The sequence below is a fragment of the Lucilia sericata genome, unplaced genomic scaffold (genome assembly GCF_015586225.1).
Source record: "Lucilia sericata isolate MDLA Ls3-8-SP2 unplaced genomic scaffold, ASM1558622v1 Contig000086F_arrow, whole genome shotgun sequence".
In the NCBI taxonomy this organism is placed as follows: Eukaryota; Metazoa; Arthropoda; class Insecta; order Diptera; family Calliphoridae; genus Lucilia; species Lucilia sericata.
Window position 1 is genome coordinate 260,358 of NW_023994119.1, and position 72,089 is coordinate 332,446.

Genomic DNA, 72,089 nt, shown 5'->3' on the forward strand with positions numbered 1-72,089 from the left:
TGAAAAATTTCACAAAATCTTCGAATTATGTGAACGATTTATTGTAGAAAGTAACATAAATAGTGAAATGTTTCACAAAATCCTGCAATTTACTGAATAGTTGATATTCTAGAAACAGTCTTTAAGAAATTTAAAAAAAATCAAAAATTTCTCAAATTCGCTATAAAAATTTTAAATATTTGCAAAATTCAAAAAAGCCAAATGATAGCGAAATAATTCACAAAATCTTCTAATGTGTCAAAGATTTTTCCTAGAATATCACCAAATATTAAAATATTTCACAAAATCTTACAGCTTAACGGTAGATTTTCTAGAAATAGTTGATATTCTAGAAACAGTCTTTCATTCAGTTACAAATTTAAAAAAAAAATTCAAAGATTTCTCAAATTATTTTTTTTTTCTAGAAAGTCAACCAAATAGTGAAATATTTCTAAAAATCTTGCAGCTGAACAGTTGATTTTCTAGAAATCCTAATTGAATAGAAACACATTTCACAAAATCTTTTAATTCTGTCAACGATTTCTGTTAGAAATTCACATAAATAGTGAAATATTTCTCGAAATTTACTGAATAGTTGATATTCTAGAAATAGTCTTACATTCAGTTACAAATTTAAAAAATGCAAAAAATTCTCAAAATTCTTTATAAAAATTTGATATATCTTGCAAAATTCTAAAAAGTGAACCAAATGATGAATTATTTCACAAAATCTTGCCATGCACTAAACAGTTGATTTTCTAGAAACAAAAGTAGGAATATCTTGCAAATTTCTAAAAAGTCAACTGAGTAGTAAAATATTTCACAAAATCTTGTAAATTACTGAGCAAAATTCTCAAAGGTCAACCAAAAGGTGAAATATTTCACAAAATCTTGTCATGCACTAAACAGTTGATTTTCTAGAAACAAAAGTAGGAATATCTTGCAAATTTCTAAAAAGTCAACTGAGTAGTAAAATATTTCACAAAATCTTGTAAATTACTGAGCAAAATTCTAAAAAGTCAACCAAATAATGAAATATTTCACAAAATCTTGCCATGCACTAAACAGCTGATTTTCTAGAAACAAAAGTAGGAATATCTTGCAAATTTTTAAAAGGTCAAATGAGTAGTAAAATATTTCACAAAATCTTGTAAATTACTGAGCAAAATTCTAAAAAGTCAACCAAAAAGTGAAATATTTCACAAAATCTTGCCATGCACTAAACAGTTGATTTTCTAGAAACAAAGGTAAAATATCTTGCAAATTTCTGAAAAGCCAACTGAAGATAGACATATTTCACAAAATATTTTAATTCTGTCAACGATTTCTTTTAGAAAGGCACATAAATAGTGAAATATTTCACAAAATCCTGCATTTACTGAATAGATGATATTCTAGAAATAGTCTTACATTCAGTTACAAATTTAAAAAATAAAAAGATTTCTGAAATTCTTTATAAAAATTTGATATATCTTGCAAAATTCTAAAAAGTCAACCAAATGGTGAAATATTTCACAAAATCTTGCCATGCACTAAACATCTGATTCTCTAGAAACAAAAGTAGGAATATCTTGCAAATTTCTAAAAATCAACTGAGTAGTAAAATATTTCACAAAATCTTGTAAATTACTGAGCAAAATTCTAAAAAGTCAACCAAAAGGTGAGTGAAATATTCCACAAAATCTTGCCATGCACTAATTATCTGATTTTCTAGAAACAAAAGTAGGAATATCTTGCAAATTTCTAAAAAGTCAACTGTGTAGTAAAATATTTCACAAAATCTTGAAAATTACTGAGTAGTTACTTTTTATGACTTTTTCTAAAAAGTCAAATGAATAATGAAATATTCCACAAAATCTTCTAAATAGTGAAATATTTCACAAAATCTTGCAGCTGAACAGTTGATTATCTAGAAACAGTCTTACATTCATTTAAAAATTTTAAAAAATGCACAAATTTCACAAATGTATAGTGAAATATTTCACAAATGTAGAAATATCTTTTATATTTCTAAACATTCAACTAAATAGTGAAATATTTCACAAAATTTTGGAATTTTGTCAACGATTTATTGTAGAAAGTAACATAATGTAGAAATAGAAGTAGAAAGTAACATAATGTAGAATATGTTTCACAAAATCCTGCAATTTACTGAATAGTTGATATTCTAGAAACAGTCCTTAACAAATTTAAAAAAATCAAAGATTTCTCAAACTCGCTATAAAAATTTGAAATATTTGCAAAATTCAAAAAAGCCAAATGATAGCGAAATATTTCACAAAATCTTGAAAATTATTAAGCAGTTGATTTTTAGTCAAATGAATATTGAAATATTTCACAAAATCTTCTAATGTTTCTAGAATATCACCAAATGGTGAAATACTTCACAAAATCTTACAGCTTAACAGTAGATTTTCTAGAAATAGTTGATATTCTAGAAACAGTCTCAGATTTCTCAAATTATTTTTTTTTCTAGAAAGTCAACCAAATAGTGAAATATTTCTAAAAATCTTGCAGCTGAACAGTTGATTTTCTAGAAACAGTCTTACATTCAGTAACAAATTTAAAAAATGCAAAATTTTCACAAAATCTCTATAAAATGTAAAAATATCTTTCAATTTTTTAAAAAATCAATTTAATAGAGATATATTTCAGAAAATCTTCGAATTTTGTCAACGACTTATTTTATAAAGTCACACAAATAGTGAAATATTTCCCAAAATCTTGCAATTTACTGAAATTTCAAAAAATTTCTAAAAGCTCAACTGAGTAGTAAAATATTTCACAAAAGTAGAAATATCATACAAATTTATGAAAAATCAAATGCATAGTCAAATATTTCACAAAATATTGCCATGCACGGAATAGTTGATTTTCTAGAAACAAAAGTATGTATATCTTGCAAATTTCTAAAAGGTCAACTGAGTAGTAAAATATTTCACAAAATCTTGAAAATTACTGAGCAAAATTCTAAAAAGTCAACCAAATGGTGAAATATTTCACAACATCTTGCCATGCACTAAACAGTTGATTTTCTAGAAACAAAAGCATGAATATCTTGCAAATTTCTAAAAGGTCAACTGAGTAGTAAAATATTTCGCAAAATCTTGAAAATTAGGACTTTTTCTATAAAGTCAAATGAATAGTAAAATATTCCACAAAATCTTCCAAATAGTGAAATATTTCACAAAATCTTGCAGCTGAACAGTTGATTTTCTAGAAACAGTCTTACAATCAGTTACAAATTTAAAAAAAATGCACAAATTTCACAAATGTATAGTGAAATTTTTCACAAATGTAGAAATATCTTTTATATTTCTAAGTATTCAACTGAATAGTGAAACATTTCACAAAATCAGCGAATTTTGTCAACTATTTATTTTAGTCACACAAGCAGTGAAATATTTCACAAAATCTTGTGATTTATGGAATAGTTGTTATTCTAGAAACAGTCTTACAATTAGCTACGAATTTTAAAAAATACAAAGATTTCTCAAAATCTATATAAAAAGTTAAAATATCTTGCCAACTTCTAAAAGATCTACTGAATAGTGAAATATTTCGCAAAATCTTCTAATTTTGTCAGCGATTTATTGTATAAAGTAACATAAATAGTGAAATGTTTTACAAAATCCTGCAATTTACTGAATAGTTGATATTCTAGAAACAGTCCTTAACAAATTAAAAAAAAAAAATCAAAAATCTCAAATTCGCTATAAAAATTTGAAATATTTGCAAAATTCAAAAAAGCCAAATGATAGCGAAATATTTCACAAAATCTTCTAATGTGTCAAAGATTTTTCCTAGAATATCACCAAATAGTGAAATATTTCACAAAATCCTACAGCTTAACAGTAGATTTTCTAGAAATAGTTGATATTCTAGAAACAGTCTTTCATTCAGTAACAAATTTAAAAAAAAAATCAAAGATTTCTCAAATTATTTTTTTTTCTAGAAAGTCAACCAAATAGTGAAATATAACAGTTGATTTTCTAGAAATCCTAACTGAATAGAAACATATTTCACAAAATCTTTTAATTCTGTCAACGATTTCTTTTAGAAATTCACATAATTAGTGAAATATTTCACGAAATTTACTGAATAGTTGATATTCTAGAAATAGTCTTATATTCAGTTACAAATTTAAAAAATGCAAAGATTTCTCAAATTCTTTATAAAAATTTGATATATCTTGCAAAATTCTAAAAAGTCAACCAAATGATGAAATATTTCACAAAATCTTGCCATGCACTAAGCAGCTGATTTTCTAGAAACAAAAGTAGGAATATCTTGCAAATTTCTAAAAAGTCAACTGAGTAGTAAAATATTTCACAAAATCTTGTAAATTACTGAGCAAAATTCTCAAAAGTCAACCAAAAGGTGAAATATTTCACAAAATCTTGCTATGCACTAAACAGTTGATTTTGTAGAAACAAAAGTAGGAATATCTTGCAAATTTCTAAAAAGTCAACTGAGTAGTAAAATATTTCACAAAATCTTGAAAATTGCTGAGCAAAATTCTAAAAAGTCAACCAAATGGTGAAATATTTCACAAAATCTTGCCATGCACCAAACAGTTGATTTTCTAGAAACAAAAGTGGGAATATCTTGGAAATTTCTAAAAAGTCAACTGAGTAGTAAAATATTTCACAAAATCTTGAAAATTAGGACTTTTTCTAAAAAGTCAAATGAATAGTGAAATATTCCACAAAATCTTCTAAATAGTGAAATGTTTCACAAAATCTTGCAGCTGAACAGTTGATTTTCTTGAAACAGTCTTACATTCAGTTACAAATTAAAAAAACGCACAAATTTCACAAATGTATAGTGAAATATTTCACAAATGTAGAAATATCTTTTATATTTCTAAACATTCAACTAAATAGTGAAATATTTCACAAAATCTTGGAATTTTGTCAACGATTTATTTTAGAAATTCACCAAGTAGTGAAATATTTCACAAAATCTTGTGATTTATTGAATAGTTGTTATTCTAGAAACAGTCTTACATTCAGTTACGAATTTAAAAAAATACAAAGATTTCTCATAATCTATATAAAAGTTAAAATATCTTGCCAACTTCTAAAAGATCTACTGAATAGTGAAATATTTCACAAAATCTTCTAATTTTGTCAACGATTTATTGTAGAAAGTAACATAAATAGTGAAATGTTTTACAAAATCCTGCAAATTACTGAATAGTTGATATTCTAGAAACAGTCCTTAACAAATTTAAAAAAATTCAAAGATTTCTCAAATTCGCTATAAAAATGTTAAATATTTGCAAAATTCAAAAAAGCCAAATGTTAGCGAAATATTTCACAAAATCTTGAAAATTACTGAGCAGTTGAGTTTTAGTCAAATGAATAGTGAAATATTTCACAAAATCTTTCAGCTTAACAGTAGATTTTCTAGAGACAGTCTTACATTCAGTTACAAATTTAAAAAAAATGCAAAGATATCACAAAATCTCTATAAAAAGTATATTGCAAATATCTAAAAGGTCAGCTGAATAGTGAAATATTTCACAATGTAAAAATATCTTCCAAATTTCCAACTGAATAGAGACATATTTCACAAAATCTTCTAACATTGTGAATAGTGAAATATTTCACAATGTAAAAATATCTTCCAAATTTCTAAAAAGCCAACTGAATAGAGACATATTTCACAAAATCTTCTAATTTTGTCAACGATTTATGTAATAAAGTCACACAAATAGTGAAATATTTCACAAAATCCAGCAATTTACTGAATAGTTGATATTCTAAAAACAGTCTTTCATTCAGTTACAAATTTAAAAAAAATCAAAGATTTCTCAAATTATTTTTTTCTAGAAAGTCAACCAAATAGTGAAATATTTCTAAAAAGAAATTCACATAAATATTAAAATATTTCACGAAATTTACTGAATAGTTGATATTCTAGAAATAGTCTTACATTCAGTTACAAATTAAAAAAATGCACATTTTCACAAACTCTTTTAATTCTGTCAACTACTTCTTTTAGAAAGGAACATAAATAGTGAAATATTTCACAAAATCCTGCATTTACTGAATAGTTGATATTCTAGAAATAGTCTTACTTTCAGTTACAAATTTAAAAAATTCAAAGATTTCTGAAACTCTTTATAAAATTTTGATATATCTTGCAAAATTGTAAAAAGTCAACCAAATGGTTAAATATTTCACATAAATAGTGAAATACTTCACAAAATCCTGCAATTTACTGAATAGTTGATATTCTAGAAATAGTCTTAAATGCAGTTACAAATTTAAAAAATGCAAAGATTTCACAAATTCTTTATAAAAATTTGATATATCTTGCAAAATTCTAAAAAGTCAACCAAATGGTGAAATGTTTCGCACAATTTTGCCATGCACTAAACAGTTGATTTTCTAGAAACAAAATTTCTAAAAAGTCAACTCAGTAGTAAAATATTTCACAAAATCTTGAAAATTAGGACTTTTTCTAAAAAGTCATATGAATAGAGAAATATTCCACAAAATATTCTAAGTAGTGAAATATTTCACATAATATTGCAGCTGAACAGTTGATTTTCTAGAAACAGTCTTACATTCAGTTACAAATTTAAAAAAATGCACAAATTTCACAAATGTAGAAATATCTTTTATATTTCTAAACATTCAACTGAATTTTGTCAACGTTTTATTGTAGAAGGTAACATAAATAGTGAAATGTTTCACAAAATCCTGCAATTTACTGAATAGTTGATATTCTAGAAACAGTCCTTAACAAATTTAAAAAAAATGAAAGATTTCTCAAATTCGCTATAAAAATTTGAAATATTTGCCAAATGATAGCGAAATATTTCACAAAATCTTCTAATGTGTCAAAGATTTTTCCTATAATATCACCCAATAGTGAAATATTACACAAAATCTTACAGCTTAACAGTAGATTTTCTAGAAATAGTTGATATTCTAGAAACAGTCTTTCATTCAGTTACAAATTTAAAAAAAATTCAAAGATTTCTCAAATTACTTTTTTTTCTAGAAAGTCAACCAAATAGTGAAATATTTCTAAAAATCTTGCAGCTGAACAGTTGATTTTCTAGAAACGCTAACATATTTCACAAAATCTTTTAACTCTGCTAACGATTTCTTTTAGAAATTCACATAAATAGTAAAATGTTTCACGAAATTTACTGAATAGTTGATATTCTAGAAATAGTCTTACATTCAGTTACAAATTTAAAAAATGCAAAGATTTCTCAAATTCTTTATAAAAATTTGATATATCTTGCAAAATTCTAAAAAGTCAACCAAATGATGAAATATTTCACAAAATCTTGCCATGCACTAAACAGCTGATTTTCTAGAAACAAAAGTAGGAATTTCTTGCAAATTTCTAAAAAGTCAACTGAGTAGTAAAATATTTCACAAAATCTTGTAAGTTACTGAGCAAAATTCTCAAAAGACAACCAAAAGGTGAAATGTTTTACAAAAACTTGCCATGCACTAAACAGTTGATTTTCTAGAAACAAAAGTAGGAATATCTTGCAAATTTCTAAAAAGTCAACTGAGTAGTAAAATATTTCACAAAATCTTGAAAATTACTGAGCAAAATTCAAAGATTTCTCAAAATCGCTATAAAAATTTGAAATATTTGCAAAATTCAAAAAATCCAAATGATAACGAAATATTTCACAAAATCTTGAAAATTACTGAGCAGTTGATTTTTAGTCCAATGAATAGTGAAATATTTCACAAAATTTTACAGCTTAACAGTAGATTTTCTAGAGACAGTCTTACATTCAGTTACAAATCTAAAAAAAATGCAAAGATATCACAAAATCTCTCTCAATATCTCAATCTCTCAATATTTCACAATTTAAGAATATCTTCCAAATTTCTAAAAAACCAACTTTGTCAACGATTAATGTTATAAAGTCACACAAATAGTGAAATATTTCAAAAAATTCTGCAATTTACTGAATAGTTGATATTCTAGAAACAGTCTTACATTCAGTTACAAATTTAAAAAATGCAAAGATTTCTCAAATTCTTTATAAAAATTTGATATATCTTGCAAAATTCTAAAAAGTCAACCAAATGGTGAAATATTTCACAAAATCTTGAAAATTACTGAGCAGTTGATTTTTATGACATTCTTCTAAAAAGTCAAATGAATAGTGAAATATTCCACAAAATCTTCTAAATAGTGAAATATTTCACAAAATCTTGCAGCTGAACAGTTGATTTTCTAAAAACAGTCTTACATTCAGTTACAAATTTAAAAAATGCAAAACTTTTGCAAAATCTCTATAAAATGTATAGTGAAATATTTCACAAATGCAGAAATATCTTTTATATTTCTAAAAATTCAACTGATAGTAAAATTTTTTTTTTTTTTTAATTTTAATTTAATTTAATTTATTTTCAAAATAAACCTAGCCTGTTGGCCATAATCGGTTACAAATTTCTACTTAAAAAATTCTACTACAAATGATAGCGAAATATTTCACAAAATCTTATAATGTGTCAAAGATTTTTCCTAGAATATCACCAAATAGTGAAATATTTCACAAAATCTTACAGCTTAACAGTAGATTTTCTAGAAATAGTTGATATTCTAGAAACGGTCTTTCATTCAGTTACAAATTTAAAAAAAAATTCAAAGATTTCTCAAATTATTTTTTTTTTTTTCTAGAAAGTCAACCAAATAGTGAAATATTTCTAAAAATCTTGCAGCTGAACAGTTGATTTTCTAGAAACGCTAACTGAATAGAGACATATATCTCAAAATCTTTTAATTCTGTCAACGATTTCTTTTAGAAATTCACATAATTAGTGAAATATTTCACGAAATTTACTGAATAGTTGATATTCTAGAATATTCTTACATTAAGTTACAAATTTAAAAAATGCAAAGATTTCTCAAATTCTTTATAAAAATTTGATATATCTTGCAAAATTCTAAAAAGTCAACCAAATGATGAAATATTTCACAAAATCTTGCCATGCACTAAACAGCTGATTTTCTAGAAACAAAAGTAGGAATTTCTTGCAAATTTCTAAAAAGTCAACTGAGTAGTAAAATATTTCACAAGATCTTGTAAATTACTGAGCAAAATTCTAAAAAGTCAACCAAATAATAAAATATTTCACAAAATCTTGCCATGCACTAAACAGCTGATTTTCTAGAAACAAAAGTAGGAATATCTTGCAAATTTCTAAAAAGTCAACTGAGTAGTAAAATATTTCGCAAACTCTTGTAAATTTGGACTTTTTCTAAAAAGTCAAATTAATAGTGAAATATTCCACAAAATCTTCTAAATAGTGAAATATTTCACAAAATCTTGCAGCTGAACAGTTGATTTCCTAGAAACAATCTTACATTCATTTACAAATTTAAAAAAATGCACAAATTTCACAAATATATAGTGAAATTTTTCACAAATGTAGAAATATCTTTTATATTTCTAAATATTCAACTGAATAGTGAAATATTTCACAAAATCTTGGAATTTTGTCAACGATTTATTTTAGTCACTCAAGTAGTGAAATATTTCACAAAATCTTGTGATTTATTGAATAGTTGTTATTCTAGAAACAGTCTTACATTCAGTTACGAATTTTAAAAAATACAAAGATTTCTGAAAATCTATATAAAAAGTTAAAATATCTTGCCAACTTCTAAAAGATCTACTGAATAGTGAAATATTTCGCAAAATCTTCTAATTTTGTCAACGATTTATTGTAGAAAGTAACATAAATAGTGAAATGTTTTACAAAATCCTGCAATTTACTGAATAGTTGATATTCTAGAAACTATCCTTAATAAATTTAAAAAAATTCAAAGATTTCTCAAATTCGCTATAAAGATTTGAAATATTTGCAAAATTGAAAAAAAGCCAAATGATAGCGAAATATTTCACAAAATCTTGAAAATTACTGAGCAGTTGATTTTTAGTCAAATGAATAGTGAAATATTTCACAAAATCTTCTAATTTGTCAAAGATTTTTCCTAGAATATCACCAAATAGTGAAATATTTTACGAAATCTTACAGCTTAACATTAGATTTTCTAGAGACAGTCTTACATTCAGTTACACATTAAAAGAAAATGCAAAGATATCACAAAATCTCTATAAAAAGTATATTGCAAATATCTAAAAGGTCAACTGAACAGTGAAATGTAAATATATCTTCCAAATTTCTAAAAAGCCAGCTGAATAGAGACATATTTCACAAAATCTTCTAATTTTGTCAACGATTTATGTTATAAAGTCACACAAATAGTGAAATATTTCACAAAATCTTGCAATTTACTGAACAGTTGATTTTCTACATTCAGTTACAAATTAAAAAAAAAAATACAATGATTTCACAAAATTTATATAAAAAGTAGAAATATCTAGCAAAATTTCTAAAAGTCAAATGAACAGTGAAATATTTCACATAAGTAGAAATATCATGAAATTTACTGAGCAATTGATTTTCTAGTCGAACAGTTGATTTTCTAGAAATGCAAAGATTTTACAAAACCTCTATAAAAAGTAGAAATATTTTGTAAATTTCTAAAAAGAAAGGCTTGCAAATTTCTAAAAAGTCAACATTTGTTTTTCTAGAAATACAAAGATTTCACAAAATCTCTATAAAAAAGAAATATCTTGCAAATTATTAAAAAGTCAAATGAATAGTGAAATATTTAACATAATATCTATAAAAAGTTCTAAAAAGAAGTCTTTCACAAAATTTTGTAATTTATTGAGCAGTTGATTTTTTGGATATTTTTATAACCTTGTCAATGATTTTTTTGAAGGTCAACCAAATAGTGAAATATGTCACAAAATCTTACAATTTACTGTTTAGTTGATTTTTTAGAAACAGTTTTACAGTCACAAAGATTTTTCAAAATCCCCATAGATTTTGAAAAATCTTTGAATTTTGTAGTAAATAGAAATATCTTGCAAATTTCTAAAAAATCAACTGAACAGTATAATACTTCATAAAATCTTGTAATTCACTGAGCATTTGATTTTTAGGACATATAGTGTATAGTGAAATATTCTTTCACAAAATCTTGTAATTTACTGAACAGTTGATTTTCTAGAAACATTCTTACATTCAGTTACAAATTTAAAAAATGCAAAGATTTCACAAAATTTCTATAAAAAGTAGAAATTTCTTGCAAATTCTAAAAAGTAAACTGAATAGTAAAACATTTCAGAAAATCTTGTAATCTATTGAGCAATTGATTTTCAGGATTTCAGAAAATCTTGCAATTGATTTTCAGGATATTTTTTCTAAAAAGGCAACTGTATAGTGAAATATTTTACAAAATCTTCTAATGTTGTCAACGATTTTTTCTAGAAAGTAAATCTTGTAATTTACTGAACAGTTGATTTTCTAGATACATTTGTTTTTCTAGAAATGCAAAGATTTCACAAAATCTCTATAAAAAAGAAATATCTTGCAAATTATTAAAAAGTCAAAAGAATAGTGAAATATTTCACATAATATCTATAAAAAGTAAAAAGTTCTAAAAAGAAATCTTTCACAAAATCTTCTAATTTAATGAGCAGTTGATTTTTTGGATATTTTTGTAACGTTGTCAACGATTTTTCTAAAAAGTCAACTAAATAGTGAAATATTTCACAAACTATTTATAAAAATTTGAAATATTTTGCAAATTTCTAAAATGTCAACTGCATAGCAAATTTCTAAAAAGTCAACTGAATAGTGAAATATTTCACAAAAATAGAATTATCTTGCAAATTTCTAAATAGTCAGCTAAATAGTGATATATTTCACAAAATCTCTATAAAAGTAGAAACATCTTGCAAATTTCTAAAACTCAAATGAATAGCGAAATATTTCACAACTAGAAATATCTTGCAATTTACTGAACAATTGATTTTCTAGAAATGCAAAGATTTTACAAAATCTCTATAAAATGTAGAAATATCTTGCAAATTTCTAAAAGTCAAGTGAATAGTGAAATATTTCACAAAAGTACAAATATATTGCAAATTTCTAAATAGTCAGCTAAATAGTGAAATATTTCACAAAATATCTATAAAAAGTATAAATATCTTGCAAATTTCTAAAAACGTAACTGAATAGTGAAATATTTCAAAAAATCTTGTAATTTACTGAGCAGCTGATTTTTAGAAAATTTCAATGATCAATGATTTTTTCTAGGAAGTCAACCTAATATTGCAATAGTTCAAAAAATCTTGCAAATTCTAAAAAGTAAACTGAATAGTAAAACATTTCAGAAAATCTTGTAATCTATTGAGCAATTGATTTTCAGGACATTTTTCTAAAAAGTCAACAACGATTTTTTCTAGAAAGTCAACCAAATAGTGAAATATATCACAAGATCTTTTAATTTGTCAAAGATTTGTTTCTAGAAAGTCAACCTAATATTGAAATAGTCACAAAATCTTGCAATTTACTGAACAGTTGATTTTCTAGAAACATTCTTACATTCAGTTACAAATTTAAAAAATGCAAAGATTTCACAAAATCTCTATAAAAAGTAGAAATATCTTCCAAATTCTAAAAAGTAACTGAATAGTAAAACATTTCAGAAAATCTTGTAATTTACTGAGCAGTTGATTTTTAGGACATTTTTCTAAGAAATCAACTGTATAGTGAAATATTTTACAAAATCTTCCAATGTTGTCAACGATTTTTTAGTTCACAAAATCTTCTAATGCTGCCAACGATTTTTTCTAGAAAGTCAACCAAATAGTGAAATATTTTCTGGAAACAATTGTTTTTCCAGAAATGCAAGGATTTCTAAAAAGTCAACTGAATAGTGAAATATTTCACAAAAGTATACATATTTTGCAAGTTTCGAAAAAAATCAACCAAATAGTGAAATATTTCACACAATATGTATAAAAAGTTGAAATATCTTGCAAATTTCTACAATATCAACCGAATATTGAAAAAGTTCATAAAATCTTGCAAATAGTGAAATATTTCACAAAACTTGCAATTTACGGAATACTTGCTTTTCTAGAAACAGTCTTACTATCAGTTACATTTAACAAAACTTTACTGAACAGTTGATTTTCTAGAAACATTCTTACATTTAGATACAAATTTAAAAAAAAATGCAATGATTTCACAAAATCTCTATAAAAAGTAGAAATATCTTGCAAATTTTTTAAAGGTCAACTAAATAGTGAAATATTTCACAAAATATCTATAAAAAGTAGAAATATCTTGAAAATGTCTAAAAAGTCAACTGTATAGTGAAATATTTTACAAAATCTTTTAATGTTGTGAACGATTTTTTCTAGAAAGTCAACTGAATAGTGAAATATTTCACAAAATCTTGCAATTTACTGAAAAGTTGATTTTCTAGAAACAGTCTTACAATGAGTTATCAAACTTCAAAGATTTCTACCAGACTAGAACACTAACCACTAACCTACCGGAGGCCACTACATTCAGTTACAAATTAAAAAAAAATGCAATGATTTCACAAAATCTCCCTAAAAAGTAGAAATATCTAGCAAATTTCTAAAATTCAAATGAATAGTGAAATATTTCACAAAAGTAGAAATATCATGAAATTTACTGAGCAATTAATTTTCTAGAAACAGTTGTTTTTTTAGAAATGCAGAGATTTTACAAAATCTATATAACAACTAGAAATATGTTGCAAATTTATAAAAAGTGACCTGAATAGTGAAATATTTCACAAAAGTAGAAATATCTAGCAAAATTTCTAAAAGTCAACAAACTGATTAGTATAATATTTCACTTGTAATTTACTAAGCAGTCGATTTTTAGGACTTTTTCTAATATTTCGCAAAATATTCTAATGCTGTCAACGATTTTTTCACTAATTTCTAAAAAGTCAACTAAATAGTGAAATATTTCACAAAATATCTATAAAAAGTAGAAATATCTTGCAAATTTCTAAAATGTCAACCGAATATTGAAAAAGTTAATAAGATCTTGCAAATAGTGAAATATTTCACAAAACTTGCAATTTACTGAATAGTTGCTTTTCTAGAAACAGTCTTACATTCAGTTACAAATTTAAAAAATGCAATGATTTCACACAATATCTATAAAAAGTTGAAATATCTTGCAAATATCTAAAAAGTCAACTGAAAAGTGAAATATTTCACAAACTGATTATTATAATAATTCACAAAACTTGTAATTTACTAAGCAGTTGATTTTTAGGACATTTTTCACAAAATCGTCCAATGTTTGTTGTTTAGGACATTTTTCTAATTTTTCAATATAAATAGTTCAAAAAATCTTGCAATTTACTGAACAGCTGATTTTCTAGAAACATCCTTACATTCAGTTACAAATTTAAAAAACGCAAATATTTCACAAAATCTCTTTAAAAAGTAGACATATCTTGCAAATTCTAAAAAGTCAACTGAATAGTAAAACATTTTAGAAAATCTTGTAATAATATTTCGCAAAATATTCTAATGTTGTCAACGAGTTTTTCTAGAAAGTCAACCAAATAGTGAAATATTTCACAAAATCTTCTAATTTGTCAAGGATTTTATCTAGAAAGTCAGCCAAATACTGAAATATTTCTAAAAATCTTGCAATTTGCTGAATTATCAAGAAACAGACTTACACTCAGTTACATTTTACTGAACAGTTGATTTTCTAGAAACATATGTTTTTCTAGAAATGCAAAGATTTCACAAAATATCTATAAAAAGAAATACCTTGCAAATTTCTAAAAAGTCAACTGAATATTGAAATATTTCACAAAAGTAGAAATATCTTGCAAATTTTAAAAAAGTCTACTAAATAGTGAAATATTTCACAAAATATCTACAAAAAGTAGAAATATGTAGCAAATTTCTAAAATGTAAACTGCCTAGCAAATTTCTAAAAAGTCAAACGAATAGTGATATATTTCACAAAATCTCTATAAAAGTAGAAATATCTTGCAAATTTCTAAAACTCAAATGAATTGCGAAATGTTTCACAACTAGAAATATCTTGCAATTTACTGAACAATTTATTTTCTAGAAATGCAATGATTTTACAATATCTCTATAAAAAGTAGAAATATCTTGCAAATTTCTAAAAGTCAAGTGAATAGTGAAATATTTCACAAAAGTACAAATATATTGCAAATTTCTAAAATGTCAACTAAATGGTTAATTATTTCACAAAATATCTATAAAAAGTATAAATATCTTGCAAATTTCTAAAAAGGTAACTGAATAGTGAAATATTTCAAAAAATCTTGTAATTTACTGAGCAGCTGATTTTTAGAACATTTTTTAATTTTGTCAATGATTTTTTCTAGGAAGTCAACCGAATATTGCAATAGTTCAAAAAATCTTGTAATTTACTGAACAGTTGATTTTCTAGAAACATTCTTACATTCAGTTACAAATTTAAAAAATGCAAAGATTTCACAAAATCTCTATAAAAAGTAGAAATTTCTTGCAAATTCTAAAAAGTAAACTGAATAGCAAAACATTTCAGAAAATCTTGTAATCTATTGAGCAATTGATTTTCAGGATTTCAGAAAATCTTGCAATTGATTTTCAGGACATTTTTTCTAAAAAGGCAACTGTATAGTGAAATATTTTACAAAATCTTCTAGTGTTGTCAACGATTTTTTATAGAAAGTCAACTGTGTAGTGAAATATTTCACAAAATCTTGCAATTTACTGAAAAGTTGATTTTCTAGAAACAGTCTTACAATCAGTTATCAAAATTTAAAGATTTCTCAAAATCTATATAAAAAGTAGAAATATCTTGTAAATTCTAAAAAGTCAACTAAATAGTAAAACATATCACAAAATCTTGTAATTTACTGAGCAATTGATTTTCAGGACATTTTTCTAAAAAGTCTACTGTATAGTGAAATATTTTACAAAATCTTCTAATGTTGTCAACGATCTTTTATAGAAAGTCAACTGTGTAGTGAAATATTTCACAAAATCTTGCAATTTACTGAAAAGTTGATTTTCTAGAAACAGTCTTACAATCAGTTATCAAAATTCAAAGATTCCTCAAAATCTATATAAGAAGTAAATACTTGTAAATACTAAAAAGTCAACTAAATAGTAAAACATATCACAAAATCTTGTAATTTACTGAGCAATTGATTTTCAGGACATTTTTCTAAAAAGTCAACTGTATAGTGAAATATTTTACAAAATCTTCTAATGTTGTAAACGATTTTTTATAGAAAGTCAACTGTGTAGTGAAATATTTCACAAAATCTTGCAATTTACTGAACAGTCGATTTTCTAGAAACAGTCTTACAATCAGTTATTTTTAGAACATTTTTCTAATGTTATCAACGAATTTTTCCAGAAAGTCAACCGAATATTGAAATAGTTCATAAAATCTGTCAATTTACTGAACAGTTGATTTTCTAGAAACATTTGTTTTTCTAGAAATGCAAAGATTTCACAAAATCTCTATAAAACAGAAATATGTTGCAAATTAATATCTATAAAAAGTAAAAAGTTCTAAAAAGAAATCCTTCACAAAATCTTGTAATTTACTGAGCAGTTGATTTCTTGGATATTTTTATAACCTTGTCAACGATTTTTCTAGAAAGATAGTGAAATATGTCACAAAATCTTGCAATTTACTGAATAGTTGCTTTTCTAGAAACAGTCTTACAATTAGTTACCCATTTAACAACAATTTACTGAACAGTTGATTTTCTAGAAACATTCTTACATTCAGTTACAAATTAAAAAAAAAATGCAATGATTTCACAAAATCTCCATAAAAAGTAGAAATATCTAGCAAATTTCTGAAATTCAAATGAATAGTGAAATATTTCGCAAAAGTAGAAATATCATGAAATTTACTGAGCAATTGATTTTCTAGAAACAGTTGTTTTTCTAGAAATGCAAAGATTTTACAAAATCTATATAACAACTAGAAATATCTTGCAAATTTATAAAAAGTCACCTGAATAGTGAAATATTTCACAAAAGTAGAAATATCTAGCAAAATTTCTAAAAGTCAACAAACTGATTAGTATAATATTTCACTTCTAAAAAGTCAACTGAATATTGAAATATTTCACAAAAGTAGAAATATCTTGCAAATTTTAAAAAAGTCTACTAAATAGTGAAATATTTCACAAAATATCTACAAAAAGTAGAAATATCTAGCAAATTTCTAAAATGTAAACTGCCTAGCAAATTTCTAAAAAGTCAAACGAATAGTGATATATTTTACAAAATCTCTATAAAAGTAGAAATATCTTGCAAATTTCTAAAACTCAAATGAATAGCGAAATGTTTCACAACTAGAAATATCTTGCAATTTACTGAACAATTTATTTTCTAGAAATGCAATGATTTTACAATATCTCTATAAAAAGTAGAAATATCTTGTAATTTAATTTACAAGCAGTCGATTTTTAGGACTTTTTCTAATATTTCGCAAAATATTCTAATGCTGTCAACGATTTTTTCACTAATTTCTAAAAAGTCAACTAAATAGTGAAATATTTCACAAAATATCTATAAAAAGTAGAAATATCTTGCAAATTTCTAAAATGTCAACCGAATATTGAAAAAGTTAATAAGATCTTGCAAATAGTGAAATATTTCACAAAACTTGCAATTTACTGAATAGTTGCTTTTCTAGAAACAGTCTTACAATCAGTTAGCCATTTAACAAAACTTTACTGAACAGTTGCTTTTCTAGAAACATTCTTACATTCAGTTACAAATTTAAAAAAATGCAATGATTTCACACAATATCTATAAAAAGTAGAAATATCTTGCAAATATCTAAAAAGTCAACTGAAAAGTGAAATATTTCACAAACTGATTATTATAATAATTCACAAAACTTGTAATTTACTAAGCAGTTGATTTTAAGGACATTTTTCACAAAATCTTCCAATGTTTGTTGTTTAGGACATTTTTCTAATTTTTCAATATTGAAATAAAAAAATCTTGCAATTTACTGAACAGCTGATTTTCTAGAAACATTCTTACATTCAGTTACAAATTTAAAAAATGCAAATATTTCACAAAATCTCTTTAAAAAATCTCTTTAAAATTCTAAAAAGTCAACTGAATAGTAAAACATTTTAGAAAATCTTGTAATAATATTTCGCAAAATATTCTAATGTTGTCAACGAGTTTTTCTAGAAAGTCAACCAAATAGTGAAATATTTCACAAAATCTTCTAATTTGTCAACGATTTTTTCTAGAAAGTCACCCAAATGCTGAAATATTTCTCAGTTACACTCAGTTTACACTCAGTTACAAATTTAAAAAAATGCAAAGATTTTTGAAAATAAATGTTTCACAAAATCTTGCATTTTACTGAACAGTTGATTTTCTAGAAACATATGTTTTTCTAGAAATGCAAAGATTTCACAAAATATCTATAAAAAGAAATACCTTGCAAATTTCTAAAAAGTCAACTGAATATTGAAATATTTCACAAAAGTAGAAATATCTTGCAAGTTTTAAAAAGTACAAAAGTAGAAAAAAAAGTAGAAATATGTTGCAAATTTCTAAAATGTAAACTGCCCAGCAAATTTCTAAAAAGTCAAACGAATAGTGATATATTTCACAAAATCTCTATAAAAGTAGAAATATCTTGCAAATTTCTAAAACTCAAATGAATTGCGAAATGTTTCACAACTAGAAATATCTTGCAATTTACTGAACAATTGATTTTCTAGAAATGCAATGATTTTACAAAATCTCTATAAAAAGTAGAAATATCTTTCTAAAAGTCAAGTGAATAGTGAAATATTTCACAAAAGTACAAATATATTGCAAATTTCTAAAATGTCAACTAAATGGTGAAATATTTCACAAAATATCTATAAAAAGTATAAATATCTTGCAAATTTCTAAAAAGGTAACTGAATAGTGAAATATTTCAAAAAATCTTGTAATTTACTGAGCAGCTGATTTTAGAACATTTTTTAATTTTGTCAATGATTTTTTCTAGGAAGTCAACCGAATATTGCAATAGTTCAAAAAATCTTGTAATTTACTGAACAGTTGATTTTCTAGTAACATTCTTACATTCAGTTACAAATTTAAAAAATGCAAAGATTTCACAAAATCTCTATAAAAAGTAGAAATTTCTTGCAAATTCTAAAAAGTAAACTGAATAGTAAAACAATTCAGAAAATCTTGTAATCTATTGAGCAATTGATTTTCAGGATTTCAGAAAATCTTGCAATTGATTTTCAGGACATTTTTTCTAAAAAGGCAACTGTATAGTGAAATATTTTACAAAATCTTCTAGTGTTCTCAACGATTTTTTATAGAAAGTCAACTGTGTAGTGAAATATTTCACAAAATCTTGCAATTTACTGAAAAGTTGATTTTCTAGAAACAGTCTTACAATCAGTTATCAAAATTTAAAGATTTCTCAAAATGTATATAAAAAGTAGAAATATCTCGTAAATTCTAAAAAGTCAACTAAATAGTAAAACATATCACAAAATCTTGTAATTTACTGAGCAATTGATTTTCAGGACATTTTTCTAAAAAGTCAACTGTAAAGTGAAATATTTTACAAAATCTTCTAATGTTGTCAACGATTTTTTATAGAAAGTCAACTGTGTAGTGAAATATTTCACAAAATCTTGCAATTTACTGAAAAGTTGATTTTCTAGAAACAGTCTTACAATCACTTATCAAAATTTAAAGATTTCTCAAAATCTATATAAGAAGTAGAAATATCTTGTAAATTCTAAAAAGTCAACTAAATAGTAAAACATATCACAAAATCTTGTAATTTACTGAGCAATTGATTTTCAGGACATTTTTCTAAAAAGTCAACTGTATAGTGAAATATTTTACAAAATCTTCTAATGTTGTCAACGATTTTTTATAGAAAGTCAACTGTGTAGTGAAATATTTCACAAAATCTTGCAATTTACTGAAAAGTTGATTTTGTAGAAACAGTCTTACAATCAGTTATCGAAAGTCAAAGATTTCTCAAAATCTATATAAAAATTAGAAATATCCTGCAAATTTATAAAAAGTCAACTGTGTAGTGAAATATTTCACAAAATCTTGTAATTTACTGAACAGTCGATTTTCTAGAAACCGTCTTACAATCAGTTACCCATTTAACAACAATTTACTGAACGGTTGATTTTCTAGAAACATTCTTAAATTCAGTTACAAATTAAAAAAAATGCAATGATTTCACAAAATCTCCATAAAAAGTAGAAATATCTAGCAAGTTTCTAAAATTGAAATGAATAGTGAAATATTTCACAAAAGTAGAAATATCATGAAATTTACTGAGCAATTGATTTTCTAGAAACAGTTGTTTTTCTAGAAATGCAGAGATTTTACAAAATCTATATAACAGCTAGAAATATCTTGCAAATTTATAAAAAGTCACCTGAATAGTGAAATATTTCACAAAAGTAGAAATATCTAGCAAAATTTCTAAAAGTCAACAAACTGATAAGTATAATATTTCACTTGTAATTTTCTAAGCAGTCGATTTTAGGACTTTTTCTAATATTTCGCAAAATATTCTAAAGTTGTCAACGATTTTTTCACTAATTTCTAAAAAGTCAACTAAATAGTGAAATATTTCACAAAATATCTATAAAAAGTAGAAATATCTTGCAAATTCTAAAAAGTCAACTGAATAGTAAAACATTTTAGAAAATCTTGTAATAATATTTCGCAAAATATTCTAATGTTGTCAACGAGTTTTTCTAGAAAGTCAACCAAATAGTGAATATTTCACAAAATCTTCTAATTTGTCAACGATTTTTTCTAGAAAGTCACCCAAATGCTGAAATATTTCTAAAAATCTTGCAATTTGCTGAATTGTCTAGAAACAGACTTACACTCAGTTACAAATTTAAAAAAATGCAAAGATTTTTGAAAATAAATGTTTCACAAAATCTTGCATTTTACTGAACAGTTGATTTTCTAGAAACATATGTTTTTCTAGAAATGCAAAGATTTCAGAAAATATCTATCTTGTATAGAGGTTTTTTTCACAAAAGTAGAAATATCATGCAAATTTCTAAAAAGTCAACTGAATAGTGAAATATTTCACAAACTGATTAGTATAATAATTCACAAAAACTTGTAATTTACTAAGCAGTTGATTTTTAGGGCTTTTTATAATATTTCGTAAAATATTCTAATTTGTCAACGATTTTTTCTAAAACGTCTACCAAATAGTGAAATATTTCACAAAATCTTCTGATTTTTTTTAGCAAGTCAACCAAATAGTGAAATATTTCACAAAATCTTCTAATATTGTCAACGATTTCGTTTACAAAGTCACCCAAATGATGACATATTTCACAAAATCTTGCAATTTGCTGAACAGTCTCGATTCAGTTACAAATTTAAAATTAAAAGATTTTTCAAAATAAATATTTACTGATCATTTGATTTTCTAGAAACAGCAGTTTTTCTATAAATGCAAAGATTTTCAGAAAATCTCTATAAAAAAGAAATATCTTGCAAATTATTAAAAAGTCAAAAGAATAGTGAAATATTTCACATAATATCTATAAAAAGTAAAAAGTTCTAAAAAGAAAAAGAAACAAAATCTTGTAATTTAATGAGCAGTTGATTTTTTGGATATTTTTGTAACGTTGTCAACGATTTTTCTAAAAAGTCAACTAAATAGTGAAATATTTCACAAACTATTTATTAAAATTTGAAATATTTTGCAAATTTCTAAAATGTCAACTGCATAGCAAATTTCTAAAAAGTCAACTGAATAGTGAAATATTTCACAAAAATAGAATTATCTTGCAAATTTCTAAATAGTCAGCTAAATAGTGATATATTTCACAAAATCTCTATAAAAGTAGAAACATCTTGCAAATTTCTAAAACTCAAATGAATAGCGAAATATTTCACAACTAGAAATATCTTGCAATTTACTTAACTTATTTTACAAAATCTTCTAATGTTGTCAACGATTTTTTCTAGAAAGTCAACTGTGTAGTGAAATATTTCACAAAATCTTGTAATTTACTGATTTTATTTAGATACATTTGTTTTTTTCTAGAAATGCAAAGATTTCACAAAATCTCTATAATAAAGAAATATCTTGCAAATTATTAAAAAGTCAAAAGAATAGTGAAATATTTCACATAATATCTATAAAAAGTAAAAAGTATTAAAAAGAAACTCGGGGGAGTTTTCCGGATTTTTCCTACCGAGCGCGTCCCCGGGTGGCGGATAGGGGGTGGTGATGGACCATCTGTCCTCTCCCAGCTTTAATTTCACTTAAGCTGAGGGAGGGCAGATTGTCCACCACCTGGGAATATTATATTCCCCGCGGACCAAAAAACTGGAAAAAAAAAAAAAAAAAAAAACAAATATGGAAAATAAAAATAAAAAGATAAAAGTTACGGTGCAGGGCCTAAATAACCCAGTACCGGCGGCAAGTGTTGATCTACTCGCGAGTCACGTGTCGTCGTCATCCTGCAATCGTGAGCAGAATACTACTACGGAGGTGGGTACCTTGGCCTCCGTGGCGGACAATGCGTCAAGTGTACAGCATGCCGCTGGCAAAAATATAGGGGTGAAAGAGAAGGATGTACTCGGAGGGAGCTCTAAGCTACCTCAGCCTTTAAATATAGGTGAGGGTTCCGACTCTGAATCCTCAGATGATAATAAAAATAATACCATTATAGCAAATCCCAAAAAGGATGAAGTAGAGCAAATGGTGAAAGAGGTGAGTGATAGCATAGCTAAACTACCTATTACTAAGAAAAGACTTTCTGGAGCACAGAGGAGGAAGTTGAAAAAGATGCTTCAGGAAATCATAGTTAGTCAATCCCACGACACTCCAAAGGAAAAATCGGACTCTCTCACAAGATCTGAGGCAAAAAGGATCAGGTCTCCCGAGGAGTTGACAACTGAGAATAAACCTAAGAAGAAAAAGAGCTCCCCGTCTTCTAATACACAGTCGAAGCCAAGCCATACTTCACTCAAAGGAATCTCAAGTGAGAATCCTGCGAGTAAGGGTGACAACGCCAAGCCAGATATTCCGAAGACGAACACGTCGGCGAAATCAACCTCGAAGGTAAGGGAATCTCAAAAGAAGCCCCGAAAAACGAGGAAGGAGAAGCTAGACGGAGGTAAAGGAAAAGAGCCGCCATCTTACGCCAAAGTTGCCAGAAGTAGGCACCGGGACGATCTCTGCTATGCAGTTTACGATGCCGGTAATCCGACAGGCAAAATTCCAATAGACCAACAGAGTAAAATAGAAGACCTGGTCAACAATAAGATAGTGGACCATGCAATCGCTTCAAAGGGCAAACAACCAATAGAGAGCGAGAGCTGCGAGTTCAGCATGGGCGTGATGTTGATGAGGTTGGCATCTCACCAATGTGTTAGCACCCTAAAGAACTTGGTGGAAAGTATCCCTCCTCCCTGGGACGGCGCTAGGCTGGGACTGGCAAAGAAGAGCGAGCTTCCGGTGCTCCTAAAGTCCACTGTCTACATAAAAGGATGGGGCAGTAAACTGGCTAATGAACGTATACTGGAAATTCTTGGAGGTCAAAATGCTGAGCTGGCCGTGGAAAAATGGGATGTCTTTTACAGGAAAGAAGAACCTGAGGGAACTTTATTTGTAATAGGTATCGACCAGAAATCCATGGCTAGTCTTGCCAAGAATAAAGGTAGGGCTTACTTCGCCTCTAAATCTGTCATATTCAAAATTGGGAAGGTGCCGATTGGAAGGGCTGTTACAACAAGCCTCGAAAAGGACACTAAAAAACCTAAGACCACAGCATCAGTATCCACTACTGATAACGTTGAGGAGTCAAATCCTAAAATCGAGGAATTTACCATTAACTCGCCAGAAGAAAGTGTAGTTGCCCTTTCCAAAATTGGGAAGGCGCCGATTGAAAGGGCTGTCAAAACCGGCCCCGACAAGGACACTAAAACACCTAAGACAGTACCCAAAGCATCATTAGCAAGTACTAGCAACGTTGAGGAGTCAAATCCTAAAAGCGAGGAGGAAATCACTCACCCGCCAGAAGACAGAACAGCAATGCTCTCCAGAATTGGGAATGTGTCTATTAAAAATATTGCTATTCCTATGCCTGATAAGGATACCGCAGTGCCATCAACAGTACTCACTGCATTAATAGCCACTTCAGGCTATCCGGAGGAGTCAAATCCAAAGAGCGAGGAGGTGACCACCAACTCGCTGGAAGACAGTTTAATGGATGACCATGATTGAGGTTATCCAAATAAACCTCCATCGGAGCGAGACAGCTACCAACGCTCTGATGGCTAAAATCAACACAGGTAAAATACATATAGCTTTAATCCAGGAACCTTGGACGATTCGCAACAAGGTTTCTGGATTAAATCACGTAAATTTCCAACTTTTCTACGCTGATACAGGATCTCGCCCGAGAACATGTATCTTATGTCACAAGAACTTATGTTTTCTCCTCTCAACAGGATTATCAACATCGGATGCAACGGTGCTGAAGCAAGGTCGTGGCAACATATTCCTTGCATCTATTTACCTGCCTTTCGATTCTCCGACACTACCACCAACGTCGGATCTGATGAAACTGGTTGAAGAGGCACAAAGGAAAAATAAGAAAATTGTAATAGGTTGTGATGCCAACTCGCATCATGTAGCTTGGGGTAGTACAAACACCAATCGCAGGGGACAAGCCCTCATGGATTTCTTTAATACTAAAGACTTGATAACATTGAACTTAGGTAATAAAGCTACCTTCGTCAATAGAATCAGAGAAGAAGTATTAGATATAACTATATGTTCAGAAGAGCTTATAAACGAAATTCAGGATTGGAGAGTTTCGGACGAGCACTCCTTTTCTGATCATCGGTACATAAGATTCAAAATACTAAGGCCACCACCAAAGCCGATAAAGTTTCGGAATAAGTCTAAAACTAATTGGACAATGTTCGGGACCTTACTAAAGAACCGTTTAGGTCAGGACACTTTTCAATGTCGAAATAAAGAGGATATAGATGCCAAAGTGGAAACGTTCACAAGTGCCCTGGTTGAATCGTTCGAGGACAGCTGCCCTCTGCGAGAGCGGAGATCTGCCCAGGAAAAACCCTGGGTAACTGGGGAGATCCGGAACCTTGGGAAGACTCTTCGCAAACTATTTAACCGGGCACGGCGTAAAAAGACCGCAGTATACTGGGATGAGTATCGTAATAAACTTGGTGAATATAAGAAAATCGTTCGAAAAGCCAAACGAGACTCCTGGAAACTTTTCTGTGAACAGGTAGATAGCGTAAATGACGTATCGAAGATAAAAAAATTCCTATCCAAAACTCATGTCCAACCGGAATCTATGATCGATGACACGGGCAGGAGGCTTGAGGATATGGAGGAGACAATGAAACTCCTAATGGATTCTCATTTCCCACCCGGTATATCGAATAACATAGATGAATCGATATTGGAGGAAGGGGAGGGTAACACGGAAATAGTTATTACAACTGACATGGTGAAAGGGGCAATCAAGAGCTTTGCTCCCTATAAAGCTGCAGGGCCGGATGGAATTTTCCCGGCACTTTTGCAGATGGAGGCGGGACTGGTTTCCGTACATCTGTCACAGATATTCACTGCATGCTTAAAATTGGCATATACCCCAGTTAAATGGCAGGATGCAAGGGTAATATTTATACCCAAACCAGGGAAACCTAGCTATGCGACACCTAAGTCTTATCGACCGATAAGTCTTACGTCCTTCCTACTTAAAACCTTGGAACGGATAGTCGATAGCATGGTTAAAAGCAGCATACCATACAATGACCTTAAATATAAGCAGCATGCTTATGTAAAGGGACGATCGGTGGAAACCGCTTTAAATGAAGTTGTCCACTACATAGGTGAATCTTTCGATAGCAAACTGTATACACTGGCAGTATGCATTGACATCGAAGGCGCTTTCAATAACGTGCACACTGATACCCTTATCCAATCCCTAGACCAGTTTTATGTTGACCGGGTGCTCCGTAACTGGATCAACTACATGCTAAGGAACAGATGGATAAGCTGCGAGATGTACGATATAACTATCAGGAAAAAGGTATTTCGCGGTATACCACAGGGTGGCATTTTGTCACCTTTACTCTGGGTCACCACGATTAATAGCCTCCTAAGGACCCTAACCGAGAAAGGACTTAGACCTGTCTGCTATGCAGACGATGTCGTAATACTTTTAAAGGGAAAGGATCCAAATTACTTGTGTAGAAGAGCTGAGGAGGCTCTGAATACGGCCTTGAGCTGGGCTCAACCGAGAGGCCTCAATGTTAACCCGGCGAAGACGGAAATCTGTCTTTTCACAAGAAAGACAAAAATTTCTACATATACTGAACCTTGCTTCTTGGGCAAGAAGATACCGGTGACAGACAAAGTTAAGTACTTAGGTGTAATACTTGACCGGAAATTAAAATGGAGACACCACATAGAGGATAGGATCAACAAGGCACATCGGTGCTGGGCGATATGTAGGAGAACCATAGGCATGAAATGGGGTCTTAGTCCTACTATGACAAATTGGCTTTATAAAAGTGTAATTAGACCAATTCTAGCTTATGCTTCAATAATCTGGTGGACTGCTTTGGACAAAAAGTGTAATATCAAACTACTACAGGGAGTTCAGCGTACATGCTGCTTGGGTATAAGTGGTGCCATGTGTACTACTTCAACCAAGGCTCTGGAAACGTTGCTAGATATTCCACCCATTGAAACATATATAAGATATGAGGCGGCGCTTACAGCCGAACGGCTCTTTACTTTAGGCGAACTGGCCAAAAACGGTTATAGGACACGTCATCAATGTATACTGGACACATTGGAAGGTTATACACATTCATCGGACGTGCCTGATCGCATACCAGACACTGAATATGTCGGAAACTTTGAAACGCTAATCCCAGATAGAATGTCTTGGTCAAGCGGAACATTAGAGCAAATACCAGTAGGAATCCGTTGCTACACGGATGGCTCTAAATTAGGGGACAAAGTGGGTCTGGGGTTCTATATTGAAGACCCAGAAACAGAAATATACCACCGTTTACCTAATCATAACACAAGCTTCCAGGCAGAAGTACGAGCAATAACGGAATGTGTAAATTGGATTAGAATAAATATGGCGCCCACAGGGCTTAATATATTTACCGACAGCCAGAAGGCAATTTGTGCGATATCAGGTGATAGAATTAAATCTAAGACCGTATTGGATTGTAAGAAAGCTTTAACTGAATACTCTCCCAGAGGTAAGGTTCACATCATATGGGTACCAGGCCACTCGGGAGTAATCGGCAACGAAAGGGCGAATGTAATAGCTTTAAAGGGAAGGGAGCTCGATGTAGTTAACCTGACAAACGCAAAACCATTCGACGCAACAAAAGCTGAATTAAAAATATGGATGAGAGAATCCCATAAGACCTCTTGGAATAATGAAACGGTGGGTAGAACCACAAAGATTCTATGGGGTGACCCTGATGAGAGCAAGACGAGAAATCTTCTCAAAATGAGCAAGTCTGAGGTTAGTATGATGGTACGTATTCTCAGTGGACACACAGGATTACGAGCACATCTATACAAAATTGGACGTGCGAATTCAGACGAATGTAGAGCATGTGGAGAGGACAGTGAAACTCTGGAGCACTTTCTTTGCCATTGTCAGGCATTCGTCGAAGTTAGATCCAAGTATCTTGGAAGTGATGTTATTCCGGAAATAACATTCTTAACCAACACCGATTGGAAGATTCTTAGGAATTACGTCCAGGAAACTGAGTTTCTGAACATTCAGTAAACAACTTTTTTTTTTTTTTTTTTTTTTTTTCTTGAATTGGAGCGCACAACAGGCCCGATAGTGGCCTAGGTGTATTTCTTCGGATTTGATGTAGTATACATCCTCCTATCAACCTAACCTAACCTAACCTAACCATTAAAAAGAAATCTTTCACAAAATCTTCTAATTTAATGAGCAGTTGATTTTTTGGATATTTTTGTAACGTTGTCAACGATTTTTCTAAAATGTCAACTAAATAGTGAAATATTTCACAAACTATTTATAAAAATTTGAAATATTTTGCATATTTCTAAAATGTCAACTGCATAGCAAATTTCTAAAAAGTCAACTGAATAGTGAAATATTTCACAAAAATAGAATTATCTTGCAAATTTCTAAATAGTCAGCTAAATAGTGATATATTTCACAAAATCTCTATAAAAGTAGAAACATCTTGCAAATTTCTAAAACTCAAATGAATAGCGAAATATTTCACAACTAGAAATATCTTGCAATTTACTTAACAATTGATTTTCTAGAAATGCAAAGATTTTACAAAATCTCTATAAAATGTAGAAATATCTTGCAAATTTCTAAAAGTCAAGTGAATAGTGAAATATTTCACAAAAGTACAAATATATTGCAAATTTCTAAATAGTCAGCTAAATAGTGAAATATTTCACAAAATATCTATAAAAAGTATAAATATCTTGCAAATTTCTAAAAACGTAACTGAATAGTGAAATATTTCAAAAAATCTTGTAATTTACTGAGCAGCTGATTTTTAGAAAATTTCAATGATCAATGATTTTTTCTAGGAAGTCAACCGAATATTGCAATAGTTCAAAAAATCTTGCAATTTACTGAACGGTTGATTTTCTAGAAACATTCTTACATTCAGTTACAAATTTAAAAAATGCAAAGATTTCACAAAATCTCTATAAAAAGTAACAAGTAAGAAATTATAGTCGGGCGAGGCCGACCATATAATACCCTACACCTTTGACAAAAATATAATGTGATTTATTTGCCATAATAAAGCATTTAAATTAAATTGTACCTTGCCTCAGATATACATACTTAAGCCGTTTATTGTTGAATAAAATTGTGGACATTTAAGTGAAATATGAGGACCTATTATTATGGAATTCGTGAGGGTCATCAAATCTTGTATAGAACTTGGTTTTTGCAGCTTTTTGTCGAGATATGAGTATATTAAACATAATTATGAACTTAAAAGCCCTATACGGCGGGTTCAGTTGTATGGGGTCTAGGTGAAATAATGGACCGATGTAAACCATTTTCAACAGGCTTCGTTTACGGTACCATAAAATATCATGTGCCAAATTTCATTGAATTATCTTAAAAATTGCGACCTGTAGTTTGATTTCAAAGTTTAAAAGCCCTGGGTTCAGTCGTATGGGGGCTAGGTGAAATAATGGACCGCTGTTAACCATTTTCAACAGGCTTCGTCACTGGGACAATAGAAGATCATGTACCAAATTTCATTGAATTATCTTCAAAATTGCGACCTGTAGTTTGATTACAAGGTTTACATGGACGGACGGACAGACGGACGGACATAGCTAAATCGACTCAGAAAATGATATATTGGTATAGGAGCAATATTATTGTGCGTTACAAACATCAGCACAAACCCAATATACCCTCCCCACTGAAGTGGTGTAGGGTATAAAAATGTATTGCAAATTCTAAAAAGTCAACTGAATAGTGAAATATTTCACAAACTGATTAGTATAATAATTCACAAAACTTGTAATTTACTAAGCAGTTGATCTTTAGGACATTTTTCTAAAAAGTCAACTGTATAGTGAAATATTTCGCAAAGTATTCTAATGTTGTCAACGATTTTTTCTATAAATCAACTGTGTAGTGAAATATTTCACAAAATCTTGCAATTTACTGAAAAGTTGATTTTCTAGAAACAGTCTTACAATCAGTTACTGAGCAGTTAATTTTTAGAACATTTTTCTAATGTTATCAACGATTTTTTCCAGAAAGTCAACCGAATATTGAAATAGTTCATAAAATCTGTCAATTTACTGAACAGTTGATTTTCTACAATCAATTACTGTTTAGTTGCAATTTACTGTTTAGTTGATTTTCTAGAAACAGTTTTACAGTCAGTTACCCATTAACAAAAAATTCAAAGATTTCTCAAAATCCCCATAAAAAATTTCTAAAAAGTCAACTGAATAGTGTAATATTTCACAAAATCTTGTAATTTACTCAGCAGTTGATTTTAGGACATTTTTCTAAGAAGTCAACTGTATAGTGAAATATTTAAAAAAATCCTCTAATGTTGTCAACGATTTTTTCTAGAAAGTAAACCAAATATTGAACTAGTTAACAAAATCTCGATTCTAGTCAATGATCAAAGTCAACCGAATATTGAAATATTTCACAAAATCTTGCAATTTACAGAATATGTGCTTTTCTAGAAACAGTCTTACAATCAGTTACCCATTTAACAAAAAATTTAAAGATTTCACAAAATCTCTATAAAAGGTACAAATATCTTGCAAATTTCTAAAAAGTCAACTGAGCAGTTAATTTTAGGGCATTTTTTTAAAAAAGTTTTTCTAGAAATGCAAAGATTTCACAAAATATCTATAAAAAAGAAATACCTTGCAAATTTCTAATAAGTCAACTGAATATTGAAATATTTCACAAAAGTAGAAATATCTTGCAAATTTCAAAAAAGTCGACTAAGTAGTAAAATATTTCACAAAATCTTGTAATTTACTGAATAGCTGATTTTTAGAAAATTTTTTTTAATTTTGTCAATGATTTTTTCTAGAAAGTCAGCTTTAAATTTTCTAGAAACATTCTTACATTCAGTTACAAATTTAAAAAAATGCAAAGATTTCACAAAATCTATATAAAAAGTAAATTCTAAAAAGTCAACTAAATAGTAAAACATATCACAAAATCTTGTAATTTACAATCAGTTATCAAAATTCAAAGATTTCTCAAAATCTATATAAAAAGTAGAAATATCTTGTAAATTCTAAAAAGTCAACTAAATAGTAAAACATATCACAAAATCTTCTAATTTACTGAGCGATTGATTTTCAGGACATTTTTCTCAAAAGTCAACTGTATAGTGAAATATTTTACAAAATCTTCTAATGTTGTCAACGATTTTTTATAGAAAGTCAACTGTGTAGTGAAATATTTCACAAAATCTTGCAATTTACTGAAAAGTTGATTTTCTAGAAACAGTCTTACAATCAGTTATCAAAATTCAAAGATTTCTCAAAATCGATATAAAAATTAGAAATATCCTGCAAATTTATAAAAAGTCAACTGTGTAGTGAAATATTTCACAAAATCTTGTAATTTACTGAACAGTCGATTTTCTAGAAACCGTCTTACAATCAGTTACCCATTTAACAACAATTTACTGAACGGTTGATTTTCTAGAAACATTCTTAAATTCAGTTACAAATTAAAAAAAATGCAATGATTTCACAAAATCTCCATAAAAAGTAGAAATATCTAGCAAGTTTCTAAAATTGAAATGAATAGTGAAATATTTCACAAAAGTAGAAATATCATGAAATTTACTGAGCAATTGATTTTCTAGAAACAGTTGTTTTTCTAGAAATGCAGAGATTTTACAAAATCTATATAACAACTAGAAATATCTTGCAAATTTATAAAAAGTCACCTGAATAGTGAAATATTTCACAAAAGTAGAAATATCTAGCAAAATTTCTAAAAGTCAACAAACTGATAAGTATAATATTTCACTTGTAATTTTCTAAGCAGTCGATTTTAGGACTTTTTCTAATATTTCGCAAAATATTCTAAAGTTGTCAACGATTTTTTCAGTAATTTCTAAAAAGTCAACTAAATAGTGAAATATTTCACAAAATATCTATAAAAAGTAGAAATATCTTGCAAATTCTAAAAAGTCAACTGAATAGTAAAACATTTTAGAAAATCTTGTAATAATATTTCGCAAAATATTCTAATGTTGTCAACGAGTTTTTCTAGAATGTCAACCAAATCGTGAAATATTTCACAAAATCTTCTAATTTGTCAACGATTTTTTCTAGAAATGATGAAATGTTTCAAAAAATTTTGCAATTTGCTGAACTGTCTAGAAACAGACTTAAACTCAGTAACAAATTTAAAAAAATGCAAAGATTTTTGAAAATAAATGTTTCACAAAATCTTGCATTTTACTGAACAGTTGATTTTCTAGAAATGCAAAGATTTCACAAAATATCTATAAAAAGAAATACCTTGCAAATTTCTAAAATGTCAACTGAATATTGAAATATTTCACAAAAGTAGAAATATCTTGCAAATTTCAAAAAAGTCTACTAAATAGTGAAATATTTCACATAATATCTACAAAAAGTTGAAATATGTTGCAAATTTCTAAAATGTAAACTGCCTAGCAAATTTCTAAAAAGTCAAACGAATAGTGATATATTTCACCGAATCTCTATAAAAGTAGAAATATCTTGCAAATTCTAAAAAGTAAACTGAATAGTAAAACATTTCAGAAAATCTTGTAATCTATTGAGCAATTGATTTTCTGGACATTTTTCTAAAAAGTCAACTGTATAGTGAAATATTTTACAAAATCTTCTAATGCTGTCAACGATTTTTTCTAGAAAGTCAACCAAATAGTGAAATATATCACAAAATCTTCTAATTTGTCAAAGATTTGTTTCTAGAAAGTCAACCTAATATTGAAATAGTCACAAAATCTTGCAATTTACTGAACAGTTCATTTTATAGAAACATTCTTACATTCAGTTACAAATTTAAAAAATGCACAGATTTCACAAAATCTCTATAAAAAGTAGAAATTTCTTGCAAATTCTAAAAAGTAAACTGAATAGTAAAATATTTCAGAAAATCTTGTAATCTATTGAGCAATTGATTTTCAGGATTTCAGAAAATCTTGCAATTGATTTTCAGGACATTTTTTCTAAAAAGGCAACTGTATAGTGAAATATTTTACAAAATCTTCTAGTGTTGTCAACGATTTTTTATAGAAAGTCAACTGTGTAGTGAAATATTTCACAAAATCTTGCAATTTACTGAAAAGTTGATTTTCTAGAAACAGTCTTAAAATCAGTTATCAAAATTTAAATATTTCTCAAAATCTATATGAAAAGTAGAAATATCTTGTAAATTCTAAAAAGTCAACTAAATAGTAAAACATATCACAAAATCTTGTAATTTACTGAGCAATTGATTTTCAGGACATTTTTCTAAAAAGTCAACTGTATAGTGAAATATTTTACAAAATCTTCTAATGTTGTCAACGATCTTTTATAGAAAGTCAACTGTGTAGTGAAATATTTCACAAAATCTTGCAATTTACTGAAAAGTTGATTTTCTAGAAACAGTCTTACAATCAGTTATCAAAATTCAAAGATTTCTCAAAATCTACATAAAAAGTAGAAATCTCTTGTAAATTCTAAAAAGTCAACTAAATAGTAAAACATATCACAAAATCTTGTAATTTACTGAGCAATTGATTTTCAGGACATTTTTCTAAAAAGTCAACTGTATAGTGAAATATTTTACAAAATCTTCTAATGTTGTCAACGATTTTTTATAGAAAGTCAACTGTGTAGTGAAATATTTCACAAAATCTTGTAATTTACTGAACAGTCGATTTTCTAGAAACCGTCTTACAATCAGTTACCCATTTAACAACAATTTACTGAACAGTTGATTTTCTAGAAACATTCTTACATTCAGTTACAAATTAAAAAAAATGCAATGATTTCACAAAATCTCCATAAAAAGAAGAAATATCTAGCAAATTTCTAAAATTCAAATGAATAGTGTAATATTTCACAAAAGTAGAAATATCACAAAATTTACTGAGCAATTGATTTTCTAGAAACAGTTGTTTTTCTAGAAATGCGGGGATTTTACAAAATCTATATAACAACTAGAAATATCTTGCAAATTTATAAAAAGTCACCTGAATAGTGAAATATTTCACAAAAGTAGAAATATCTAGCAAAATTTCTAAAAGTGAACAAACTGATTAGTATAATATTTAACTTGTAATTTACTAAGCAGTCGATTTTTAGGACTTTTTCTAATATTTCGCAAAATATTCTAATGCTGTCAACGATTTTTTCACTAATTTCTAAAAAGTCAACTAAATAGTGAAATATTTCACAAAATATCTATAAAAAGTAGAAATATCTTGCAAATTTCTAAAATGTCAACCGAATATTGAAAAAGTTAATAAGATCTTGCAAATAGTGAAATATTTCACAAAACTTGCAATTTACTGAATAGTTGCATTTCTAGAAACAGTCTTACAATCAGTTAGCAATTTAACAAAACTTTACTGAACAGTTGCTTTTCTAGAAACATTCTTACATTCAGTTACAAATTTAAAAAAATGCAATGATTTCACACAATATCTATAAAAAGTTGAAATATCTTGCAAATATCTAAAAAGTCAACTGAAAAGTGAAATATTTCACAAACTGATTATTATAATAATTCACAAAACTTGTAATTTACTAAGCAGTTGATTTTAGGACATTTTTCACAAAATCGTCCAATGTTTGTTGTTTAGGACATTTTTCTAATTTTTCAATATAAATAGTTCAAAAAATCTTGCAATTTACTGAACAGCTGATTTTCTAGAAACATCCTTACATTCAGTTACAAATTTAAAAAACGCAAATATTTCATAATATTTCGCAAAATATTCTAATGTTGTCAACGAGTTTTTCTAGAAAGTCAACCAAATAGTGAAATATTTCACAAAATCTTCTAATTTGTCAAGGATTTTATCTAGAAAGTCAGCCAAATACTGAAATATTTCTAAAAATCTTGCAATTTGCTGAATTATCTAGAAACAGACTTACACTCAGTTACATTTTACTGAACAGTTGATTTTCTAGAAACATATGTTTTTCTAGAAATGCAAAGATTTCACAAAATATCTATAAAAAGAAATACCTTGCAAATTTCTAAAAAGTCAACTGAATATTGAAATATTTCACAAAAGTAGAAATATCTTGCAAATTTTAAAAAAGTCTACTAAATAGTGAAATATTTCACAAAATATCTACAAAAAGTAGAAATATGTAGCAAATTTCTAAAATGTAAACTGCCTAGCAAATTTCTAAAAAGTCAAACGAATAGTGATATATTTCACAAAATCTCTATAAAAGTAGAAATATCTTGCAAATTTCTAAAACTCAAATGAATAGCGAAATGTTTCACAACTAGAAATATCTTGCAATTTACTGAACAATTTATTTTCTAGAAATGCAATGATTTTACAATATCTCTATAAAAAGTAGAAATATCTTGCAAATTTCTAAAAGTCAAGTGAATAGTGAAATATTTCACAAAAGTACAAATATATTGCAAATTTCTAAAATGTCAACTAAATGGTTAAATATTTCACAAAATATCTATAAAAAGTATAAATATCTTGCAAATTTCTAAAAAGGTAACTGAATAGTGAAATATTTCAAAAAATCTTGTAATTTACTGAGCAGCTGATTTTTAGAACATTTTTTAATTTTGTCAATGATTTTTTCTAGGAAGTCAACCGAATATTGCAATAGTTCAAAAAATCTTGCAATTTACTGAACAGTTGATTTTCTAGAAACATTCTTACATTCAGTTACAAATTTAAAAAATGCAAAGATTTCACAAAATCTCTATAAAAAGTAGAAATTTCTTGCAAATTCTAAAAAGTAAACTGAATAGTAAAACATTTCAGAAAATCTTGTAATCTATTGAGCAATTGATTTTCAGGATTTCAGAAAATCTTGCAATTGATTTTCTGGACATTTTTTCTAAAAAGTCAACTGTATAGTGAAATATTTTACAAAATCTTCTAATGTTGTCAACGATTTTTTATAGAAGGTGTAGTGAAATATTTCACAAAATCTTGCAATTTACTGAAGAGTTGATTTTCTAGAAACAGTCTTACAATCAGTTATCAAAATTCAAAGATTTCTCAAAATCTATATAAAAATTAGAAATATCCTGCAAATTTATAAAAAGTCAACTGTGTAGTGAAATATTTCACAAAATCTTGTAATTTACTGAACAGTCGATTTTCTAGAAACAGTCTTACAATCAGTAATTTTTAGAACTTTTTTCTAATGTTATCAACGAATTTTTCCAGAAAGTCAACCGAATATTGAAATAGTTCATAAAATCTGTCAATTTACTGAACAGTTGATTTTCTAGAAACATTTGTTTTTCTAGAAATGCAAAGATTTCACAAAATCTCTATAAAACAGAAATATGTTGCAAATTAATATCTATAAAAAGTAAAAAGTTCTAAAAAGAAATCCTTCACAAAATCTTGTAATTTACTGAGCAGTTGATTTTTTGGATATTTTTATAACCTTGTCAACGATTTTTCTAGAAAGATAGTGAAATATGTCACAAAATCTTGCAATTTACTGAATAGTTGCTTTTCTAGAAACAGTCTTACAGTTAGTTAACCATTTAACAACAATTTACTGAACAGTTGATTTTCTAGAAACATTCTTACATTCAGTTACAAATTAAAAAAAATGCAATGATTTCACAAAATCTCCATAAAAAGTAGAAATATCTAGCAAATTTCTAAAATTCAAAGAATAGTGAAATATTTCACAAAAGTAGAAATATCATGAAATTTACTGAGCAATTGATTTTCTAGAAACAGTTGTTTTTCTAGAAATGCAGAGATTTTACAAAACCTATATAACAACTAGAAATATCTTGCAAATTTATAAAAAGTCACCTGAATAGTGAAATATTTCACAAAAGTAGAAATATCTAGCAAAATTTCTAAAAGTCAACAAACTGATTAGTATAATATTTCACTTGTAATTTACTAAGCAGTCGTTTTTTAGGACTTTTTCTAATATTTCGCAAAATATTCTAATGCTGTCAACGATTTTTTCACTAATTTCTGAAAAGTCAACTAAATAGTGAAATATTTCACAAAATATCTATAAAAAGTAGAAATATCTTGCAAATTTCTAAAATGTCAACCGAATATTGGAAAAGTTAATAAGATCTTGCAAATAGTGAAATATTTCACAAAACTTGCAATTTACTGAATAGTTGCTTTTCTAGAAACAGTCTTACAATCAGTTAGCCATTTAACAGAACTTTACTGAACAGTTGCTTTTCATTCTTACATTCAGTTACAAATTTATAAAAATGCAATGATTTCACACAATATCTATAAAAAGTAGAAATATCTTGCAAATATCTAAAAAGTCAACTGAAAAGTGAAATATTTCACAAACTGATTATTATAATAATTCACAAAACTTGTAATTTACTAAGCAGTTGATTTTTAGGACATTTTTCACAAAATCGTCCAACGTTTGTTGTTTAGGACATTTTTCTAATTTTTCAATATTGAAATAGTTCAAAAAATCTTGCAATTTACTGAACAGCTGATTTTCTAGAAACATTCTTACATTCAGTTACAAATTTAAAAAATGCAAATATTTCACAAAATCTCTTTAAAAAGTACACATATCTTGCAAATTCTAAAAAGTCAACTGAATAGTAAAACATTTTAGAAAATCTTGTAATAATATTTCGCAAAATATTCTAATGTTGTCAACGAGTTTTTCCAGAAAGTCAACCAAATAGTGAAATATTTCACAAAATCTTCTAATTTGTCAACGATTTTTTCTAGAAAGTCACCCAAATGCTGAAATATTTCTAAAAATCTTGCAATTTGCTGAATTGTCTAGAAACAGACTTACACTCAGTTACAAATTTAAAAAAATGCAAAGATTTTTGAAAATAAATGTTTCACAAAATCTTGCATTTTACTGAACAGTTGATTTTCTAGAAACATATGTTTTTCTAGAAATGCAAAGATTTCACAAAATATCTATAAAAAGAAATACCTTGCAAATTTCTAAAAAGTCAACTTAATATTGAAATATTTCACAAAAGTAGAAATATCTTGCAAATTTTAAAAAAGTCTACTAAATAGTGAAATATTTCACAAAATATCTACAAAAAGTAGAAATATGTTGCAAATTTCTAAACTGTAAACTGCCTAGCAAATTTCTAAAAAGTCAAACGAATAGTGATATATTTCACAAAATCTCTATATTCACTCAAATGAATATCGAAATGTTTCACAACTAGAAATATCTTGCAATTTACTGAACAATTGATTTTCTAGAAATGCAATGATTTTACAAAATCTCTATAAAAAGTAGAAATATCTTGCAAATTTCTAAAAGTCAAGTGAATAGTGAAATATTTCACAAAAGTACAAATATATTGCAAATTTCTAAAATGTCAACTAAATGGTGAAATATTTCACAAAATATCTATAAAGAGTATAAATATCTTGCAAATTTCTAAAAAGGTAACTGAATAGTGAAATATTTCAAAAAATCTTGTAATTTACTGAGCAGCTGATTTTTAGAACATTTTTTAATTTTGTCAATGATTTTTTCTAGGAAGTCAACCGAATATTGCAATAGTTCAAAAAATCTTGTAATGTACTGAACAGTTGATTTTCTAGTAACATTCTTACATTCAGTTACAAATTTAAAAAATGCAAAGGTTTCACAAAATCTCTATAAAAAGTAGAAATTTCTTGCAAATTCTAAAAAGTAAACTGAATAGTAAAACATTTCAGAAAAACTTGTAATCTATTGAGCAATTGATTTTCAGGATTTCAGAAAATCTTGCAATTGATTTTCAGGACATTTTTTCTAAAAAGGCAACTGTATAGTGAAATATTTTACAAAATCTTCTAGTGTTGTCAACGATTTTTTATAGAAAGTCAACTGTGTAGTGAAATATTTCACAAAATCTTGCAATTTACTGAAAAGTTGATTTTCTAGAAAAAGTCTTACAATCAGTTATCAAAATTTAAAGATTTCTCAAAATCTATATAAAAAGTAGAAATATCTTGTAAATTCTAAAAAGTCAACTAAATAGTAAAACATATCACAAAATCTTGTAATTTACTGAGCAACTGATTTTCAGGACATTTTTCTAAAAAGTCAACTGTATAGTGAAATATTTTACAAAATCTTCTATGTTGTCAAAGATTTTTTATAGAAAGTCAACTGTGTAGTGAAATATTTCACAAAATCTTGCAATTTACTGAAAAGTTGATTTTCTAGAAACAGTCTTACAATCAGTTATCAAAATTCAAAGATTTCTCAAAATCTATATAAAAATTAGAAATATCCTGCAAATTTATAAAAAGTCAACTGTGTAGTGAAATATTTCCCAAAATCTTGTAATTTACTGAGCAATTAGTGAAATATTTTACATAATCTTCTAATGTTGTCAACGATTTTTTATAGAAAGTCAACTGTGTAGTGAAATATTTCACAAAATCTTGCAATTGACTGAACAGTTGATTTTCTAGAAACAGTCTTATAATCAGTTATTTTTAGAACATTTTTCTAATGTTAACAACGAATTTTTCCAGAAAGTCAACCGAATATTGAAATAGTTCATAAAATCTGTCAATTTACTGAACAGTTGATTTTCTAGAAACATTTGTTTTTCTAGAAATGCAAAGATTTCACAAAATCTCTATAAAAAAGAAATATGTTGCAAATTAATATCTATAAAAAGTAAAAAGTTCTAAAAAGAAATCCTTCACAAAATCTTGTAATTTACTGAGCAGTTGATTTTTTGGATATTTTTATAACCTTGTCAACGATTTTTCTAGAAAGATAGTGAAATATGTCACAAAATCTTGCAATTTACTGAATAGTTGCTTTTCTAGAAACAGTCTTACAATCAGTTACCCATTTAACAACAATTTACTGAACAGTTGATTTTCTAGAAACAGTCTTACATTCAGTTACAAATTAAAAAAATGCAATGATTTCACAAAATCTCCATAAAAAGTAGAAATATCTAGCAAATTTCTAAAATTCAAATGAATAGTGAAATATTTCACGAAAGTAGAAATATCATGAAATTTACTGAGCAATTGATTTTCTAGCAACAGTTGTTTTTCTAGAAATGCACAGATTTTACAAAATCTATATAACAACTAGAAATATCTTGCAAATTTCTAAAATGTCAACCGAATATTGAAAAAGTTAATAAGATCTTGCAAATAGTGAAATATTTCACAAAACTTGCAATTTACTGAATAGTTGCTTTTCTAGAAACAGTCTTACAATCAGTTAGCCATTTAACAGAACTTTACTGAACAGTTGCTTTTCATTCTTACATTCAGTTACAAATTTAAAAAAATGCAATGATTTCACACAATATCTATAAAAAAGTAGAAATATCTTGCAAATATCTAAAAAGTCAACTGATAAGTGAAATATTTCACAAACTGATTATTATAATAATTCACAAAACTACAATTGTTTTTCTAGAAATGCAAGGATTTCTAAAAAGTCAAAATCTTGTAATCTATTGAGCAATTGATTTTCAGGATTTCAGAAAATCTTGCAATTGATTTTCAGGATATTTTTTCTAAAAAGGCAACTGTATAGTGAAATATTTTACAAAATCTTCTAATGTTGTCAACGATTTTTTCTAGAAAGTCAATTGTGTAGTGAAATATTTCACAAGATCTTGTAATTTACTGAACAGTTGATTTTCTAGATACATATGTTTTTCTAGAAATGCAAAGATTTCACAAAATCTCTATAAAAAGTAGAAATATCTTCCGAATTCTAAAAAGTAAACTGAATAGTAATAGAGCAATTGATTTTCAGGACATTTTTCTAAGAAATCAACTGTATAGTGAAATAGTTCACAAAAATTTCTACAATATCAACCGAATATTGAAAAAGTTCATAAAATCTTGCAATTAGTGAAATATTTCACAAAACTTGCAATTTACGGAATACTTGCTTTTCTAGAAACAGTCTTACTATCAGTTACATTGAACAAAACTTTACTGAACGGTTGATTTTCTAGAAACATTCTTACATTCAGATACAAATTTAAAAAAAAAAATGCAATGATTTCACAAAATCTCTATAAAAAGTAGAAATATCTTGCAAATTTTTAAAAATTCAACTAAATAGTAAAATATTTCACAAAATATCTATAAAAAGTAGAAATATCTTGAAAATGTCTAAAATGTCAACTGTATAGTGAAATATTTCACCAAATCTTTTAATGTTGTCAACGATTTTTTTCTAGAAAGTCAACTGAATAGTGAAATGTTTCACAAAATCTTGTAATTTACCGAACAGTTTATTTTCTAGAAACAGTTGTTTTTCTAGAAATGCAGAGATTTAACAAAATCTCTATAATAACTAGAAATATCTTGCAAATTTCTAAAATGTCAACCGAATATTGAATAAGTTAATAAAATCTTGCAAATAGTAAAATATTTTACAAAATCTTGCAATTTATAGTATAGTTGATTTTCTAGAAACAGTCTTACTATCAGTTACATTTAACAAAACCTTACTGAACAGTTGATTTTCTAGAAGCATTCTTACATTCAGATAAAAATTTAAAAAAAAATGCAATGATTTCACAAAATCTCTATAAAAAGTAGAAATAATTGCAAATTTTTAAAAAGTCAACTAAATAGTGAAATATTTCACAAAATATCTATAAAAAGTAGAAATATCTTGAAAATGTCTAAAAAGTCAACTGTATAGTGAAATATTTCATTTACACATTTAACAAAAAATTCACATATTTCTCAAAATCTATATAAAAAGTAGAAATATTTTGCAAATTTCTAAAAAGTCAACCGAATAGTATAATATTTCACAAAATCTTGTAATTTACTGAGCAGTTGATTTTTAGTACATTTTTCTACGAAGTCAACTGTCACAAATCTTGTAATTTATTGTTCACAAAATCTTGTAATTTACTGAACAGTTAATTAGTAGAAACAGTCTTTCAAACAGTTATTTTTAGAACATTTTTCTAATGTTATCAACGAATTTTTCCAGAAAGTCAACCGAATATTGAAATAGTTCATAAAATTTGTCAATTTACTGAACAGTTGATTTTCTAGAAACATTTGTTTTTCTACAAATGCAAAGATTTCACAAAATCTCAATGAAAAGAAATATCTTGCAAATTATTAAAAAGTCAAATGAATAGTGAAATATTTCAAAAAATATCTATAAACATTTGAAATATTTTGCAAATTTCTAAATAGTCAAATTAATAGTGAAATATTTCACAAAATCTCTATAAAAGTAGAAATATCTTGCAAATTTCTAAAACTCAAATGAATAGCGAAATATTTCACAACTAGAAATATCTTGAGATTTACTGAACAATTGATTTTCTAGAAATGCAAAGATTTTACAAAATCTCTACAAACAAGTAAGAGTGTTATATTCGGCTGTGCCGAATCTCATATACCCACCATCAAACCGTATGCCGTAAAAGGAATGCTCCCCTATAAACATCAGCGTGATATTTGGAATATGGCTTAAGTCAATTATGGCCAGAGCTCTTTTGGACTAACAAAATATTAATTAAAAAAAAAAAAAAAAAAAATATTTTATTTCAATTCTTAAACCGTGAGCGTCAATATGAACCGATACACATAAAATTTTGTACATAGATTATGTATAGGACTTGTTTATGCAAAATTTCAGCGCTATACACGTATTTTAAATAAGGAACACTCGTAGTTATTAACCAAAACTCTTTCCTGAAGGGAACCTTTTGTGTATTACCAACACATTCCGCATGAAATTCGGAGCGAATTTCATAACCGTATTTCATAACTCATATTTTTAAGCCAGTAATGATCGTTTAAGTAATTTTCTGAAAATTAAATTATGGACCGATCCTCCCTAAATTTGGTGGAGAGATTTTGGCACGCATTAAACTTATGTGCGTCAATTTTCGTCACATTCATATTTTTAAGCCAGTAATGAGCATTGTAGTTATTTGCAGAGGGGGACCTTATATGAGGGAAGGGTCATTTATGGGCCGATCCAAAAAATTTGTACAGAGGTTTTGGCTCGTAAGAAACTTACGTGTGTAGCATTTCATCGCTTTACTCGTATTTTTAAGACAGTAATGAGCGTTTAAGCTATTTCCTGAAGTGGACCCAATAGGGGGAGTAGGGCCAATTACGGACCTATCCACATAAAAGTTATTAAAAAGATTTTGGCTCTCGAGGAACTTAATTGTGTAAAATTTTATTGCTATATTCATATTTTTTAGCCAGTAATGTTCGTTAAAGTCATTTTCAGAAGGGGACCTTATATGGGGATAGGGTCATTTATGGGCCGATCTTAAAAAAAATTCGTAGAGATATTTTGGTTCGTAAGAAACTTACTTATACCGAATTTCATCGCTATACTCGCATTTTTGGACCAGTAATGAGTGTTAAAGTAATTTTCTAAAGGGGACCTTATGTGGGGGGTAGGGTCAATTATGGACCGATCCTCAAAAAATTTGGTAGAAAAATTTTGGCTCACATGAAACTTATTTATGTCGAATTTCATCGCTATACTTGCATTTTAGGGCCAGTAATGAGTGTAAAAGTCATTTTCAGGAGGGGACCTTATATGGGGGGTAGGGTCATTTATGGGCCGATCCTAAAACAAATTGGTTAAAAGGTTTTGGTTCGTAAGAAACTTACTTATACTGAATTTAATCGCAATATTCGAATTTTTAGGCTAGTAATGAGTGTTAAAGTCAGTTTCTAAAGGGGACCTTATATGGGGGGTAGGGTCATTTATGGGCCGATCCTAAAAAAAATTGGTAGAGAGATTTTGGTTCGTAAGAAACATACTTATACCGAATTTCATCGCTATACTTGCATTTTGGGTCCAGTAATGAGTGTTAAAGTAATTTTCATAAGGGGACCTTATATGGGGGGTAGGGTCATTTATAGGCCGATCCTCAAAAAATTTGGTAGAAAGATTTTGACTCATATTAAACTTCTTTATGTCGAATTTCATCGCTATACTCCTACTTATAAAACAGTTATGCCCGTTAAAGCTGTTTTTTGGAGGTCCACTTGTATGGGGGCTATCCGAAAAAGTGGACCGATATTGCCCATTTTCAATACCAAACAAACCTTAACAATAGAGAATATTTATGCAAAAATTCAACTGTCTAGCTCCTCTCGTGTGGTCCCTATCGTGATTTCAACAGACAGCCGGACAGAAGGACGGACATGGCTAGATCGTCTTAGAATTTAATAAGGACCCGGAATATATATACTTTTATGGGTCTATGACCAATATTTCGATGTGTTACAAACGGAATGACAAAATCAATATACCCCCCATCTTTTTTGATGGCGCACAGTGGGGCAGAATCGCACAGAATGCCACAGGGACGTGGCTGCTCAAAGTAGGGTACCTACGACATGTAAAATTTTTAAACTCGTGCCATTTTTTTGTTTTTCACACAAAGATTTTTATATTTTCTGAAAGCGCTCGACGAGATCTTGAAAAAGATGCTTGGACATACTACTTATCTCTTATAATATCCGAGTTATAGGCATTTAAAAATTTAGTGATACAAAATTTACCATACCTTGGTCCGCCTTTTTTTGAATACCGGGCGTAATTTTGGACCAAATGGACTCAATTTTTTCTTGTTATTGTTTCCAATAATATACAAAAAATTTCAGATCAATATCATTTACAGATCCAAAAATATACGTTTTTTAATTTAAAAATTCAAAAAATTTTAGATTTTTGCCGTTTTTTTGCCAAAAATGTGTCTTAACTCTTTTATTAATAAAATAAAATTTTCTTTAAGAACATATAAGAATTTTATAGTTTTCTAAAAGGTATCTTTACGCAGAACGCTTTGGCGTAAAAAACTTGTCCTATTTTTTGAAAATGTTGCCATTGCGTCCTTCCGAATATGACCTATTTTTTATCAAAACTACAACTTTGGGCGACATGTTCTAAAATCCCAAAGCTGGGATCAGAAAACTGAAAGCAGTTTTTGAAACCTCAATATGTTTTCTATTTACTCCAAAAGTATTTTCCCAGCCCTGAAAGAAATGTGGACCCTATGGGCAAAAAAGAAAAAAATCCCATTTTTTGGGATTTTCATTCCTATTTTTGGGAATTGCTGGATGCCCTTTGACCTTTTCAATTTTTATACCCTTCACCTTCGTGAGAAGAAGGGTATATATAAGTTTGTCAATCCGTTTGTAATTTCTATAATATAATTTTCCGACCCTATAAAGTATATATATTCTGGATCCTTATAGATAGCGGAGTCGATTAAGCCATGTCCGTCTGTCTGTCTGTCTGTCCGTCTGTCTGTCTGTTGAAATCAGTTTTTAGAGGACCCCAGATATCGGCGAGATCCGAATCTTCAATAATTCTGTTAGACATGCTTTCGAGAAGATCGCTATTTAAAATCAGCAAAATCGGTCCATAAATGACGGAGATATAAGCAAAAATCCGAGACAACCTCTGAAAATTTCATTAAAAAAGACAATTTTTTCATGCTTTGATTAATAAGCAACAACAACAACACTGCTTATTTCTTGAGTATTTCGTTTCATATGTTTGGATGGCTGTGTGTTTCATTGGCATGTGTATATTGTTTTTGTTTCTTGGTGTATTCAGTTTTGTATGTTTGGATGGCTGTGTGTTTCATTGCCTTGTGTATATTGTTTTTGTTTGATGGTGTACAGTTTCGTTTGTTGGTTTTACTGCCTTGTGTATTTTGTTTTTTGAGTGTTTATTTCGTTTAGCGTTGTAGTTGTTCATTTTGTTTTGCTATTGCTATAATAATGATATAATCGGGAAAATTAAATAAGTACATAAATTTAAATTTTATAAAATTTATATTTTTTAAATACACTATGGTGAAGGGTATATAAGATTCGGCACAGCCGAATATAGCACTCTTTATTTTTTTTGCATTTTCTTATTTGAAATGACAAATTTAACAAGCGTTGAAAATTTCATTGAGTTTTGTTCATAAATAAAGATTTTGTCATATATTACATATTTGTTTAATTTCTAAAACTATGATTTATATCAAAATTTTAATAGGGTCGCAGATAGCTACAACAATTTAGTCCATATTTATCCGTTAATATCATTTCTTAGTTAGATATGGAAATTCTCGACCCTTTTTATAAAATATGTTCATTTAAACCTGTGTCCTTTAATTACATTTTAATATTAAATATAACAGAACATATTTAAATCTTATATTTACCTATTTTCTATTTGTTTGCTTATCCTTATAATTGAAAGGTCCTATTATGCTTAAATTTATAACTATTTTTTACCTAATTTTTTTCGACAGATCATTTCGTTCTGTTTCGTTTATGATCATGTAGGTAAAAATATACAGGTAATGATAATTTCGATTCATTCACTAATAAGAAATATCAATGACTGAATTACAGGTTATAGTAATATAGTCCTAAATGTTAATAGGTAGACAATTCGTAATTTTTTACTTTGGAATACCTGTATCGGAAATGACAAGAATTGGTATATAAGTAAACTTCTCAGATTTTAAGTACCATATTTAATAAATCTACCATGAAGATTACATTAAAGTACGAAGAGTTGTGTTCCGTTTTATGGAGTGTATCTTCATAAGGGCCAGAAAGAATTGAAGAGATTTCAAATTATATAAAAACTACATATAGTAGAAAAGTAGACAAAACAGGCATATCAAAAATTGAAAACTTTTTAAAACTTTTTGATGTAAAAAGTAAGTCTGTGGATGGAAATCAAAAGAAATTTCGATTAAAATTTTGTAGTTGGATGGAAACTACTACGGAAATCTCAACTTACAACACATCAACAGGAGCGCCTTGCAAGTCATACGAAGACTTATGTTCAAGGTCAAAAAAAAAAAAGAGGGTCACACAAAAACTTTTTTCAATCTCAAATGAGGAAATTGCTGATACATTTAACGAAATGCTGAAAAAGGAAAACCAACCTATGGATGCCGTACATATTGCAACTATTCTTCCTAATGCATCACCAAAACGACTTAAGCGAATTGTGGAAAGTATACCAACTCCAACATCACCATCAAATTTTACTGAAGAGGAAGCAATAGCGCTTATGTTGGAAGTGGGTCTCAGTCGAAATAAGTACCAAATATTAAGGGAAGCTCTGCATGAAAAAGGACACAATATATTACCATCATACAAGGCGATCCAGGAAAAAAACAAACTATCCTACCATCACCTATTGCTGTTAATGATGTGGAAGCTTGTATTGATATATCATCTTTGCTCGAAAACACAGCATCAAGCATTGTGTCAATTGATGTAACGGTTTATCAGCACTTCCAGAATACAAACAAGCTTGTGGAAGTCGGACATTAGCAGACTACAAAAGTGTATTTATGTCATCATTAGTGCCATTACGAATTCGTGGATCAATACAACTCCGGGTTCAAAAAATTTTTGTAGACCCATTGGATTTGAATATATAAAGGAGTCAAAGAAAACAACAAAAGATTTAGTGGAATATTTAAAAGATGAAATAAATGCACTGGAGCCCATTTGCATAAAAATAAAGGAATTCTCTATTAACGTATCATAAGAGAAACTTCTTCCTTCTGGAGATGCTCAATATGTAATGAGAAAAAGTCGCAATTCTCAAATATAAACAAAAGCAGAAGTATTAATGAAGAAGTCCTGTCTTTCGGAATTTCACCACTTCATGCCAGAATACGATTTTTGGATTACTTTTTACACATAGCATACGACCTCAAATATAGAAGTGTGCCAGAGAATCTTACTAAATCAACAAAAAATAATGAAGAATTGAAAGAACTGAGAGCTGCGGAAAAAAGCAGAATCCGAGAAGAATTTAAAGTTCAGATGGGATTAAACATCGACAAACCACTTCCAAGTTCGTGATTTTGAAATTACTTCAAAAATAACTGGAATCGACAAGGAGTTGCTTCGAAGAGTTAAAACTATTTTAATGGCACTGAATAGTAAACATAAAATTAATGGAAATCGATTTGGGGAATATACATCTGAAATTTCTAAATTACTTGTATCTCTGTATCCATGGAGGGAACTAACACCAACAGTACACAAAGTATTGTGTCATGGTCAAATAATAATTGAATCGAACATTCTTCCACTTGGAGAGTTAACAGAAGAAGCCCAGGAAGCGAGGAATCGATATTTTAAGCATGTTCAACTATTCAGCTCAAGAAAATGCTCCAGGCAATCACAGAATGAAGATATTTTTAATAGTTTACTTCTATCTTTTGATCCTGTTCTTTCAACTATGCGAAAAAGATGGATTTGTTATGAAACTCTATCATCTCAAAACAAGGAAGATTTAAAGGACTTATATTACCTTCTGGATATGTATACCGATATGACAGATTATTTTATAGAAAATAAGTAGTGTTAGGAATTAACTATATAAGTAGGTTGTAAGAATTAATTGTATTATGTTTAAGATAAACAGTTCAAATAAAAATAGCTATTATACTAACTGATGATATTGTATTAAATTGTGTTTTATGTTTCGGTGGGCGGGAAAGGTGGTTTGTGTGGGGTGATTTAGGTGTTGTTATGCGTGGGTCATAATAAAATTATAATTTTTTTATTGTATATACAATGTTATACAGTTGTATTCATAAAAAATGCTTATTTTAGATTTAAATCACACAATAGTTAAAGTACACTTTAGACTTAAAAGCCATTAATAAAATTGTGGTATTCATAAACAAATAATAAACCTACATTAACTATTGTGCTGTTTATTGTTTAACTTGGCAGCACTGTACAATTTGGCTGTCATTTTCTGTGTTAGTGTTGCGTACAATTAGGATAAAATATTCGTTGATTCGGTTTTCTTAATTTTATATTTTTGGTAATAACACATTTTTGAAAATAAAAACGAGCTTTTAAGAAAAATAAATGTATACATGGCTACAATAAATATATATTTAGTTCAGATGAATGAATATAACATATATTTTTTTAATTATAATTAAAAGTATTCGAATAACGAATATTTTGTGACAAAATAAACATCACTATGCACATTTTGTTGTTTTTTACTTATTTTTATAGCAATTTTTAATAAATTTTTGCAAATACTGATAAATTTCTTTAATAAAAGACTACATTTTATTGCCGGAGAAGATATTTTGCATTGATATAATACTAATCAATATAATTTACACTCTTAATTACTTCATGGCTTTATATTTAGCGAATAAACTATGAAAAAGACAAATAAAATGATTGTGGCCATGATTTGATTGACAGGCGGGCATTTCCAAATTGCCAAAAATAGTATTGACCAACTGGAATATTGTCAAATATTCATCTATTAATCCAATAATGCCTAGATTTTAGTTTTTCCACCAAAATAGAAACTTTTAAAATTTATCTGGAATTTTATTTACAAATTTGTAAACGTTAAAATTACAATTTTTATATTTCCTTTCAGAATAAAACATAACTAGTTTTCGTCTTCAACCTAAAATTAATGAAAAAAGCTTAATCAGAGACAAAATTTGTAAAAAATCAACTTATTGTTGGCTTAAAGAAGGGTCGAGCCTACAATAAAATTCTTCTAATTGTCAATGGTTTATTGAAGGTGTTTTAAGCTATTTCACGTTTATAAATACGATTTTCCTGAATTTTGCCTAAAATTGTTTAATAAACCTAAAATAAGTTTTTATAAATACAGCCGATAGGCTTTAATAAAATAATTAACTAAAAAATTTTTAAAAATTGTCCAAATATTTTATTCAACACCAAATGTATGTTCTGTCATACTCAATACTAAAATATGAAAAAGATGAAATTAAAGGACACAGGTTTAAATGAACATATTTTTGAATGTAATTGAGATATTAGCTTGAAATTTTTTGTAAAGGGTCGAGAATTTCCATATCTAACTAAAAAATGATATTAAGGGATAAATATGGACTAAATTGTTGTAGCTATCTGCGACCCTATTAAAATTTTGATATAAATCATAGTTTTAGAAATTAAACAAATATGTAATATATGACAAAATCTTTATTTATGAACAAACTCAATGAAATTTTCAACGCTTGTTAAATTTGTCATTTCAAATAAGAAAATGCAAAAAAAAAATGAAAAGGTCAAAGGGCATCCCGCAATTCCCAAAAATAGGAATGAAAATCCCAAAAATGGGATTTTTACTTTTTTGCCCATAGGGTCCACATTTCTTTCAGGGCTGGGAAAATACTTTTGGAGTAAATAGAAAACATATTGAGGTTTCCAAAACTGCTTTCAGTTTTCTGATCCCAGCTTTGGGATTTTAGAACATGTCGCCCAAAGTTGAAGTTTTGATAAAAAAATAGGTCATATTCGGAAGGACGCAGTGGCAACATTTTCAAAAAATAGAAAAAGTGTTTTACGCCAAAGCGTTCTGCGTAAAGATACCTTTTAGAAAACTATAAAATTGTTATATGTTCTTAAAGAAAATTTTATTTTATTAATAAACGAGTTAGACACATTTTTGGCAAAAAACGGCAAAAATCTAAAATTTTTTGAATTTTTAAATTAAAAAACGTATATTTTTGGATCTGTAAATGATATTGATCTGAAATTTTTTGTATATTATTGGAAACAATAACAAGAAAAAATTGAGTCCATTTGGTCCAAAATCACCCGGTATTCAAAAAAAGGTGGACCAAGGTATGGTAAATTTTGTATCACTAAATTTTTAAATGCCTATAACTCGGATATTATAAGAGATAAGTGGTATGTTCAACCATGTTTTTTCAAGATCTCGTCGAGCGCTTTCAGAAAATATAAAAATCTTTGTATTTGGATGAAAAACAAAAAATGGCACGAGTTTAAAAATTTTACATGTCGTAGGTACCCTATTTTGAGCCGCCACAACGTCGTCCCTGGGGCATCTGCGGGGTTCATCTTCAAAACTTCGAATACTCCTTGGCTACGCTCACGCCAAATTTTATACTGATCGGATCAGCCGTTTAGAAATGCCAGATTTATTTCCAAAATATTTCGATTCTGCCCCACTGTGTGGCGGGTATAAAAATAGAAATATCTTGCAAATTTCTAAAAGTCAAGTGAATAGTGAAATATTTCACAAAAGTACAAATATATTGCAAATTTCTAAAATGTCAACTAAATGGTGAAATATTTCACAAAATATCTATAAAAAGTATAAATATCTTGCAAATTTCTAAAAAGGTAACTGAATATTGAAATATTTCAAAAAATATTGTAATTTACTGAGCAGCTGATTTTTTGAACATATTTTTAATTTTGTCAATAATTTTTTCTAGGTAGTCAACCGAATATTGCAATAGTTCAAAAAATCTTGCAATTTACTGAACAGTTGATTTTCTGGAAACATTCTTACATTCAGTTACAAATTTAAAAAATGCAAAGCTTTCACAAAATCTCTATAAAAAGTAGAAATATCTTTCAAATTCTAAAAAGTAAACTGAATAGTAAAACATTTCAGAAAATCTTGTAATTTACTGAGCAGTTGATTTTTAGGACATTTTTTTAAGAAATCAACTGTATAGTGAAGTAGTTCACAAAATCTTCTAATGTTGCTAACGATTTTTTCTAGAAAGTCAACCAAATAGTGAACTATTTAAAAAAATTTGGTAATTTACAGAACAGTTTATTTTCTAGAAACAATTCGGAGCGAATTTCATAACCGTATTTCATAACTCATATTTTTAAGCCAGTAATGATCGTTTAAGTTATTTTCTAAAAATTAAATTATGGACCGATCCTCCCTAAATTTGGTGGAGAGATTTTGGCACGCATTAAACTTATGTGCGTCAATTTTCATCACATTCATATTTTTAAGCCAGTAATGAGCATTGTAGTTATTTGCAGAGGGGGACCTTATATGGGGGAAGGGTCATTTATGGGCCGATCCAAAAAATTGGTACAGAGGTTTTGGCTCGTAAGAAACTTACGTGTGTAGCATTTCATCGCTTTACTCGTATTTTTAAGACAGTAATGAGCGTTTAAGCTATTTCCTGAAGTGGACCCAATAGGGGGAGTAGGGCCAATTATGGACCTATCCACATAAAAGTTATTAAAAAGATTTTGGCTAGCGAGGAACTTAATTGTGTAAAATTTTATTGCTATATTCATATTTTTTAGCCAGTAATGATCGTTAAAGTCATTTTCAGAAGGGGACCCTATATGGAGATAGGATCATTTATGGGCCGATCTTAAAAAAAATTCGTAGAGCGATTTTGGTTCGTAAGAAACTTACTTATACCGAATTTCATCGCTATACTCGCATTTTTGGACCAGTAATGAGTGTTAAAGTAATTTTCTAAAGGGGACCTTATATGGGGGGTAGGGTCAATTATGGACCGATCCTCAAAAAATTTGATAGAAAAATTTTGGCTCACATGAAACTTATTTATGTCGAATTTCATCGCTATACTTACATTTTAGGGCCAGTAATGAGTGTTAAAGTCATTTTCAGGAGGGGACCTTATATGGGGGGTAGGGTCATTTATGGGCCGATCCTAAAAAAAATTGGTTAAAAGGTTTTGGTTCATAAGAAACTTACTTATACTGAATTTCAGCGCTATATTCGAATTTTTAGGCTAGTAATGAGTGTTAAAGTCAGTTTCTAAAGGGGACCTTATAAAGGGGGTAGGGTCATTTATGGGCCGATCCTAAAAAAAATTAAACTTCTTTATGTCGAATTTCATCGCTATACTCCTACTTATAAAACAGTTATGCCCGTTAAAGCTGTTTTTTGGAGGTCCACTTGTATGGGGGCTATCCGAAAAAGTGGACCGATATTGCCCATTTTCAATACCAAACAAACCTTAACAATAGAAAATATTTATTCAAAAATTCAACTGTCTAGCTCCTCTCGTGTGGTCCCTATCGTGATTTCAACAGACAGACGGACGGACGGACATGGCTAGAATTTAATAAGGACCCGGAATATATATACTTTTATGGGTCTATGACCAATATTTCGATGTGTTACAAACGGAATGACAAAATCAATATACCCCCATCTTTTTTGATGGCGGGTATAAAAATGCAAAAATTTCACAAATTTCTATTAAATGGATAGTGAAATATTTCACAAATGTAGAAATATCTTTCATATTTCTAAATATTCAACTGAATAGTGAAATATTCCTCAAAATCTTCTAGTTTTGTCAACGATTTTTTCTAGAAAGTCACACAATTGTTGAAATATTTCATAAATCTTGCAGCTGAACAGTTGATTTTCTAGATTTTACTGAAGAGTAGAAATAGTCAAATTAAAAAAGCAAAGATTTCCAAAATCTCTATAAAATGTAAAAGTATCTTGCAAATTTCTAAAAAGTCAAGTGAATAGATACATATTTCACAAAATCTTCGAATTATTTTATAAAGTCACACAAATAGTGAAATATTTCCCAAAATCTTGCAATTTACTGAAATTTCACAAAATTTCTAAAAGCTCAACTGAGTAGTAAAATATTTCACTAAAGTGAAAAGTCATATGAATAGTCAAATATTTGCAATGCAGTGAACAGTTGATTTTCTGGAAATAAAAGTAGAAATATCTTGTAAATTTCTAAAAAGCTTACTGAATAAACATATTTCACAAAATCTTCTAATTCTGTCAACGATTTCTTTTAGAAAGTCACATAAATAGTGAAATATTTCACAAAATCCTGCAATTTACTGAATAGTTGATACTCTAGAAATAGTCTTAGATTCAGTTACAAATTTAAAAAATGCAAAATATTTATCAAATTCTTTATAAAAATTTGATATATCTTGCAAAATTCTAAAAAGTCAACCAAAATCTTGAAGCTGAACAGTAGATTTTCTAGAGGCAATCTCACATTCAGTTACAAATTTAAAAAATGCAAATATATCACAAAATTTCTATAAAAAGTATATTGCAAATTTCTGAAAGGTCAACTGAATTATAGTTTTTCAACGGTAACCAAATAGTGAAATATTTCACAAAATCTGTACTGAACAGTTGAATTTCCAGAAACGAAAGTAGAAATATCTTCTAAAGTTCTAAAAAGCCATATTTCACAAAATATTCTAAGTTTGTAAACGATTTTTTTATAAAGTCAACCAAATAGTGGAATATTTCACAAAATCTTGCAATGTTTTTTTTTCTAGAAACAAAAGTAGAAATATCTTGCAAATTTCTAAAAAGCCAAATGAATATTTCACAAAATGTATTAATTTTGTCAACGATTTCTTTTCACATAAATCGTGAAATATTTCACAAAATCCTGACATTTATAGTTGATATTATAGAAACAGTCTTTCATCCAGTTACATATTTAAAAATTGCAAAGATTTCTCAAATTCTCTATAAAAATTTGAAATATCTTGCATATTTCTAAAAAGTCAACTGAATGGTGAAATATTTCACAAAATCTTACAATTTACTGAAAAGTTGATTTTCTACAAATAGTCTTACATTCACTTACAAATTGAAAAAATGCAAAGATTTCACAAAATGTTTATAAAAAGTAGAAATACCTCAACTGAGTAGTAAAATATTTCACAGATTGAAAATTTATGAAAAGTCAACTGGTTAGTGAAATATTTCACAAAATCTTATAAGTTTTTCAACGATTTCTTTTAGAAAGTCACATAAATAGTGAAATATTTCACAAAAGCCTGAAATTTATAGTTGAAACAGTATTTCATCCAGTTACATATTTAAAAAATGCAATGATTTCTCAAATTCTCAATAAAAATTTTAAATATCTTGAAAAATTTCTAAAAACTCAACTGAATTGTTAAATATTTCACAAAATCTTGAAAAGTTGATTTCCTACAAATGCAAAGATTTCACAAAATTTTTATAAAAAGTAGAAATATTTTTCAATTTTTGAAAAACTCAACTGAATAGTAAAATATTTCCCAAAAGTAGAAATATCTTGCAAATTTATGAAAAGTCAACTGGATAGTGAAATATTTCACAAAATCTTCTAAGTTTGTCAACGATTTTTTCTAGAAAGTCAACCAAATAGTGAAATATTTCACAAAATCTTGAAATGTACTGAACAGTTGATTTTCTAGAAATAGTCTTGCATTCAGTTACAAATTTGAAATAAATGCAAAGATTTCACAAAATTTCTATAAAAATTTCTAAAAACTTAACTGAGTAGTAAAATATTTCACAAAAGTAGAAATATCCAGCAAATTTATGAAAAGTCAAATGAATAGTCAATTATTTCACAAAATCTTGCCATGCACTGAACAATTGATTTTCTAGAAACAAAAGTAGAAATATCTTCTAAATTTCTAAAAGTCAACTGAATACAGACATATTTCACAAAATCTTCTAATTTTGTCAATGATTTCTTTTAGAAAGTCACATAAATAGTGAAATATTTCACAAAATCTTGCAATGTACTGAAATTTATAGTTGATATTCCAGAAACAGAATTTTATCCAGTTACATATTTAAAAAATGAGAAATGAAGATTTCTCAAATTCTATATAAAAATTTGAAATATCTTGCAATTTTCTAAAAGGTCAAATGAATAGAGAAATCTTTCACATAATATTGTAATATACTGAGCAGTTGATTTTTAGGAAATTTTTCTAATTTTGTCAACTATTTTTTCATTTCAGAAAATCTCTACAAAAAGTATATTGCAAATTTCTAAAAGGTCAACTGAATAGTGAAATATTTGACAAATGTAGAAATATCTTTCATATTTCTAAAAAGTCAACTGAATAGTGAAATATTTCAAAAATCGTATAATTTTGTCAACGATTTATGATAAAGTCACACAAATAGTGAAATATTTCACAAAATCTTCTAATTTGACAAAGATTTTTCCTAGAAAATCAACCAAATAGTGAAATATTTCACAATATCTTGCAATTTACTGAATAGTTGTTATTCTAGAAACAATTACAAATTTAAAAAATACAAAGATTTCTCAAAATCTCTATAAAAAGTTGAAATATCTTGCAAACTTCTAAAAAGTCAACTGAATAGTGAAATATTTCGCAAAACTTTGAACAATATCGACTGCTCGATTTTTAGGACATTTTCTACAATTTTTTTTCTAGAAATCTTACAATTTTCTGAAGAGTTGATTTTCTAGAAATAGTCTTACATTCAGTTACGAATGTAAAAAAATGCAAAGATTTTACAAAATGTTTATACACAATCTCTATAAAAAGTAAAAATATCTTGCAGATTGCTAAAAAGTAAACTGAATAGAGACATATTTTACAAAATCCTCGAATTTTGTCAATGATTTGTTTTAGAAAGTCACCCAAATAATGAAATATTTCACAAAATCTTGCAATTTACTGAATAGTTAATATTCTAGAAACAGTCTTACATTCAGTTACAAATTAATAAAATACAAAGATTTCTCAAAATCTCTATAAAAAGTTGAAATATCTTGGAAATTTCTAAAAAGTCAACTGAATAGTGAAATATTTCAAAAAATCTTGAACATTACTGAGCAGTCGATTTGTAGGACATTTTTCTACGATTTTTTCTAAAAAGTCACCCAAATAGTGAAATATTTCACAAAATGTTACAATTTACTGAAAAGTTGATTTTCTACAAATAGTCTTACATTATGTTACAAATTTAAAAAAAGCAAAGATTTCACAAAATCTGTATAAAATGTAAAAATATCTTGCAAATTTCTAAAAAGTCGACTGAATAGAGACATAGGTAATTTTAGAACATTTTCTACGATTTTTTCTAGAAAGTGACTCAATAGTGTTATATTTCACAAAATCTTACAAAATACTAAAGAGTTGATTCTAGAAATAGTTTTAAATTTCAAAAATGCAAAGATTTCACAAAATGAAAAGTCAACTGGATAGTGAAATATTTCACAAAATCTGTACTGAACTTTTGAATTTCTAGAAACAAAAGTAGAAATATCTTCCAAATTTCCAAAAGCCATATTTCACAAAAATCTTCTAATTTTGTCAGCGATTCATTTTAGAAAATCACACAAATAGTGATTGATTTTCTAGAGACAGTCTTACATTCCGTAACAAGTTTAACAACATATAAAGATATCTCAAAATCTGTATGAAAAGTATATTTCAAATTTCTAAAAGTCAAGTGAATAGTGAAATATTTCACAAATAGAGAATAGAGACATATTTTAAAAGATATTCTAATTTTGTCAACGATTTATGATGAAGTCACACAAATAGTGAAATATTTTACAAAATCCTGTAATTTACTGAATAGTTGATATTCTAGAAACAGTCATTCATTCAGTTACAAATTTAAAAAATGCATAATTTTCACAAAATCTATATAAAATGTATAGTGAACTATTTCACAAATGTAGACATATCATTCATATTTCTAAAAATTCAACTGAATAGTAAAATATTTCACAAAATCTTCTAATTGTATCAAGTATTTTTTTAGAAAGTCACTGAAATGGTGAAATATTTCACAAGATCATACAATTCACCGAAGAGTTGATGTTCTTGAAATAGCCTTACACTCAGTTACAAATTTAAAATAAGCAAATATTTCACAAAACCTCTATAAAATGTAAAAATATCTTGTACATTTCTAAAAAGTCAATTGCATAGAGACATATTTCACAAAATCTTCGACTTTTGTCAACGATTTTTTTTTTAGAAAGTCACTTAAATAGTGAAATATTTCACAAAATCTTGAAAATTACTGAGCAGTTGATTTTTGGGACATTTTTCTAAAAAGTCAAATGAACAGTGAACTATTTCACAAAATCTTCTAATTTGTCAAAGATTTTTCCCAGAAAATCAACCAAATAGTGAAATATTTCACAAAATCTTGCAATTTACTGAATAGTTGTTATTCTAGAAACAGTTACAAATTTAAAAAAAACAAGTAAGAAAGTATAGTCGGGCGTGGCCGACCATATGATACCCTACACCAGTTATGAATATTAAATGTGATTTATTTTTCATAACAAAACATTTATCTTCAATATTCCCTTGTTCCGATACATTTAAGCAATTTATGGATGAAAAACTAATTTTCTGAAAGAGGCTGTATATGGGGGCTAGGGGGCAAATATGGACCAAGCCCTATAAAATTTTGCGAATATGCTTATATTTACATAATATTTTATTGTGGTGAATTGTGGGGATATTTGTGTTTATAAGTTAATTTGGGACATTCAAGTAATTTTCTGAAGGGAACCTTGTATGGCATCTAGGGTCAAATGGGCCCGATCTTTATGAAATTTGGGAGGGTCATCAAGACTTCTATAAAACTTAGTTGTGCCGTAATTTATCGATATATCTGTATATTTAACATAATTATGAGCTCAGAAGCCCTTTTCGGGGGGTTCTGTTCTATGGGGGCTAGGTGAAATAATGGACCGATTTTAACCATTTTCAATAAGCTGGGTCAAATAAAACCTGCGTTCCAAATTTCATCCAATTATCTTGAAAATTGCGACCTGTACCTTGCTCACAAGGTTTACATGGACAGCCAGCCAGCCAGACGGACGGATGGACGGACATAGCTTAATCGACTCAGAAAACGATTCTAAGCCGATTGGTATACTTTAAGGTTTAAGACGAATATTTTTGTATGTTACAAACATCAGCATAAATCCAATATACCCTCCCCACTAAAGTGGTGTAGGGTGTAAATACAAAGATTTCTCAAAATCTCTATAAAAAGTTGAAATATCTTGCAAACTTCTAAAAGGTCAACTGAATAGTGAAATATTTCGCAAAATCTTAAACAATATCGACTGCTAGATTTTCAGGACATTTTCCACGATTTTTTTTTTTTTTTTTTTTCTAGAAATCTTACAATTTACTGAAGAGTTGATTTTCTAGAAATAGTCGTACATTCAGTTACAAATGTAAAAAAATGCAAAGATTTCACAAAATGTTTATAAAAGGTAGAAATATCTTGCAATTTACTGAAATTTCACAAAATTTCTAAAATCTCAACTGACTAGTGAAATATTTCACAAAATCTTGAAAATTACTGAGCAGTTGATTTTTAGGACATTTTTCTAAAAAGTCAAATGAATAGTGAAATATTCCACAAAATCTTCTAAACAGTGAAATATTTCACAAAATCTTGCAGTTGAACAGTTGAATTTCTAGAAACAGTCTTACATTCAGTTACAAAATTAAAAAAATGCAAAAATTTCACAAAATTTCTATTAAATGTATAGTGAAATATTTCACAAATGTAGAAATATCTTTCAGAGTTCTAAAAATTCAACTGAATAGTGAAATATTTCACAAAATCTTCTAATTTTGTCAACGATTTTTTCTAGAAAGCAGCTAGCTGAACAGTTGATTTTCTAGATTTTACTGAAGAGTTGATGTTCTTGAAATAGTCTTACATTCAGTTACAAATTAAAAAAAGCAAAGATTTCCAAAATCTCTATAAAATGTAAAAGTATCTTGCAAATTTCTAAAAAGTCAACTGAATAGATACATATTTCACAAAATCTTCGAATTATTTTATAAAGTCACACAAATAGTGAAATATTTCCCAAAATCTTGCAATTTACTGAAATTTCACAAAATTTCGAAAAGCTCAACTGAGTAGTAAAATATTTCACAAAAGTGAAAAGTCAAATGAATAGTAAAATATTTCACAAAATCTCTAATTCTGTCAATGATTTCTTTTAGAAAGTCACATAAATAGTGAAATATTTCACAAAATCCTGCAATTTACTGAATAGTTGATATTCTAGAAATAGTCTTACATTCCGTTACAAATTTAAAAAATGCAAAGATTTCTCAAATTCTTTATAAAAATTTGATATATCTTGCAAAATTCTAAAAAGTCAACCAAAATCTTGTAGCTGAACAGTAGATTTTCTAGAGGTAATCTTACATTCAGTTAAAAATTTAAAACAATGCAAATATATCACAAAATTTTTATAAAAAGTATATTGCAAATTTCTAAAAGGTCAACTGAATAGTGAAATATTTTACAAATGTAGAAATATCATGCAAATGCAACTGAATAGAGATATATTTCACAAAATCTTTTTAAATCTCTGCTTTCTAAAAAAAAGACATAAGTTTGTCAACGATTTTTTCTAGAACATCATCAAATAGTGAAATATTTCACAAAATCTTGCAATGTACTGATTTTTTAGAAACAAAAATAGAAATATCTTCCAAATTTCTAAAAAGCCAACTGAATAGAGACATACTTCACAAAATCTTGTAATTTTGTCAACTATTTCTGTTAGAAAGTCACACAAATATTGAAATATTTCACAAAATCTTGCAGCTGAACAATTGATTTTCTACACTGAAAAAAATCCATGCTCAACTTTACGAAAAAAAATTTCGTAACTTCTATTTTCGTAATATTTACAAAAATTTCGTGTATAATACGAACTATTCTTTAATAAAACCCTTTTCTATTTTTACGAAAACCTTTCGTAATATTTTTTCTTAAATTTTAGCGAAATTAAACATAATGATATTATTTATATTATCATTAAGTAAAACTACAACATTTTTATAAAATTTAAGAAAAAGTATAATATTATTCACGAATTATTTTCATAAAAAAAATTAAAAATTCCTGTGGAGAGTAATTTTCAACTAAAATTAGAAAAATTATTTTAAAATGAACAAAAATGTTTGCATAAATTAATATTTCGTAAATTTTACCATATTTATTCAAAATTCACTTTTTTCAATTTATGTAAATTAATTTTTCCAAGATTACTTTGCATTATACTAAAATATTTCGTACAATTTCGTATATATTATGAAAGAATTTCGTGGTGCGAAACAACGAACGATTCGTACAATGTACGACATTTTTCGTATATATTAGGCATGGATTTTTTTCAGTGTAGAAACAGTCTTTCATTCAGTTACAAATTTAAAAAAAAAATTCAAAAATTCCTCACATTCTCTATAAAAATTTGATACAACTTGAATATTTCTAAAAAGTCAACTGAATAGTGAAATATTTCACAAAATCTTGTAATGTTTCTTTTCTAGAAACAAAAGTAGAAATATCTTGTAAATTTCTAAAAAGCCAAATGAATATTTCACAAAATGTATTAATTTTGTCAACGATTTTTTTTTTATCATGAAATATTTCACAAAATCCTGACATTTATACTTGATATTCTAGAAACAGTCTTTCATCCAGTTACTTATTTAAAAAATGCAAAGATTTCTCAAATTCTCTATAAAAATTTGAAATATCTTGCATATTTCTAAAAAGTCAACTGAATGGTGAAATATTTCACAAAATCTTACAATTTACTGAAAAGTTGATTTTCTACAAATAGTCTTACATTCACTTACAAATTTAAAAAATGCAAAGATTTCACAAAATGTTTATAAAAAGTAGAAATACCTCAACTGAATAGTAAAATATTTCACAGATTGCAAATGTATGAAAAGTCAATCGTTTCTCAACGATTTCTTTTAGAAAGTCACATAAATAGTGAAATATTTCACAAAATCCTGAAATTTATAGTTGAAACAGTATTTCATACAGTTACATATTTAGAAAATGCAATGATTTCTCAATAAAAATTTGAAATATCTTGAAAAATTTCTAAAAACTCAACTGAATTGTTAAATATTTCACAAAATCTTGAAAAGTTGATTTCCTACTAATGCAAAGATTTCACAAAATTTTTATAAAAAGTAGAAATATCCTACAAATTTAAAAAATGCAAAGACTTCACAAAATTTTTATAAAAAGTAGAAATACCTTTCAAATTTCGAAAAACTTAACTGAATAGTATAATATTTAACAGATTGCAAATTTATGAAAAGTCAACTGGATAGTGAAATATTTCACAAAATCTTATAAATTTTTCAACGATTTCTTTTAGAAAGTCACATAAATAGTGAAATATTTCACAAAATCCTGAAATTTATAGTTGAAACAGTATTTCATCCAGTTACATATTTAAAAATGCAATGATTTCTCAAATTCTCTATAAAAATTTGAAATATTTTGAAAAATTTCTAAAAAATCAACGGAATTGTGAAATATTTTATCAAAATCTTGAAAAGTTGATTTCCTTCAAGTGCAAAGATTTCACAAAATTTTTATAAAAAGTAGAAATATCTTTCAATTTTTGAAAAACTTAATTGAATAGTAAAATATTTCCCAAAAGTAGAAATATCTTGCAAATTTATGAAAAGTCAACTGAATAGTCAATTATTTCACAAAATCTTGCCATGCACAGAACAGTTGATTTTCTTGAAACAAAAGTAGAAATATCTTGCAAATTTCTAAAAAGTCAACTGAATACAAACATATTTCACAAAATCTTCTAATTTTGTCAATGATTTCTTTTAGAAAGTCACATAAATAGTGAAATATTTCACAAAATCTTCCAAAGTACTGAAATTTATAGTTGATATTCAAGAAACAGAATTTCATCCAGTTACATATTTAAAAAATGCAAAGATTTCTCAAATTCTATATAAAAATTTGAAATATCTTTCAATTTCCTATTTCTTTCACATAATATTGTAATATACTGAGCAGTTGATTTTTAGGAAATTTTTCTAATTTTGTCAATCATTTTTTCATTTCAGAAAATCTCTACAAAATGTATATTGCAAATTTCTAAAAGGTCAACTGAATAGTGAAATATTTGACAAATGTAGAAATATCTTTCATATTTCTAAAAAGTCAACTGAATAGTGAAATATTTCAAACATCGTATAATTTTGTCAACGATTTTTCAGGAATGTCACTCAAATGATGAAATATTTCACAAACTCTTAAAATTTACTGAAGAGTTGATTTTCTAGAAACAGTTTTACATTCAATTACAAATTAAAAAAAAATGTAAAGATTTCACATAATCTCTATAAAAAGTAAAAATATCTTGCAGATTTCTAAAAAGTCAACTGAATAGAGACATATTTCACAAAATCCTCGAATTTTGTCAATGAAAGTCACCCAAATAGTGAAATATTTCAAAAAATCTTGCAATTTACTGAATAGTTGATATTCTAGAAACAGTATTACATTTAGTTACAAATTAAAAAAATACAAAGATTTCTCAAAATCTCTATAAACAGTTGAAATATCTTGGAAATTTCTAAAAAGTCAACTGAATAGTGAAATATTTTAAAAAAATCTTGAACATTACTGAGCCGATTTTTAGGACATTTTTCTACGATTTTTTCTAAAAAGTCACCCAAATAGTGAAATATTTCACAAAATGTTACAATTTACTGAAAAGTTAATTTACTACAAATAGTCTTACATTCTGTTACAAATTAAAAAAAAGCAAAGATTTCACAAAATCTCTATAAAATGTAAAAATATCTTGGAAATTTCTAAAAAGTCAACTGAATAGAGACATAGGTCATTTTAGGACATTTTCTACGATTTTTTCTAGAAAGTGACTCAATAGTGTTATATTTCACAAAATCTTACAATTTACTGAAGAGTTGATTCTAGAAATAGTTTTAAATTTATACAAGTAAGAGTCCTATATTCGGCTGTGCCGAATCTTATATACCCTTCACCACAGTGTACATATTTAAAAAATATCAATTCTATAAAATTGTAAGTTATTTCATTTTCCAGTTTATATCATTATTACAGCAATAGCAAAACGAACAACAACAACGCTAAACGAAATAAACACACAAAAAAACAAAATACACAAGGCAGTGAAACCAACAGACATCCAAACATACGAAACGAAATACACAAAAAAAAAACTAAAAGAAAATACACAACGCAATGAAACCAACAGACACCCAAAGATATGAAACTGAATACACCAAAAAACAAAAACAATATACACAAGGCAATGAAACGTACGAAACAGACATCCAAGCATACGAAACTGAATGCACCAAGAAACAAAAACAATGTACACAAGGCAATGAAACACACAGGCATCCAAACATACGAAACGAAATTCTCAAAAAACAAAGGCATCCAAACATACGAAACTGCCCACTAAACAATTTTTGCCGAATTCGTAACGAATTCGTACCGACAGTCTTCACAAGTTGCCGATTTCGTATCCGAATTCCGTCAGAATTCGTTACGAAAATCGTGTGAAAGGTTGCTCGGAATTCGGAACTCTTTGTCTGAGGAAATTCGAAAAAATGTGCAGAGTTGTCGGTCAGAATTCGGTACGAAATCTGATGTAACTTCCTGGGGAAATTCTGTAGGAATTTTCGACAAATCTTATTGAAGTCGGACAAATGTCTGATACCATGTCTGACATTCTTTCGACATCTCGTACGAAAGTCTAATCAAATATAAGAAAGTCTGATAGATGTCTGATAAATGTCTGATAAAATTTCCGACAGTTCGTACAAAAGTCTGATCAAGTATAAGAAAGTCTGATAGATGTCGGATAAATGTCTGATGAAATGTCCGACAGTTCGTACAAAAGTCTGATCAAGTATAAGAAAATGGGCTGACTATTCTGATCAACGTCTGATGAAAACTATTTTCATATATATAATTTATTATGGTTTAATTTTATTAATTTTAATAATAATTTATAAGCTTCCATTATTCATGATTTCTTAAGGGTACATAAAAAAATAATAGAAACTTATAGATTAATTTTAAAATTAATAAAATAGTATGGTTTACTATTTACATATTATATACGAAAATAGAGTTCATTACATACATCTATTTGAAATTATAAAATGAAACCATAAAAAATTATGTAATTTTTTGCTAATTTTTGTATATTAACAAAGTTTAATGAAATTTAAACAATAATTATCACATATGCAGATGTTGTTTACTTGATTTACAAAGACCAACTGAGAAAATAAAAAAAAAGAAACATAAATTCCCTTTTAAAGTACAGATGACAAATTTCAAAATATAAACAAGTTTGTGCATGATTTTTATTAAAAACAAAATTTCCTTCAGATAATCTGCAGAGTTGTCGCAAAGTTTTCTTACAAAAGCACTGAAAATGGGAACAAAATGACCGAGCTAAAAATATCAGAAAATGTGCAGACTATTCTGTTAAATATCTAAAGGAAATGTATATTATTCGCTTAATTGTCTGACGAAGTTACAAAAACAATTCTCTTCAGATTATGTGCAGATTTATCGGATATAATTCTTAAGCCATTTTATATTTTACTTCAGAAAATGTACAGACTATTCTCCTTTATGTCTAAAAAATAATATAGGAATAAAAAAACAAATTGTCCTCCGCCAATGTGCTAATCTGCACATAATTGTTGTAATTGTCGTAACACTGAAATTCCCTTTCGACAATATGCAGACAAGTCTGATGTTAATCGTTTAATACTTCAGAAAATGTGCAGAAAAGTCTAACAAACAGTTTGCCGATTATTCTGTAAAATGTCTAAAAGAAAATTTAGAAATTCGTTAAAAATTCTGATAAAGTATAAGAATTATTTCAGAAAATTTCTGACATCAGACATGTCTGAAAAAATTGTTTACTGGGTGAATACACCAAGAAACAAAAACAATATACACAAGGCAATGAAACACACAGCCATCCAAACATATAAAACGAAATACTCAATGAATAAGCAGTGTTGTTGTTGTTGCTTATATCAAAGCATGAAAAAAATTGTCTTTTTTATGAAATTTTTAGAGGTTGTCTCGGATTTTTGCTCATATCTCCGGTATTTATCGACCGATTTTGCTGATTTTAAATAGCGATCTTCTCGAAAGCATGTCTAACAGAATTATTGAAGATTCGGATCTCGCCGGTCCTCTAAAACTGATTTCAACAAACACACAGACGGACATAGCTTAATCAACTCCGCTACCTATAAGGATCCAGAATATATATACTTTTAGAAAATCACACAAATAGTGATTGATTTTCTAGAGACAGTCTTACATTCCGTTACATGTTTAAAAACATATAAAGATATCACAAAATCTCTATAAAAAGTATATTTCAAATTTGTAAAAGTCAAGTTAATAGTGAAATATTTCACAAATGTAGAAATATCTTCTAAATTTCTAAAAAGAGAGAATAGAGACATATATTACAAAATATTCTAATTTTGTCAACGATTTATAATAAAGTCACACAAATAGTGAAATATTTCACAAAATCCTGTAATTTACTGAATAGTTGATATTCTAGAAACAGTCTTTTATTCAATTACAAATTTAAAAAATGCAAAATTTTCACAAAATCTATATAAAATGTATAGTGAACTATTTCACAAATGTAGACATTTCTTTCATATTTCTAAAAATTCAACTGAATAGTAATTTACTGAAGAGTTGATGTTCTTGAAATAGTCTTACACTCAGTTACAAATTTAAAATAAGCAAATATTTCATAAAACCTCTATAAAATGTAAAAATATCTTGTACATTTCTAAAAAGTCCATTGCATAGAGACATATTTCACAAAATCTTCGAATTTTGTCAACGATTTTTTTAGAAAGTCACTTAAATAGTGAAATATTTCACAAAATCTTGCAATTTACTCAATAGTTGTTATTCTAGAAACAGTCTTACATTCAGTTACAAATTTAAAACAAGTAAGAAAGTATAGTCGGGCGTGGCCGACCATATGATACCCTATGAATATTAAATGTGATTTATTTTTCATAATAAAACATTTATCTTCAATATTCCCTTGTTCCGATACATTTAAGCAATTTATGGATGAAAAACTAATTTTCTGAAAGAGGCTTTATATGGGGGCTAGGGGGCAAATATGGACCAAGCCCGATAAAATTTTGCGAATATGTTTATATTTACATAATATTTTATTGTAATGAATTTCATCGGGATATTTGTGTTTATAAGTTAATTTGGGACATTCAAGTAATTTTCTGAAGGAGACTTTGTATGGGAGCTAGGGTCAAATGGGGCCCGATCTTTATGAAATTTGGCAGGGTCATCAAGACTTCTATAAAACTTAGTTGTGTCGTAATTTATCGATATATCTGTATATTTAACATAATTATGAGCTCAGAAGCCCTTTTCGGGGGGTTCTGTTCTATGGGGGCTAGGTGAAATATTGGACCGATTTTAACCATTTTCAATAGGCTTCGTCCTTGTGCGTGCCAAATTTCATCCAATTATCTTGAAAATTGCGACCTGTACCTGTACAAGGTTTACATGGACAGCCAGCCAGCCAGACGGTGGGTCTAGGACGAACATTTTTGTATGTTACAAACATCAGCACAAATCCAATATACCCTCCCCACTAAAGTGGTGTAGGGTATAAAAAAAATAAAGATTTCTCAAAATCTCTATAAAATGTTGAAATATCTTGCAAACTTCTAAAAGGTCAACTGAATAGTGAAATATTTCGCCAAATCTTGAACAATATCGACTGCTAGATTTTTAGGACATTTTCTACGATTTTTTTTCTAGAAATCTAACAATTTACTGAAGAGTTTATTTTCTAGAAATAGTCTTACATTCAGTTACAAATTTAAAACAAATGTAAAGATTTCACACAATCTCTATAAAAAGTAAAAATATCTTGCAGATTTCTAAAAAGTCAACTGAATAGAGACATATTTCACAAAATCCTCGAATTTTGTCAATGATTTGTTTTAGAAAGTCAGCCAAATAGTGAAATATTTCACAAAATCTTGCAATTTACTGAATAGTTGATATTCTAGAAACAGTCTTACATTCAGTTACAAATTAAAAAATACAAAGATTTCTCAAAATCTCTATAAAAAGTTGAAATATCTTTGAAATTTCTAAAAAGTCAACTGAATAGTGAAATATTTCAAAAAATCTTGAACATTACTGAGCTGTCGATTTTTAGGACATTTTTCTTCGATTTTTTCTAAAAAGTCACCAAAATAATGAAATATTTCACAAAATGTTACAATTTACTGAAAAGTTGATTTTCTACAAATAGTCTTACATTCTGTTACAAATTTCTAAAAAGTCAACTGAATAGAGACATAGGTCATTTTAGGAAATTTTCTACGATTTTTTCTAGAAAGTGGCTCAATAGTGTTATATTTCACAAAATCTTACAATTTACTGAAGTGTTGATTCTAGAAATAGTTTTAAATTTAAAAAATACAAAGATTTCTCATAATGAAAAGTCAACTGGATAGTGAAATATTTCACAAAATCTGCACTGAACTTTTGAATTTCTAGAAACAAAAGTAGAAATATCTTACAAATTTCCAAAAGCCATATTTCACAAAAATCTTCTAATTTTGTCAGCGATTCATTTTAGAAAATCACACATTCCGATACAAGTTTAAAAACATATAAAGATATCACAAAATCTCTATAAAAAGTATATTTCAAATTTCTAAAATTCAAGTGAATAGTGAAATATTTCACAAATGTAGAAATATCTTCCAAATTTCTAAAAAGAGAGAATAGAGACATATATTACAAAATATTCTAATTTTGTCAACGATTTATGATAAAGTCACACAAATAGTGAAATATTTCACAAAATCCTGTAATTTACTGAATAGTTGATATTCTAGAAACAGTCTTTCATTCAGCTACAAATTTAAAAAATGCAAAATTTTCACAAAATCTATATAAAATGTATATTTCATGTATGTATTTTACATATGTAGACATATCTTTCATATTTCTAAAAATTCAACTGAATAGTAAAATATTTCACAAAATCTTCTAAATGTATCAAGTATTTTGTGGTGAAATATTTCACAAGATCATACCATTTACTGAAGAGTTGATGTTCTTGAAATAGTCTTACATCCAGTTACAAATTTAAAATAAGCAAATATTTCACAAAACCTCTATAAAATGTAAAAATATCTTGTACATTTCTAAAAAGTCAATTGCATGGAGACATATTTCACAAAATCTTCGAATTTTGTTAACGATTTTTTTTAGAAAGTCACTTAAATAGTGAAATATTTCACAAAATCTTGTAATTTACTCAATAGTTGTTATTCTAGGAACAGTCTTACATTCAGTTACAAATTTAAAAAAAATGCAAAGATTTCTCAAATTCGCTATAAAAATTTGAAATATTTTGCAAAATTATAAAAAAACAACTGAATAGCGAAATATTTCACAAAATCTTGAAAATTACTGAGCAGTTGATTTTTGGGACATTTTTCTAAAAAGTCAAATGAATAGTGAACTATTTCACAAAATCTTCTAATTTGTCAAAGATTTTTCCTAGAAAATCAACCAAATAGTGAAATATTTCACAAAATCTTGCAATTTACTGAATAGTTGTTATTCTAGAAACAGTCACAAATTTAAAAAAAAAAAATACAAAGATTTCTCAAAATCTCTATAAAAAGTTGAAATATCTTGCAAACTTCTAAAAGGTCAACTGAATAGTGAAATATTTCGCAAAATCTTGAACAATATCGACTGCTAGATTTTCAGGACATTTTCCACGATTTTTTTTCTAGAAATCTTACAATTTACTGAAGAGTTGATTTTCTAGAAATAGTCTTACATTCAGTTACAAATTTAAAAAAATGCAAAGATTTCACAAAATGTTTATAAAAAGTGGAAATATCTTGCAATTTACTGAAATTTCACAAAATTTCTAAAATCTCAAGTGAGTAGTGAAATATTCCACATAATCTCCTAAAAAGTGAAATATTTCACAAAATCTTGCAGTTGAACAGTTGATTTTCTAGAAACAGTCTTACATTCAGTTACAAAATTAAAAAAATGCTGCAAAAATTTCACAAAATTTCTATTAAATATATAGTGAAATATTTCACAAATGTAGAAATATCTTTCATAGTTCTAAAAATTCAACTGAATAGTGAAATATTTCAAAAAATCTTCTAATTTTGTCAACGATTTTTTCTAGAAAGTCACTCAAGCTCACAAGCAGCTAGCTGAACAGTTGATTTTTAGGACATTTTACTGAAGAGTTGATGTTCTTTAAATAGTCTTACATTCAGTTACAAATTAAAAAAAGCAATGATTTCCAAAATCTCTATAAAATGTAAAAGTATCTTGCAAATTTCTAAAAAGTCAACTGAATAGAGACATATTTCACAAAATCTTCGAATTAGTTTATAAAGTCACACAAATAGTGAAATATTTCCCAAAATCTTGCAATTTACTGAAATTTCACAAAATTTCTAAAAGCTCAACTGAGTAGTAAAATATTTCACAAAAGTAGAAATATCTAGCAAATTTATGAAAAGTCAAATGAATAGTCAAATATTTCACAAAATCTTGCCATGCACTGAACAGTTGATTTTCTAGAAACAAAAGTAGAAATATCTTGTAAATTTTTAAAAAGCTTACTGAATAGAGACATATTTCACAAAATCTTCTAATTCTGTCAATGATTTCTTTTAGAAAATCACATAAATAGTGAAATATTTCACAAAATCCTGCAATTTACTGAATAGTTGATATTGTAGAAATAGTCTTACATTAAGTTACAAATTTAAAAAAATGCAAATATATCACAAAATTTCTATAAAAAGTATATTGCAAATTTCTAAAAGGTCAATTCAATGTAGAAATATCATGCAAATGCAACTGAATAGAGATATATTTCACAAAATCTTTTTAAATCTTTGCTTTCTAAAAAAAGACATAAGTTTGTCAACGATTTTTTCTAGAACATCATCAAATAGTGAAATATTTCATAAAATCTTGCAATGCACGATGGGGCAGCCATATGGAGACTTGTGGCGATAAATCAAAAATGAAAACTGATTTTTATAAAACAAATGATATATCATTTGAAAGAGGACACTTTTTTGCATAAGATTTGTTCGCAACATTTTTCATAGTAGCTTTGATCTGAGCTTGAGCTGAGCTCAAATTTGATGAAAAAAACAATTATTTGAAATGTAGTAATAATTCCTGTTTAAAGACCTACGCTTGTATTTATAAAAAAAATCTTATTTTGCTTTTAATGCACTCAATAGTTAAAGCACACTTTAGCCTTAAAAACCATTAATAAAATTGTGATATTCATAAACAAATAATAAACGTATATTAACTATTGTGCTGATTTATGTTTAAGTTGGCAGCACTGTACAATATGGCTGTCATTTTATGTGTTAGTGTTGCGTACAATTAGGATAAAATATTCGTTGATTCGGTTTTCTTAATTTCATATTTTTGTTTATAATAGATTTTTGACAATAAAAACAAACTTTCAAGAAAAATAAATATATATATGGCTTTAATAAATGTCTATTTAGTTCAGATGTATAAATATAACATATAATTTCTAATTATTATTAAAAGTATCCGAATAACGGATATTTTGCGACAAAATATACATCACTATGACACATTTTCTTATTTTTACTTATTTTCCTTGTAATTTTTGATAAATTTTTGCAAATATTGATAAATTTCTTTGATATTTGACTAATTTTAATGCCGGCGAATATATTTTGCATTAGTATAACACTAATCAATATAATTTACATGGTTAATTACTTTATGACATTATATTTAACCAACAAACTTTGAAAAAGCCAAATCAAATAATTTTGTCCATCATTTGGTTGACAGACGGGCATTTCCAAATTGCCTAAAAATAGTGCTGTACAATTGGAATATTGTCAAATATTCATGCATTAATCCAATAATGCCTAGATTTGAGTTTTTTCCTCAAAATATAATCGTTTAAAAATTTTCTGGGAATTTATTTACAAATTTGTAAACGTTAAAATTAGAATTTTTAGATTACTTTTTTTTAGAATTTTTAGATTACTTTTAGAATTTATAATTACTTTTAAAAATCAAGTTACTGTTGACTTAAAGAAGGGTCGAGCATACAATAAAATTCTTCTAATTGTCAATGGTTTATTGAAGGTGTTTTAAGCTATTTCACGTTTATAAATACGATTTTCCTGAATTTTGCCTAAAATTGTTTAATAAACCTAAAATAAGTTTTTATAAATACAGCCGCTATACTTCATGTTAATAATATGACCTTCTATTGTAAAAAGCCTACTTTTTCTTTACGAGGTTTAATATTACGTATTGTTGAAAATTGATCTTCGAATTTTTAAGACATAGTAATGGTTACAGGTGTCAAAATGCACAACTTACTTGAAAGGAAAATTATAATTATTTTTTTTTTTAAATTTTCAAAAGTTTGAAGGTAAAAAAGTAACACAAATGTCCAAAAATGCCCATAACCATTATATATCCTTTAAAGTAGGGGATGTCTAGAATTATAATCTTTTTTAACATTTTGTGGATTTTTGCGGTTTTTGATTTTTTTCGAGTTTGAAGATATTCATGTACACATAGATTATTTCAAATTGATTTATTTAATAACTGATTTCAATAAGGTTTAAATGCAAAAAGTCAATAATTTTTTCTAAAATTACTAAAAACGTATAAATTATTTAATACAGAATTTTAAAATATTTTTTTAGAGATGCCACCTTTTTTGTACCTTATGTAGTAGAAATTAACTTGTTTAAGTAAAATTTCGGTTGATGTCTAAGCTCTAAAATAGATAAAGAATTTAAAAATATATAAGTATTACCTAGCAAACATTCGATTAAAATTTCAGTCGGAATAGTTAGA